The 72,089-nt window shown below is 34.8% G+C and overlaps 2 protein-coding genes across 2 annotated transcripts; both read left to right on the top strand.

The window, feature by feature from the left end:
* The first annotated feature begins 8,901 nt into the window (after positions 1 to 8,901).
* On the top strand, positions 8,902 to 17,104 carry ZBTB38 (zinc finger and BTB domain containing 38). The gene is made up of 2 exons (XM_015816309.1): positions 8,902 to 8,916; positions 13,511 to 17,104. Exon 2 carries the CDS (start codon positions 13,511 to 13,513, stop codon positions 17,102 to 17,104), a length of 3,594 nt encoding a protein of 1,197 aa, XP_015671795.1. The 5' UTR covers positions 8,902 to 8,916.
* A 7,773-nt stretch (positions 17,105 to 24,877) lies between these two features.
* RASA2 (RAS p21 protein activator 2) lies at positions 24,878 to 66,011 on the top strand. The gene is made up of 24 exons (XM_015816290.1): positions 24,878 to 25,052; positions 29,029 to 29,146; positions 34,363 to 34,466; positions 34,911 to 35,005; positions 37,556 to 37,632; positions 38,843 to 38,926; positions 40,313 to 40,385; positions 41,361 to 41,437; positions 42,573 to 42,671; positions 44,349 to 44,505; positions 46,211 to 46,359; positions 47,300 to 47,414; positions 48,786 to 48,860; positions 51,178 to 51,301; positions 52,197 to 52,303; positions 54,823 to 54,909; positions 54,989 to 55,066; positions 55,455 to 55,528; positions 57,368 to 57,474; positions 58,069 to 58,151; positions 59,376 to 59,584; positions 60,730 to 60,833; positions 63,638 to 63,827; positions 64,510 to 66,011. Exons 1-24 carry the CDS (start codon positions 24,989 to 24,991, stop codon positions 64,538 to 64,540), a joined length of 2,481 nt encoding a protein of 826 aa, XP_015671776.1. The 5' UTR covers positions 24,878 to 24,988; the 3' UTR covers positions 64,541 to 66,011.
* The last annotated feature ends 6,078 nt before the right edge of the window (positions 66,012 to 72,089 follow it).

Genomic DNA, 72,089 nt, shown 5'->3' with positions numbered 1-72,089 from the left:
CTTCTCTGATTGCCCACATGTTCTACTATGAAAGATCCCAGCAGGAATAGCTTCCTTGTAATGTCTTTCCATAGATTTTATTGAAGTAGCATCAGAAACCAAGGAGGCTAAGACAAGAGGAAAGATTCCTGTGTTAAGACACTCACCTAGACACCTTGGCCTCTTCCTAGTTAAGTACAAAAATACCAAATTCAGCCTTTGAGAATTCACCAAAATTCTATTCTTTTCAAAGAAATTTCAAAAATAATTTCTCTTTTATCAAATCAAGAGAGAACTGGTAGAAAGAATGCAGGATATTTTTTTTCAACACAGTAGTAAAGCTCTAGCAATCTCTCTTCAATACAGTATATTCTGATAACACAGATCTTGAAACTTCTTACCCATTGAAGGAAGTGGAAAATATGTAAAACTATGCTGCAGTTTGCTCACCAAAAATAACACTAAACAGATTTAAAATCTTGGACAGTGTCTGACTATGAAGGAAATTATTGTTGCCAGAGTTTTAAAAATAGTTTTTCCTATATATTTAATGGGAGAATTATTTAAAATATGAAAAGGAGTTTCAAATGTGAAGAGAAGGGTTTAAAAATTACATATATATAGGCAGTGATTGGGACCTGAAGAATAGGGCAAGATGTTGCCAACTTCTGAGGTACCCATGTACCCCAACATACTATACTTTTGCACTGAGGATTTTAATCCTAAACAAATTGGGGAGCTGATTTGGGCTAAAAAGCAAAATATAATATAAAATCATGCATGTAGGTAATATGATTTTAGCTTTTGAAGGAACCCAGAGCAAAGTTAATATTGGGAATATATCTTGTGCCCAGGTTTGTTGATTTACAGCTGACTTTATCCAAGTCCTCATTGCAATCCTATGGCAGAAGCAGTTGTGGATCAAGTGGGAATGGTCCTAGCTGTGCCATTTTAAACCCCTTCCTATGTGGACCAGATGATCACATAAGACATATAGATGCAGATGAGAACTGAAATAAGACACTTCAACCAAAGTTCCGCTGCTGGTGTTACCTAGCCTGGTGACAAAATGTTCGGAAACTAAACAAGCTCAGAGAATAAACCACCAACAACATATACCACCCAAGCGACAAATATTTTCCACCATTTCTAAACTCTTTCCTACTATTTTAAGTCATATGGCCCAGAACAGAACGTTTGCAACTGCCTGTACTAGAAAAGCATAGATGCCACGAGGTGAGAAGAGAAACACACACAAAGAGTAACACATACACATATACACCCTGCTCAGTGTGAAGGAAAAAAGTGCACACATGCGCACACGTGTGTGTGCGCACACACACACACACACACTCACACACAGAGTACTTTGTTTCACCAAGCAACATGAGATGGAATGTGATGTAGGGAATAACAGGAAAAAAAGTAACCACGATTTGTTCATGCTCTGGTTAGGTGCAAGTGTGAACACAGTTTTTGACTAATTGTGTGAAAATGTTTTATTAAAAAATAGAGTGACTATAATGCATAAATTGAACTTTATAACTGTCAGTGGTTTAGCTGGAAAATAACATTGCAAAGATAAAAACAATATTGAAACTTCTACTGTGGAAACAGCAAGATATATTCTTGATATTTGAGTTGCAAGCCATGTGGATTAATCTTTTCATATCCTTTGTTGTGTGTACATTAGTGTACTTGCCTGAATTGCATTGTCAAGTAAAGCATTCGGGGAGATAAAAAATAGAAGCTGAGTGTAGTAAGCTAGTTTTATAAGATCAGTTGCCTATGCTTTTTGACTTTCAGTTAATATAATAGAAGTTTTAAAACCATAGGAAAGTTTCCTTTTGAGTCATTTCTAAAAATTATGTTTTTAGAATGATTAGCACATAGAGAAAAATATGTTCATAAGAACATAAACATTGCTTTGATTTAATAGCCCACCAACCACTTATTCCAATGTTATTTTAGTGACCAATAAAATACCGGTACTATATTCTGGAAGCTGATAGATTGTGCTATTTCTAATATGTATCATTGTCCTCAGCAATCAAAATTACACTGACTTTTGGCAAAGGGATTTGATTTATTATCTTCCTTGGATGTACTCAATTTCCTCTTTGTTTATCATTTTAATATTGCAATGATTTCCAGTGTGAAATCAAAATAAAAAAGTGATTCCAAATTCTAGTATTGTTGAACATGGGAAAAATTTCCCTTTGACATCTTTCACCATTTATAGGCCCATATTCTTTTATTAATTAAAATGTCCAATTAGAAATTTAACAAACATCACACATTTTTAAAAGGCATTCCTCAAGTGCATTTTTTTAATCTGACTGGAATAAAGGGTGATAAGATAAAATTCACCTTTGATTCTCAATGATTGTCGGAGTCAGAATGTATTGAACAGGTGTTATTCTCTGATATACACATCTATCCTTGCTGTACTTAGTTCAATGACACTGCTACCTGAATCATTAATTAATTGAGAACTAAAGCTGAATGCTTGTTCATCTTGGCCTCTCCCAAACTAACGACCCTTGCCTAATTCTGTCACCCTTTGAATAATGCACTATGCTTTATCATTCCAGTTCCAAAATTTTTATCATATAAGTATTGCATTAAATGTGCAAGTACATTCTTGATTGTATTTATATGTCACTACTTCCTCAACAGTTTTGGGTTAATTTTAAAACATCCATAGGAATAGCTTTAAAATGTGACAGATGTCCAACACAAAACTAGAATATTAGATTAAAAGGCCCTGATAAATATATATGATTGAAACCCACTCCTAAACCGTATTAAGGAAGATATTTTCTTCAACTTTGTAGACTGTTGTTTAACAAATATTATAGTCTCTACCAGGGAAAATATCAGCAACATCGATATGATTGTCTTTCTTGTTGTAAATATGGTTCGTAGGAAGTACAGTGTAGGGCCCTTTTGTGCTTTTTTAATCAATAAGCAAGACATCTTTCTCAAATATTAGTATACGGAGATATTTTAAATATTCTAATGACTGGATGGCTGGTGGGAAGATTCTATGTTTAATTTTTATTTTTCCCGTTGGAATGAAAAAGGGCAGTTATTATATCTTCTGTTCCTTAATCTCATTATGGAAGGCTGCAGGAGTTCTGAATATTTATTTATTATTTTGTTTTGTTAAATTTATTTCCCTCTGCCTTTTGAGTTCATTCTCAAAAAACAAAAACCCGGTAATGAAACATCTTGTTCTTCCTTAAATAATTGTATTGCTCCAATTGACCTAGTTATAAGTTATAATTGGGGTAAAATGTGCAGCAGATTGCATGACTGTATGATACTGAGGTTATATTATGCCTCTATTGAAAGATCTATATTGGTTGACAATTGGTTTAAAATGTTGATATTAACTTTTACAACTATAAATGATTTAGGCATGGACTATCTGAGGAATAGCTTTTCCTATGATGAATCTACTGTATCTGGACATGAACATCTGCTATGGAATCATCTGTCAGAAGTTCATTAGAAGAGCATATAGGACACATCTCCTAAATTCTTTTAGACTGTAGAATATACCTATTACAATTCCATTTGACTCCCACACACATTTCTTCTTTAGAAGACAAACCACATTTTTCACCAGATTTTTTTGTATTTTTAATCTGACTTGAGTTTTTGAGAAAAAAAAGTGTTAAATGCATTGAGCGTTCATCTAAACAGACATTCAGCTAAATAGCTTCTTAATAATAAAGTAGATTCCTAAGTAGAATATAAAATAAATAGATGAACAGTAGTAGAAACAGTTATTTGAAGAATGTAAACTCCTGAAATTGATAGATATTTAGGAGAATGTTGACTGTGAGATTTACAGTTAGTCAATCAACTTTTAGTTTCAACTCTTTTGTTGCCATGAATGTTCTGAGTTTTTGATACAGAAATATTTTGGAAGTGTCAGCATTTTTAAAAACCTTTAAAAAGGACCTATTGTCACATGTCAGTCAAATTTCTGCCTACTGCTACCGGTATTGGAAAGGGCCTAAAGCATTCAGAAATCCAGTGATCTCATCACCATTCAAATTCATTCCTTTAATGGTCAGGTACACCTTGTAAATCTAATCCAAAGGATCACCCTTATTATGAGCTTACATTTTTCAGCCAAGATGCTATCAGAGTTATTTTAAGCAGGGCTTTTTTTGTCATAGAACGCCCAGATGGAGTTCCGGCACCTTTTTTGGATGGAACCTTGCAAGGCGGGTTGTATGATATGTGTGAGTTCCAGCACCTTTTTTTTACAAAAAAGGCACTGATTTTAGGTAATTGTAAAACTGGACTCTTGCTAAATAGCTTTTGTTAAAGTATCAATAATTTGATGGTGCTTATGTCTTCATAGCCATTTGGCATTTTTCCTTAAGAGTTTCCATAAAACCCTAGTAATGTCAGCAGATGTGATTACCTATTAAATGAAAAGCTCCTGAATTTTTAACTGCTTCGTATACCTTGGTGAAAGGCTAGCATACAAGCTTTTATCTAAATCAATTTTTCTTCCTCCTGGCTCCAATGTTATGCTGCAGTGTTTAATCTTTTATTTTACGGGCTGTATTTTCCTCCAAATTTATTGTAAATCTAGAGTCAGTGCCTTCAAATACTTCCTATTGTAAACCTAGTGTCTCTTAGAGTTAGTGCTATTCAGTATTTCCAGATACCAATACAGTACAGGTAATCATTGTTTACATGTTTGCAGTTGTGACGGTGATGAAAACCATGATCAGTCCTCACATTTATGACCTTTGCAGATCTACAAAGCAAAGGAAAGCTGAAGTAACATCATAAAATTGTGATGTTTCACTTAGCAGCTACTTTGCTTAGTGACTGAGTTGCCAATCCCAATTGTGTTTACTAAATGATGACTATATGTATTATATAATAATACAATTACAGTCTGCATTGTTGGATAAGAGCTTAATCTCTTATAATGTTGCCAATGTGGCTAAAGATATATGATTAGGGAATTTGAAATTATCATATTAGGAAAAGTTGGAACATAAATTCCTTTTATACATAGCAGTTCTAATTCCCCAATTTACTGGAATGGAAAAGAATGGAAGGAAATAACACTAGCCTTCCCAATGGTTAATCAGAGAGCAATTATCTATTGCCTAAGAGTAGGTATTTGTCCCAGAACTGGGACAGGTGTGCACCACCTTATATCTTGTAAATATAAAGAAATGAGAATTGCAGAAGTAAGTGATAAGACAAGAACATGATATTACCAAAGCCCCTCAGCCATAAAACTCAACTTTGAGAATTTTATGTTAACTCAAGTATCAGCCTACAAACGGGGTAGGAAACTATTTGCTAATCACAGACTTGAGTTTAAGCCTCTGTCAGATCTGCCCCCATGCAAGCTCCTTTAATCAGCAGGGCTTCTGCAGTGTGGAGATTTGAAAGAGTGCTGATCCCACATGGGCCAAACTGTATGGCAAAACCCAGTATATCCCAGAGCTTGTGAATCAGTCGATCTGCAAGTGGTGGAGATAACACCCATTGCCTGTTTTAATCTGTCATCTGCTATTTCAAATATATTACCTTTTAGAGCCTATTGAATAGATCAGTGATGGCGAACCTTTTAGAGACCGAGTGCCCAAACTGCAACCCAAAACCCACTTATGTACCATTGGGTGCTGGATGGGTGTGGCCCATCGGGTGGGCGTGGCTGTGGTGGTAACAGCAGACTGGGTGGGACTAAAAAGTTCAATCAATCAATTCCAACTTTGCGAGATCTTTTTTTCCCCGTGAGAAGTTGAAATTGATTGATTGATTGAACCTTTTTTTTTTTTGCACATGGCGGTGGAGACCTAAAGCAAAAAGGTTTTATAAAACTCAGCTGAAGGCCTAGGACTGGGGCGACGGCGTGCATGTCCACAGAAAGGGCTCTGCGTGCCACCTGTGGCATGCATGCCATAGGTTCGCCACCACGGGGATAGATGATCTGCAGTTTATAGTTGGTGATGCTGGCACTAAGAGACCTCATTTTCAAAGTGCCAGATTCTCACTTTCTCTAAAATAGGATGTCCTTGGAACAGTGTTAGAATAGGTGGTGCTTCCTAGAACCAGCATGAAGTAACCAATAGGGTGTTGGGTTGATCCCTCCCATGTGGGAGAGTTACTGCCTCTGAGATAATGAGTAGTGAAGTTAATACAGATTTTATATAACTTACTACTGCTTCCAGGGGAAAACAAGATGTTAACATGGAAAGAATAAAGATGAATTAAAGCTGATCAGGTACAGATTTCAGAGAAGATGAAGACAAAAGCATGAAGATAAGAGGTTGCCCTATGTGTAGATGAAAGTGGGGAAAGGATCTCTGTTTTTGTGTATCCACCTTGACTTGAGATTGCATCTATTGCCTAACGATTCCTTCAACATTTGTACAGTTAAAACCTTGGTTTCCAATGAAATAATTGTAGTTTCTTGCTAACTATGCACCTGACCTCCTACTGTTGTTATTGGTGCTATTTCGGTTTATTGCCATCTTGCCTTTCATTATTTCTACTTATCTGCTGCCTTCTTTCCTCTAGAATTACTTAGATCTACAAGGATTTTTATCTTCTCTTTGTTCTTGTGGTCACAGTTTACTCTGTTCAAGCATTATCTTGTTTTGGCTATCTTCTAGTATTTCATCATCTTAGTTTTTCTGACTGCTGGATATTGACTTTGATTTTTCACTTGAGTTTTATTGAGGCATAAAGGATAGCTGTTTTATAATTTTATTCTTTAGAATGCACATATAATTAGTAGTTATAGGCCGTATTATCATTATTATTAGGCAGCTTGGGGATATTAGGACTTCTTTGTTACAAGCAAGTAAATATAATCAGAATTAAGCTTAGAACAAATATGTTCATTATTTTAAGACAGCACGAAAATCTATACTGCTACTATATCCTAAGATTTACCTAATCTTACAGATATAATTTTCATATTTAATAAATGTTTTATTTTTATTCTGGTTATTTCATTTTATTTTAGTTTCATTATGCTTACATTTGTCTATGTGCCTTATTCGATATACAAATTTGAACAAATGGGCACAATATTTATACAGATATTTTAAACTGGGGTCTCTATCCAAAGATCACAACTAAGGAGCAATTTATGGGAAACACTGCTTAAGTTAATTTCCTATAAGGGATTTAAGTATATGGCTAATTTTGAATGGAAATGAATGAGGCTTCAAAGCATTTGAGTCATGACTTGACAAACAGAGTCAACTTTTAAAAGTAACTCTTTTGTTTGCATGCTTAATATTCATATGGACTCTGTTAGATCCTTCTCTTTAGAGCAGTGGTTCTCAACCTTTTTAATGCCGTGACCCCAACCGGTCGTACGTCAAGGACTAAACCGGTCGTAAGTCGAGGACTAAACTGGTTGTAAGTCAAGGACTACCCAACCGGTCGTAAGTCGAGGACTTTCCCTGCCCGGGAGCGCCGCACATGCGTGGTTCCGCCCCCTGCGCCAGCCGAGGCGTAGCTGGTAAGCGGCAGAGACGGAGCAGGCCGACCACCAGCTGGCCCAGCCCAAGGGAGGTAAGGCACCCGCCGGAAAAGGGGGAAAAAAATGGACAAAAAAAATGGCGGACAAAAAAAATGGCGGACAGCCTTGCTTGGCGACCCCCATGAAATGGTCGATCGACCCCAAATGGGGTCCCGACCCACAGGTTGAGAACCACTGCTTTAGAGGAACATAAAGTCAAACTCTATCCCTTTTAGGGAGTTGGTCTGATGTATACAATCACCACGATACCAAAAAGATGTTGAGATGGTAGAGAGGGTGCAGAGAAGATCAACAAAGATGATTAGAGAGCTGGAGGCTAAAACATACAGTATGAAGAATAATCACAGGAATTGGGAATGTCTAGTCTAACAAAGAGAAGGACTACAAGTGACATGATAGCAGTCTTTCAATATTTGAGCAGCTGTCACAGAGAAGAAGGGGTCAAACTATTCTCCAAACCATCTGAGGTCAGAATAAGAAGTAATGGATGGAAACCTATCAAACAGAGATCCAACCTACCGTAGAACTAGGAAGAAATTTCCTGACAGTGAGAACAATTAACCAGTAGAATGGTTTGCCTCCAGAAATTGTGGGTGTGTCACTATAAGTTTTTAAGAAGAGATTGGACAGCCATTTGTCTAGAACGGTATAAGGTCTCCTGCTTGAGGAGAGGATTGGACTAGAAGACCTCCGAGGCCCCTTCCAGCTCTGTTATTCTGTATTCTGTGCCTTAACACAGAAGAAGGAAAATAAAATCCATCTTTGTTTAACTATAGAACTGTATCTTCAGAGATAATACATCTTTCTCCTTCACAGTCCCATGACGGCTATCATGACTCAAACAGTAGGCAAAGCAGAACCCTCAATTTTGTCACTGTTCTATCAGCCCATTATTCACATGCTGTAACAAATATGGCTACTCAATCTTCTTGTTTCATCAGGACACTTTTTCTAGGAGTGCAATCTGAAACAAGTATATGGATGATGATAATCTGTGGATAATTTTAATAAATGCCAGTATCTGATACTGGCATTTAATCAGTTCTGAGTAAATAGGAAATATAAAGTATTGATTGTGCTCATAATTTCTAGTGGTATAAGTCAAAGTTAGTTCATAGGAAGTCTTGATGTTACAATAAATAAATCAGGATTTGTTAGTTGCAAATGACTAAAAAATAATGTAGCAACTTAGAAATAAATGTTACTAAAATTATATTTGTTATTTTCTTTTTTTCAATAGTCTGATGTAGTCTCCTTTGAAGTGAGCTCCATCTTGTGGTAACACATACAAGACCAAGATACCGGTAATGCAAGTATGAGAGACAATAAGGAAGTAGGGGCATAACAGGAAAAATCCCATTTAGAGATTCATTCAATACATTCTGTTTCAGGTAAATTTAAGGCATTAATTTCTCCAGTGATTAAATTGGTTCAGACATCCACAAAACATCTGTGGTCAAACATGCAAGTTGTTTTCTAGACTGAATTCAGGAGGAATCTGTTTTTCTGCTATATATGGAAAAGGCTGTGTGCAGACTTGATTAATTGTTCAATGAACATTCCACTCAACACTCTTTCTATTGAAGATTCTTTCTAGTATATTAGCCTTCAAATGTATAGAAACAGAAATATGTACAGTATATATACGTTTCCAATAGAAAAATGCAAATGTGCAATGAAAAATATTTTGCCTGCAGAAGTTCTAGCAATCACCCATTGTTTTTTAAAGTGAAAAATAGTTGCTAAAATGGAGATACATACATTTTGTGAATATAGGTGTTATTATAAAAAGAAAGTTATATGCAGCAAAGTCATTTAACATTCCTTGAAGATTGTTTATGGAGTTTATTAGTGAAATATATAGCCAATAATTTCAACTGCAAAAATAATAATATGCTACTCCCAAAAATGATATTCAGCTACTCCAATGAAAATAGAAACAGATTTATTTATAAAATTAAAATATCTAAAGATATCAGACAATTATGATCGAGATATACCTAAGTATCCCCCCCCCCGATCCTCCTCCCTATTTTTTGTTCATTTGTCAGCTGAAAAAAAATATTTTTGGCATGCTTAGAAATATTAAATCAAATTAAATTATCAATCCTTTGTAAACAATGGGGTCCTGTTTTATCAGCAAGTAATGGAGAGAAAAAGAAGGGAATGAATTTGTAAATTTCGTTAGTTTATATGTCAGAAGACAAAGTTGACAGCCTTCATTACTGGGTTAAACCAACCTTAATCAAAGGCAATGGTTGCATTGTGTAATTTACTTTAGATGTCAAATGCTTGTATTTCTAATTCCATAACACATAGCATGATCTTAATATTTGTCTATTGAACTGCTTAGCTAAAGTATAGTCGTATCAACACTCTTATTTTGAAGATTCTTTCTTGTATATTAACCTTCAAATGAACATAGGTTTCCATATGTGGGGTCAAAAACTGAAGTACATTGTAATTTCAAGACATTATCGTTCTGATTAGTATGAATTTACATTTCTTTTCATGTTTATAAACAAATATAAATTTGTGAGGTATGGACACAAAACCAAAATTACAACTTACCAACTTATATTTAACTTATACAATATATGAATACAATACTTCTGCTAATTTTTGAAAACCATTTAATGGCTGACATTGTAATCTAGAAATTATGATCTCTAAAACATAGCTCAATTATTTTTATACTTTTCAGTTCCAAAGATTGATCCTGAATTAATTTATCACATAAGCATGGTTTGTTTTATAAATAACATTATTGTATTTTGTGGTTTCATAATAATAAAATCATTATTATATTTATAATGCCTTTTTAAATAGCATGTTAGTCTTTGAACTATTTCATTGCAATCACATGGGGTAATTGTAACCCATATACATTTTTTACTGCAGAATTAATAGAGAAGTAGAGTTATAAAACAGTCCTACCAAAAGATTATAATAAACAGTATTTCAAAATTACAAAAGTTTATCACTAATAGTTTTCTGATGCGTGGGATTATTTTGTGTGTGTGTGTGGGGCTGGGAGAAATCATTACAACATTTTTTCTCAGCAAAAATAATTTGATAAATGTAATGTTGAATTTCTTTTCAGAAATCTAAACAAGCCTGAACCATTCATCCCAAATCTATTGATTGTATCCCCCATAGTGATGTATTTTTGAAAACCCTCACAATCCAAAGAAGAAATATATGCCTATTTTTGTGGCTTTGTATCTAATACATTTTAGTATTTGAGCTAGATTTTAATATGAGGTAGGGCAATGCCATTTATGTCTCCTTCTTTGAGTTTATTTATGATCAAACCTAGCTGGGTTATCAGTTCAGTTTGGTCCCAGGTATTTTCTTTAGAGCTTTTAAGGGTCTTTGTCATTTATATTTATTTTGTTTAAAGTCTTCAAATAAAAAAAATGTATGAAATGTTGGCTTACTGCAAAGCCAGTGTCTGAGGCTTGTTATCCTTTTCATTTACAAGAATCCTTCAAAGCCCTACATGAGCACCACAGACATTCTTAGGTACTTCTTTGTCCCAAAATGAGAGACAAAGTTGAGGTACCTAGAAGCATCCTGGAGGCTGGATATCGTGAATGTTATTTTGTGACAAGAAAGTGTTTTGTGAATGGGCAGGGCTCCGCCTACCACTCTTGGCAGTCAACAGGAATTCTGACATGTAACTTTAGCTTTCCAAATGAGAATTTATATAACAGCTATTCAAATATCTGGAATCTGGCTTACTTTCTCACGTAGTCCCAAACTTTTAAAAATAGTCACTGAGGAGAGAGACCTAGCCTGGATTTGCAAAAATGTTTGGCAATTTATCTTACCACAGTCTGAAACAACTCTTACAATAAGTACCATTCAGCTAAATTGGATTACATTCTATTAAAAATATCTAACTTTTTTTTACAACACAAAGCATATGTGTCTCAGCCCAAATTATAATAGTTATAATATTCATGAACATCCCAACCATCCACCGTGTAATATTGAATATACTTCCTTTTTCTCACTAAATTTCATGATTGAGGTTCCATTTAGGATACTTATTTTCACTGTATCTGCCTCTTAAGAGTCCTCTCCCATCTAATTGCTCAGTTATCATCACTCTCTATGAAGATTCTCAGTTATCCAGGTCATGGTTGTCCCAAAAGTGCTTTCTTTTTTCTCTTTGAAGACATTTTGCTTCTCATCCAAAAAGCTTCTTCAGCTGACGGGATGGTGGGGAATGGAAGGATTTATATTCTTTGTAGACAGCTGGTCATTTGTATTCTTTTAGCGAGTTGTTAATGCCACCTAGATGCTTATCTGTGTCATCAGGGTCACCTGAATAGTGCAATTGGGTGTGGAGCCTTCTTGGAACTGTTGAAAGGACTGTGTTGTAGACTGAAGATGATGTCATATCCCTCCTCCTCTGTTGAGAGAAGGCTGTTCAATTTTGACCTAGATGGCCTCTTTGGCCCCTCTTTCAAACCAGTGGTCCTCTCTGTCCACATTTTTCATCACCATTGTAACTGTGAATTATTGCTGAACAAGGTAATTGCTAAATGAGAACTACCTGTAATTCTATTTTGTAGATTGTGTTTCATTTCTGGGTCTTGCATAGGTGATTCTATTGATTATGCTGTTTTTGTATCTTGACTTTTATTTTTATCCTAATTATAAAAGGGAAATTGTATGCCGCTAGGATCAATTCTGATTGAAGCAGCTTGTAAGTGCTCTAAAATGAATGAATGGATGAATGAAATCTCTGTTTACTGGGGTTTGTGATATAAAGAGTTGCAGCTGCTTTAAGAAGTTTCAGATATATGCTCAGTGCATATTCTCTCATGTTCTGAAGCAGAAGTAGTGGGCCTGAGCAATATGGGAATCATGTATACGAGATGGGCAACTGTATAAATGCAACAAATAAATATGAAGATCTCCCCTCATCTCAGTCATTCCAAATCTCCCTTTCCCCTTTTGCTTAACTTTCCACTTTGTTCAGTATCCTCCCCTTGCCCAGGGGAAAAGCTCTTATTTAGGCATACAAGATCTGAACTGTAAATCTGCAGGCACCACTAGATGTCAGCAAAGGGTAAGGTTTTCTGCATTTCCTTCCCGCAGATCATGGTTGTCCAAATGTTGCTGTATGTGTATGCTATCATGGCTATGTTAAAGCTATGGCACAAGATACAGGTAGTGATGGGAAGTCTACTTGGCCTACCTTAACCAAATTTATGCCATTGTTTTAATTCACAGTCTTATAAAGCCTGCCTAATGTTATTTGCCTTCCTGTTTAAGCATCATGTATCAAACTCTTTATTTTTCCCCCTGGTCTATAAGAGTTAGGAAATCATTATATTCTCTCCTCATATCATGCCTAGAGGGTTGCAGCTGTTGGAAATGCATAATCACAGATTTCAGCAATGATTTGTATGCAAGACTAATTGTTCATTGATGACCAAGCAGCAATTCTCCATAGCAACAATTCTGATTTTGTTTTATGGCAAAATAGTTTTATGGCAAAATATACACTAAAATCATGGGGGGGGGGAGAGCTAGCTTTTTAATGATAATAGTAGTTACCTTTCTGTGATTTTTTTAAAAATTGCTCTTTGGCTAAAGAAGGATGGTTTCTGAATTCTGTTGGTCAATTATAACAATGTCACTGCTCTGGCATAGTCTGCACTGGAGATCAGATTCCCTATTCCCTACTGACTTTTAAAAAACTCCTGAAAACAGAACTATTCTTGAGATATCCTCTGAACTTCATATTTGTCCATATTTGTCCATTTTTTCTTTATTTATTGTTCTTGTTTGTTGTTTGTTGATCTCATTATATGTTTTAATTGTACTGCGAATATTTTAATTAGTATGTATTGTAGGTATATATTGTATGCAAATGGCCGAGAGTGATTAGTTTGTGATGGGGTATGGGGACAATAAGTATTAGCATTTGATCTTGTTGATTTTAAAATCTCTTCTTTATTTAAACAGATGATCATCATGTCCCACTTAAAGGATCTCAAAGATGACTTTCACAGTGACACAGTCCTTTCCATATTAAATGAACAACGCATTCGGGGCATTTTATGTGATGTCACCATAATTGTAGAAGACACCAAATTCAAAGCCCATAGTAACGTCCTGGCTGCTTCAAGCCTTTATTTCAAAAATATATTTTGGAGTCATACAATCTGCGTTTCTGGACATGTGTTGGAACTAGATGGTCTGAAGGCTGAAGTGTTCACAGAGATACTTAATTACATCTATAGTTCTACAGTAATTGTTAAAAAACAAGAGTCTCTTGTGGATCTTGCCGCTGCTGGCAAAAAATTGGGAATATCTTTTTTAGAAGATCTTACAGAAAAGAGCCTTTCCAGTTCCCCTTGTCTGTACTCATTTTGCAATACTGAAAAAAATGATGTAAAAGAAGAAAAAAGACAGGAAGACTCAGCCATTACAAATGGACCAAGAATCACGAATGCATACTCAATTTTTGAAACTGAAAGTAGTAATAATTTGTTTTCTCCTCTTGACCTGAGGGCAAATTTTAAAAAAATGCCTGAAACAAATAAAGCATCCAATAGTGATCTGGACAGGACTGATGCATGCAAAGAGGTTGAAAGAGCCAGCACATTAGCTGAACATTCCTATGCTGTTACAACAGGTTGCAATGCTTTACAACAAAATTCCTTTTATTATGAAAACACCCCACTTTATAAAACAGGCGAAGATTGTTCTGAAGCTGCCGAGTTAGTGCCTCCAGTTAAATCAGTAACACGCTCATATAATGCACCAAAGGCTATATTTAACTCCCAGATTACAGATGCTCCTACTGTAAAGATATCAGCCCACAAGGGAAGTGGTTCAGAGGCTCCCGATAAAGTCATAAATGACCACAGCCATTCTTTTAAAAAATGCCAGGCAAACAAAGCCAATATTCTCTCTTCTAAGGAAAATGAAAATAAATCAGATAACCTTTCTGGATCAATAGCTATGGACATTCCACATCCTTACAACTGCAATTGTTGTACTAAATCATTTAATGATAAAACTCAGTTAAGCACTCATCTTAAACTTCATTCACAATCTCAAGAGACTTTAGTTTGCAAATATTGTAGCAAACAGTTTGAAAATATTGCTGGACTAGAGACTCATGAACAAGAATGTAGGGGTCTGAATAATTTGTGTGTTGAAAATGAAAATGAGCAGAATAGTCTGGATAATTTTGCTCCTTCAAATGAAAAAACTGGCACCTCGTATGTAAGCCCAGAGCCCACAGAAACTGAAAACGAAATTACTGATTATCCTGCTACAAACGGTACAATGCCAGAAACAGACCATTTTGTTAAAGTTGTTGGTGGACAGATACTTTATACTTGCAGTGTTTGTAAACGTACCTATGTTACCTTGTCTAGCCTCCGAAGACATTCAAATGTTCATTCTTGGAGAAGAACCTATCCATGCCATTATTGCAACAAAGTCTTTGCGTTAGCAGAGTACCGTACCAGACACGAAATCTGGCACACGGGTGAAAGGCGATACCAATGTATCTTTTGTCTTGAGACTTTTATGACATACTATATACTCAAAAACCATCAGAAATCTTTTCATGCAATTGATCACCGACTTGGTGTAAACAAGAAAACAGCTAATGGTGGCTTAAAACCAAATGTATATCCTTACAAGCTTTACAGGCTTTTGCCTATGAAATGTAAAAGGGCACCATATAAAAGTTACGGAAACTCATCATATGAAAGTGTACAAGTTAATGAAGTTCCATCTAGCACCTGTATTATTCAGAATACTGTCACTTCTGAACTGTCATCCTTGAATTTTGAACACAATATGTTGCCAGCTTCCAGTATTTCTTTGGATAGTTCTTCATGTGGTGATGCTACAGCAACATCTGAAAATCCTCCAAATGTTTCTTCCTGGAAAATTTCATCAAGGACAGATCTTAACAATAATGCTCCCACTAACAGAAGGACATTATCTTCTGTTGAGAATTCTGGTCCTCAGGAATATGATTCCTCTTGTCAAGCAATTAGTAATAGCAATTCCCATGAGAATTCAACCTCTGTTATTAGCTATAACAATCCAGCATCTTCTGTTATAGTGCATAGTGGAAGAGTTTCCTCAGTGATAATGCACAGTAATGCTGTCAATGCAGTAGGAAGAAGTGATAAGGGAACTTCAGATATTACAATCAATCAAGTAGCGAGCAATGATCTTATACATGAGTCAGACAATGGCAATAGTAGAACAAGAAGCAATAAAGAAAAGAAAAAGGTGCCCCTATATGACAGAGAAGCAACTTCAAAGGAAGTAAAATATACAACAAATACAGGGATACCTTCTAACACATCTACACACATCTTTGAAACTTCAAGTAAGACTGAAACTTATATCGCAAAACCTGCACTGCCAGGAACATCTGCTGACAGCAATGTTGCTCCTCTTTGCCAAATAACAGTTAAAATTGGAAATGAAGCTATTGTGAAAAGACATATTTTGGGGTCCAAACTGTTTTACAAAAAAGGTAGAAAATCTAAATATGAATCCAAAGGTGATCAGACAGTTCAGGTTGCAGAACGGGAAAAGAGAGAGAGAATCATGTCTCGAGTTTGTCAGGCAGACATTGAAAGTGAAATGGGCGATGATATCAGTGACCATGACTCTAATGATAAACCTTGGCGGCCATATTACAATTACAAACCAAAAAAGAAATCTAAACAACTAAGAAAAATGAGAAAAGCAAAATGGAGAGAGAAATACAGGAGCAGAAATTCCTGTCAGGAAAGTGAGAAGGCCTATGTCACCACTTATGCTCTTAGGAATATTCCTGAAGAGAAGGTCTGTAATCAAGAAGGAGAAGAGAAAATGCCAGATCTTTATTGTAAGCTCTGTGAAAGGGAGAATACTTCTACAGAAGTATCCCATGACCACTCACACTGGGAGACCACAGAGTCTGAGTCTTTCACTTGTGATTTATGCCAAAAGCATTTCCAGAGCAATTCTACCCTAAGGATGCATAAACGGTGCCATATGGGGGAGAAACCCTACCTTTGCAAAACCTGCGGGAAACGTTTTTCAATCTCTAGCAATTTACAGAAGCATGAACGCACCCATTCTGCCGTCAAGGATTTCATCTGTCAACACTGTAACAAAGCATTCACTCTCAACGAAACACTCAAAATACACGAAAGAATCCATACAGGAGAAAAGCGCTACCACTGTCAGTTTTGTTTTCAGGGCTTCTTATATCTTTCCACCAAAAGGAATCATGAGCAAAGGCATAAGCGTGAGCACACTGGAAAGGGCTACGCATGTTTTCAGTGCCCCAAGGTTTGTAAAACAGCAGCTGCTCTTGGGATGCACCAGAAGAAGCATTTGTTTAAACCACCCAAGCAAGAGGACAGAAAAGACTGTTTGTTTAATGAAAGCTCTAAATCATATAAAAGTCAACATTTCTTTGATTCAGAGCAACAGGAAACAGCTAAACCTCTGCTAACTAAATGCCTAACTGATGCAGAAAGTTTCAAAGCCAGTAATATTCAGAATACTGCATTGGATGCTGGACTCTGAGTAAGAAAAGGGTGCGGCAACAAAGATTAAAATAGAAAGATGAAAGGCCATAGATGCAAGTAATTAATGCAAAAAAAAATATCCAAATTTATGGAAGTTCTTAAAACTTGAGATATATATTTTTCACATAAATATATTGCATACTTTACATTTTAAATGTGCCATAAAAAGCAAATTTTGGAAACTATACTGAAGTTAATGAAGCCTAAAAAAGTATAAGGAGATATTAATATCCCTCAGAAGAAAGTTTATGTAAAAAAGAATATGCTTAACTGAAATGTTTAAAAGGATATTATAAAGGATTTACTGTTGTACTGGAAATATGCCTAACTTGTTAAGGATATGAATCATTTTGGGCAATTAAAAAATGAGTGATATCCATTCAGAATATATAGTAAGGTTAAAGTGTTTTCTGCTAGAAGAAATTACATCTTTCTTCCATAATTGGTTCAAAGGTCAACACTGTTTTAAAATTTTAATTTAGCCCTAGTTCAATGTGTACACAATAAGCATCTGGTTAAGATTCTAGCTTTTGTTATTTGAGTAGTCCACTCAGCCATTTTGTAAGAGGTTATGATTGGTTCGTCGTACAATCAGCCAGATGTATTATTATAATAAATATTTATATTCTTAACATGTACCACAATGTGTCATCAGCTCATTATATATTAGTGCTATCAGATTTGCAGATTTGCAGACTGATGTGCAAGTGAAATTTAAATATGATAGCATTATACATGATTCCTTCATGAGCATAGTTACACACATGGAATAAGATCTCTATCTTGTTGAAGAGACTTTTCTTACCATTAGTCTACAACAGGGGTAGTCAACCTTGGCTCTTTTATGACTCGTGGACTTCAACTCCCAGAATTCCTGAGCCAGCTGGCTCAGGAATTCTGGGAGTTGAAGTCCACGAGTCATAAAAGAGCCAAGGTTGACTACCCCTGGTCTACAAGCATCAGAGCATTCAGACCATCAGCTCAATGCCCATGTATGTCTGCTCTATACAGTGATTTCTCCCCATTGACTTGGTCCAGGCATGACTTGTCCTCTGAGAAGAAATAATCTGCAAGAATCCAGTACAGGAACAGGTAGCTGGACACAATATTAAATTTCTCCATGGAATCTTCCTAAAACTTACAGCTGACATTTTCAGAGTGTGTTTGCCTCTAAATATGTGTTCAAGGCTCAAAAAAGGGGAAAAAAAGAGGCACTCTGATCCTATTTTAGGTGTACTGCTGCACTCATGAGTGTGAAGATAGTTTTGGTACTTTGATTTACTCCAAGGCCAATACTCTCATATTTGGATTTACTGAATTGTATTTCCAAGTTGACTTCCACAGTGTTTTACATATATAGTCATCCCCCTAGTTTGTGTAATTTCCGTATACCATAGAATTTAGACACTCCAATCCTAACCTCAAGGATGTATAGAACAGTCTACCTGAAAAATTTAATGTGGGCTTTCAGTATTTATATTTTCTTTTTGCATACTTAATGGGCACTGTGCAGTGAGCACCCTCTTTCCCGCCTAGTAATATATTCAATAATAATAATGTAACCAATATACCGATTATTTTACTGTTTAAAATTAGGATTGTTATAAAAATGCATCATTACCCAGAAATGGATCAAACCTTCTTAGAAATTTTGATAATTCTGCATAAGATGGTTCTTCTGGAAGCTTTTTGTACAGAAGTTCGTGTTACCATCTCCTCTGCTGATATTTCCTAGCTATGTCTAAAGAGGGTGTGAATTATCTGCATTATACCAACAGATTTTTCTACTCAACAGGCTATATAAATGTCAAATTGAAAAAAGAATATTCTTATATTAAAATATTTCTAAGAGGAGATCATCCTTTTATACTGTAGCTGTAACTCTTTTAATCTAATGCATTATTAGTGTTTTGGGTTGCATCCTCTATTCAACAACTTTGTACTAACCAGAAAGTTAATCAACTATACCTACAAGGTTTTGGGGGTTTGTTTTTTTTTTCCTTTCTTTCTTTCTTTTTCTTTCTTCTTTCTTTCTTTCTTTCTTTCTCTTTCTTTTTTTCCCTTCCTTCCTTTCTTGGAGAGGGGTGTGGGAGTTTTTTCATCTGAAATTAACATTCTTCAAATAAAGATATTTCCAGGCTTTATCGATCAATTATATGTTCATTTGTGTTGATCAAGCTAAATGATTGACATATATTAATAAGAAGAAAAACACAATCAAATTGATATGGGGGGAAAAGCAAAGTTTTAAAGAAAACTATTCTGAATGAGATACTTTATTAGGCATGTTGATGCCTAAATAAAAGAGAACACTGAAACAATGAAAATTACAGTGAAGCTCAAATTTAATGTACCAACCAGAGGGCATGGATGCCCAATACCATGTCCATTAAATCACCAATTAATTATTCACAGCAACTAATCCACATAATTTTGCATAAAATGTAAGACAAATTATATAAATGGTCACAAATGATGAAAAATTGATATAACTTTGTCTCACTCAGACTATTTTGAATACAGTTGACTTGTCTGCTATTCTGGAGAATGTTAGGACCAAAATGTGGTCTATTGCATCTAAAATCCTCTAAATAGTGGTCCTTTAATTAAGTTTTCTCTGTAAAACATATCCACATTTTTAACAGTTTGATAATGTAGAAAATTGCACTCCACATTTTATTATAGGAAAAGTATCGTTTAAAGAATATTCTATTTGGCACATCTAATTTTTGCCTTTTATGCTCACATTTCCACATTATATAACACAAATACGTATAAATGTGATAACATATTTATTCTGAACTTGTCTAATGTTATTTTGCACGTGACTAAAGTAGCTCTCACAATATAAGCACTGAAAAAGTTCTAACTATATACATAAAACATTTCTGCATATCAAAGTCTATCACTTAGAAAATTATATTATGAGCTGTTTAAAATAAGTACTTTATGAGACTTTGCAAAACAATATCTCAATAACTCTAGACCAAAGCCAACATTGGTTATATGTAGTGATAATTGTACAAATATTTTCTATAACTGTTTAATTCATATGGAAAACAATAGCTTCTGTTACATTTGAGGGCTTTGTATATTTTGATAAAAACATGCTAACTTTGTAATTCTGCCTGTTCACTACAGTTTATAGAAAGCAATTTTAATATGTCAATGTTATGTTTATAATTCATTAATGGAATTTTATTAATCAGCATAATGGAGAAATATTACAACACAGAATTAAAGCAAATATTGTTAAATATAATGTTTGCTACATAATGGCATATGCATTTTGTTTTAACAGAACTATTAAAAACTGACATTCACAACCATTAAGACAATCAAGCTTTTTTCCCTTTACAAAATATTATTATGACTTCATCAAAATAGCCATAAATTCATTCATTATCTTCCTTCCTTCCTTCCTTCCTTCCTTCCTTCCTTCCTTCCTTCCTTCCTTCCTTCCTTTCCTTCCTTCCTTCCTTCCTTCCTTCCTTCCTTCCTTCCTTCCTTCCTTCCTTCCTTCCTAAATGATGATAATCTAAACAAAAAACAAAACAAACAGGAAGGCATGAAGACTGGTGGGAATCAAGGATTATAAAACTAAGTACTAAATATATTGGCATCTCTGGGAACTTACGTTAACAGACCATACTTTACAAACCACCATGATTGGATTTAATCAATACATGCCCAAACCCAACAGACTGCATTATGGCTTAGTTTAATGCCTCTGCCACGCTTGTGTACAGTATGTTTTATTCCGTGTGTGTGCAATGTGTACTGTATCATTACCAAACTAGGAACTCCTTGGGTTACAAGAAGTTACTCCTTGAAACCTTTCCGAGATCCTCCACTGCCATAATGTGGAATTCAATATGGAGAGCTTCTATTTTTAAAAAACTTTTTTAAATTATTATAGTTGAATATGGAAAGGTCCTCCTAACACAAGTGAATAAGAACATTCAGGAATGAAATTCTGCTTCCATGTCAGAGCTTCAGGAGTTCAGTTCTAGGATGCCAATTGCTAAAACAATTAGCAGCCTATTACTGTTTTGGAGTTATTGTCCTTGTTTCTTGAACTTTAGTTGCTCTCCCACCAGGACTATTTGCTTGTCTCACAACTCCTGCTCTACAAGTAGTATGGCAGGAACACTGCATACTAAAATAAGAAACAGGTTGGTTTACACATTGGTTAAGTTGTTCTTTTACATAATATAAATCAATTACTTTTTCTGAAACCAATTCTCTGATTCAAAATGAATTTTAAATGTCAGGAATGAAAGAAGTTTAGTCCAAGAAGTTTGAACAAGTTATAAATTTCTGAATCTTGATGTATATAAACCTTCTTCTGTGATCTAAAAATGAACAAAAATAACTCTTAGTTATACAACTCTTTTATACAACATTCATATGACCAGCCACTACGGTCTAGCTTCCCAAATTCAAGATTAGCATGTTAAAGTAGATGAGTTATTATGCTTCTAGAAACAGATGGATACTATACTGCATTAGTTTTTTAGCATAGGATATGAATGCTTAAGATGGCCTTTAAGTATTACTAATTAAAATAAATTCTAGGAAATAAATTCTAGTAACTAATACCAAAATTTGCTGGCATTACTTCAAAATAATTCACTTTCTTCGGTTATATCCTATTAAAAGTTTTTGCTGTGTTATTAATGTTCCTTCTCTACAGCGAGTTACATCCAAAAGTTACATATCCATCTGCACTCAGTGTTCTAAAACCTTCTGTTTTACATCCACCTACTCCTTCTCGCTAAAAATATATCTTCAAAAAAACCATCATTTTTTTAAAAAAACCACACATTATTAATTTGAAACTCATTCAAAGCAAGCAATACATATCTTGTAATTTTTAGCCTCTTTCTGGATCTCTGGTTGCAAATCAGTAAAGGATGAATGGAAATGACAGGGAGGCTAAGTTAGAAATTAAACAAGCAATATATATGCAGCACAACACACTAAGCTATGAGTTATGAAGCCAAAAGCGAATCACATTAGGGCTAAGTATGTTATATGTGAAAGTAGCCCTGTAGATTTTGCTGCTGATGTTTCTTTTCACTCCACATATATTTTAGGTGATATAACTACCTGTGAAATGATACTAAAAAAAAACTTAGTACAGTACAGGTCAGGCCTTACTGATATAATTTCCTTTTACCTAAAAAAGTTGTTTCTGTCATTTTAAAGGCATTTCTGTTGATTGTGATAGTACATTGCTGATAGAGAAAATCCCATTGAATATACTGAAAACTATTTTCTTTAGCTTTAGATTCCTTTATTACTTTGCCCTGAATAATTTAATCTGAAATATGATCTATACAAATGTAGAAAGCTGTTTTTCTATATTATTAAACATTGCTAGAAATCAAGCAGGACAGAGGAAGAAAAAAGATAATTATAGTGGCATTCACTGTTCTTTCTAGAAAGGAATTTTCATTCACAAGCCCATTTTAGTGCCAACAATTGTGCCAACTCTTACAATTAAAAATGGATTTTATTCAACCCAATAGCCACTGTGGTTTATAAGCTATACTTATTTACTTTTGCTATGTAAATTCAACTGTTTCTTCAATAAACCATGATTAAGCCAACCATGGCTTAGCAATTGAAAATACTTCACAGAAAAGATACACAGGCTATGATAAAAACCTGGTCAGACAGCTGGAGAAGTGCATACTATTCCATAACATAATTTGCATTGCATTATTACATTATATGAATACAAATAATGCTTCACTAAACCATGGTTATACAATTCAATAAATCAGTATTCAAATATTCATAATAAACTGGGTGGCACAATGTATGACTCTAGCCAGCAATTTCATATACTGGGGCTTTTTTTACAGCTTGAAAAATATGCAAATCTCCTAATGATACAGGGATATCTACTTACTAGGGTCAAAAGGCAAGATGGCAACCAATGGAGTATGATTAAAGTGATCCCTCATTTTGAACTTTTTGATCCCACCTTGCAGACACTTCTGCTTATGTACAGGAAACTACAGTTAGAACTCCCATTAAAAAGCAAAGTTACTAGTTTGAAGAATCTTTAATAACACTATGTCAATTTCCAGAGAGCAATTTTTGTATTTTACCTTCATGCCTATGAAGTACATTTACCATATCTGGACTGCAAATTTCAGCACGGCCACAAGATGGCCATAAAGAAATACCTAAACAGCTAATTCATAGCCATAATTGGTTGGTCCTAAGGATATTTCCAGTCCAGGCATGGTGGCTTATGGTAGCATCAAGATTTTCTTCATGATCAGTCCCTAACCTGTTCTTTCAGGTTTTCCAATGATATGCTCATTGCTAATGTTACTGAGTCATCCACCTTGCTGATGATGGTCCCAAATTTTCAAACTTAAAAAAAAATAATATTATTTCAATTATAACTAGATGCGACTCAAAAATCTTTGGTAACCAGAGAAATCAACAATGTTGCTGCAACTGTAATTACAACATTCAATTACAATCACATGATAAATTTAAATGCAAGTAAATAATAGTTAGATATTTGCTCATTTGATTTAAGATACCAGATATTTTAAGATACCAGATATTTTAAATTATTTCTTTCTTGAAAAACCCAGATAGCTGGGTCTTCACATTATGTATCCGAAGTAGGATAATCTGAGTCTGAGTGCAGGTAGTTAGTATGAGGTTTTTTATAGTCTAATCAAGAGTACTTTTCCTCACTGGCACCTAATCACAGCACAGACACGCCTGGCAAATAACTTTTTTGCTGTTTCCATGATGCTGCCTTCATCTCATTCCCAGTCCAGGAATGAGGTGGCTGACCTCATCTTTAGATGTACTAGTGTTAAAATAATATCTTCCCCCTTATTTCAGCATTATTTCACAGCAGTCTGCAGAAACATCTGCCCAGCTTTGTTACCCAGAATCAGCCAATTGGAATGTAAAGGAAATATAGGATAGAGTACAGCAAAGAGCCTGCATATGTCTCCGACTGGGGACAGGGAGTTTGGATTTAGGAGCTAGTTTGTCATAGTGCTTAAGGTAGCAGGCTGGATCCTGAGTTCTAATCCCAACTCAGGCATGAAACCAGCAGAATGACTATGGGCTAGTCACTCTCTCTCAACCTTAAAAAGCAGGCAATGGCAAACCACTTCTGAAGTCCTGCCAAGTAAACCCAGGGGCTTTTCCAGGCAGTCACCAGGAGTCAAGACTGACTCGAAGACACATACACAAAAGATTTGGCCTTAATTGAAAAAGGGAAACGACCCATCACTAATATAGAAATGCCCAATTAAGAGTCTCGTGCGTTTTTGTAGCCCTCCATCGTCATGGTATGCTCCAGCCTTTGCCGAAAGAGCCGTTCCCCCCTTCCAGTTTCTTCAAAACTGCTTCCATTTTCCAAATCAACATTGGTTTTGATATGCAAAAAGCACTGATTCTTTAGTGCGGTTTAGATCTGGAAATGACGCTGGGCCCGCATCAGATTGAGTAACGGCTGACAGTTCCGGCCGCCCTGACTTTCTCTTAGTCATGCCTAACGGAAAGATAAGGCAGCTGCCTTCTCCAAAGGGCAGAGGCCATGCATCAGCCCGATAACCCCTAAGTCCCTCCGCTCTCTTGCCGGGGAAAGGAAAGCCGAAAGAGTACGCATGCGCGAATGGCATCCGTGCCCTGCCGCCCACCTTCGAGCTTCCAACCAATGGCAGGAGAGAAGAGCCCGAGAGCGGTGGGCGTGGCTGTGGTGGTTAGGGCTTTGCCCGTCAGTACAGCGACGGGGTAGGTCTACGCGGTTTTGTACACAGTCGAGCGCGTCGGGGCGCGTGCGGAAGCCGTTTGGCCTTTCTCTTGGCCGCGCGGCGGGTGGCCCCCGGCTATGGCTGCTGGCGAGGGGGGCGACGAAGAGGTGCGAGTGCTACAGACTCTCCGTGGAAAGATTTGTGAGTCACTGGGAGGGGTCGACTATCCGGACCCGGTTCTCTCTGTGTGTGTGTATATGTACAAGTCCGTGGCCGGAAAGAGGGCGAGGGAAGTGCGTGTGAGGGCGGAGGTCGGAGACGAAGCGGCAGAGCCGGAAGGAAGTACCTGTGCCTTGTAGCGGCCTCACTGACTCATCCGCCCCAGCCCTCCAACCCCTGCTGCTTCCCCGGGTGTTTTGGGCGGGTGTGTGCGTTTGTGTAGGAGTAGATTAGTCCGCCTCGTGGCTAAAAGCTACAAGCAGTCGGGGTGGAAGTGCATCAGTAATGCAGTCATTGTGATTAATTTACTTGTTGGTGCCCCTTCTTGTTGTGATGGGTTGCTTTTACCCCTCTTATTGGAGGGGCTTTGTAAGCCACTCAGATGTCATGGATTAAAGCGGTCCAAACCTCTCGAAAATAAACGTAAATAATGAGTAGGAAGGTAGTGAGAGAAATCAATACACGCGTGCACCCCTATCAAAAAGAGAGAGGAGTGACTGAAGATTATTATTTATTATTATTATTATTATTTGGATTTTTATCCCGCCCTTCTCCTTACGGACTCAGGGCGGCTGACAGCCTGGTAAAACAAATACAGAGATAAAAATACCCACTTTAAAACCTAATTAAAATGAAATATTTGATATGGCCTGTGTCAGTTTAAAATTATTCTTAAAACCCCACTAAAAATTCCCCCTAGGCCAGTCCCGCTTGTTGGAATAGCCATGTCTTAAGGGCGCGGCGGAAGGAAGGGAGATCCGGGATCACCCGGATCTCTGAGGGCAGTTCGTTCCAGAGGGTGGGAGCTCCCACCGAGAAGGCCCTTCCCCTGGGGGTCGCCAGCCGGCACTGTCTGGCTGACGGCACCCTGAGGATACCCACTCTGTGGGAGCGTACCGGCCGATGGGAGGTAATCTGCGGCAGAAGGCGGTCTCGGAGATGAGAGTTGATGTAAAAAATAAAATAAAAGGGACCTTCAAAGGAAGATTTTGCACCGGGATAGATGATGTGTGGGTATAACATTATTTTTAAGATGGGAATGGGAGGGTTGTAATCCATTAGGATCTGAGAGCACCAGGGTGGTAAAAACTGGCATGTGAAGTAAATGGGGATATTTGTGTAAGTTTTGGAACCAAGTATTTGGTTAAAGGGATTTAGGAGTTAAGCAAGGCAGTCCACTTTTTCTCTTGCCTGGAGCTAACTCTCATTTCCTAACTATTACTTGAAAGCTTTTATTACATGTTACATTTGATAGATGTTTCCCAATTCTGACTTTTTATGTGGAAACTGTTCTGTGTAGTAACACTTAAATGTTTTAGGTGAAATTTAATTTGGCTATATAGCAAGGTAGACTTATAGGACAAATCCTTGACATTTCTCTTCATAATTAAGTTTCCAGAGGGTTAATTATGTTAGTCTATTGAACAACAAATTGTATTTTGACAGATTTAAAAATACCAATGGAGAATTTAAAAATAACATTTAAGGCTTAAAAGTAACATACCAAAGAGTACTTACTAACAAATCCTATATATAACACTCTAGGTTGTATCCTGTCAAAACAATATTTGACACCTATAGTCCACATATTAATGCCATTGCTATCACCTGATCTTTACAGTAGGTTACAAGTGGATGCTGCATTAGGAGAGAAATGAACGTGTGAATGTGATGTAAAACTAACTACAGTAGTCTTGCAAACCAACTGCATATCTAGTAGTATAACAAGATGTCCTCACATTAAATGCCAAAAGAAACTACTGATTTAAATTGAGCTTACCATTGATAAATCTTCATGTACGTATTTGGTAAATGGTGTGCATCTGATTGAATGGATGCAGCCATCACTACAATAGTGTTTAAATCATATTTTTATGTGTAAGAAACTTTATGTACACATATATACAAATGCAGCTTTAAGTCTTAAAAATTATTAGAACGGCTATAAATGAAAAACACCAGTGCTTATCAAAAATTGAAAATGACGTATATGACATATACAGTACAATTCCATGTTTAGCAACCCTTTGGGTTATTGATCAACATTGTCCTTAATAAATGAATTATCATAGTTCAAAATGTATCTTGTCCTGAATTTTTTGTAGAACGATTTTTACTTCCACACTCCACATTTATTTATACCTTGGAATAGAAATATCACTTTTCCTGTTTTCATTCCAATTCTTAGATTTTTTAATCTTTGAGGAAAATATGAAATAATGCAAATATTCTTTCTGTTTCTACTGGGAAAGATCTCTGAAGTGAATGAATGAGACCAATTAAAATGCCTTTGCAATGATTTAGTTCAAAGGAGTCAACTAATGATTTTTACCAATTCATAACAATGATTCTCTAACATCTTACCCTTACTTGAAATTTATTTTGACTGAAAAAAATTGAACTACATACCCATGTTTGATTGGTAGATAACAGTATATTTGTTTAGGAAATTCATTTGTATTTATTATAATTTTAGTATGTTAAATAGTTATAACTGCAACCATGACATTTTAATGAAAATGTTAGCATTTATAGATTTTAATTTCTAAAAAACTGATCTTTTGGGTAAAATTGAGACTTGTTTAACAAGAAACCTTTTTCAAGGGGGAAATGTTTTGTTACTTGCATGTGATTTATCAGGAAATTGTATAAATGACCACAGTTTGGGAGGAGGGAGAATGTTATATTTATTATTATTATTAAACATGATATAACAGTGGCTATCAAAATGGACAAAGTTAATAGGATGTTTTTGGCAAATATAACCAAGGTGCATCTTAACTTGAAGATAGAAAATGTAAAAATTATAGTCTGAGATATAGGGAATAAAAAAGTGATAATGTTATGAGTCAATTTTAGGGTAACCGGAACAAACAGGATGTAGTGGTTTTGTTGAAATGGGAGGAACTGAAGTACTTTCATGTAAGTCAAATGTAACCCGTTTCCTTTCTCACGCATTTGAAATAATTGCAAGAAAAATGTTTTCAATGAAAATGTATCTTGCAATATGGTCTTCTGTTCTAGATTTGATTTAAAACCATGCCTGCTTTCAAAATTTTTAGTATTTATAGTGTATATTACACTTTCTATATATATATATATATATATATTTGAAGGGAGAAATGAGATATGGTGCCTTCACTATCAAACATGCCTTTTTCTGGCCACAAAAGCCCAAGAAGAAGCATTTTTTTAAAAGCTAAATGTCTATGGAGATTCTCAATCATCCAGGTCATGGTTGTCCCAAAGATGCTTTTTCAAGATGTAACTAGACTTTCTTGTTTTTCTTTGAAGACATTTCACTTCTCATCCAAGAAGCTTCTTCATTTTTTAAAAGTATTTGCTTAATTTATCCTGCTTGTGCCATTTAATTTTTCTTTCCAAGTAGAATTCAGTTCGCTACAAATCCCTAGTATTTGTATAGTGTCTCTGTAATATTTTTAGATAATAAGATTATTGAGATAATAGGTTAAGTTTCTTAAATATCTCTAATAAACTAGAGTTACCTTATTTGTAGATGTCTTAATATGGGGCTGTACGGTTATCCTTAAAGTAGATTTCTAAGAGGTTTATTTCTCAAAATAGTTGAAGTATGAATGAAAATTAGGTGAGATTTGGATGAGATTGAAATATGATGTCTCATTAGGCTAAATTAAATGGAGTTCTGTGATGTGTCCACGTGATTGCATTTTTCTCAATCTTGTGACTTTCTTCTTTGTGTTTCCTAATAATAAAGGATGGGATTTATGGAAATTGTGTTTCACCACAAGAACTCCAAATTGTGGTAGAGTAATTTATAGCAGTAAATACAATAATAATGTTTATTGGCTACTTACTTCAGTATGCTGTTATTTTTTTAACATGATGAGAATAAAATAATCTCAACATTTCATTTGTAAATTGATTGAACCATGGTTTTCTTCTACATGGTATTAAAAATATTTTATTTTCTCAATAGGTCAAGCCAAAAACCTAGTGCCATATCTAGGACCAAATAAAATGAGAGACTGCTTTTGTACAATCAATTTGGATCAAGAAGAGGTATTTCGTACTCAAGTGGTAGAAAAATCTTTAAGGTGAGCTTCTAATCTTGACATCAGTCTTACTTACTGAAAGTAAATCTTAGTTAGAAAGCAAACCTTAGTTAAGTTAGAAAATTGAAGGGATATTTTATTCATTTATAATATTAATATACTGTTGATTGTCTAAATATATCACTTAGTGTAGTAGATGTTCATCAGAGCTCTAATTGTTATATTGTGTTTCTATTAATTGGAACTGAGCATACAGAAGGAATAGAAATGTGCAAATTTGTTGATCCAGGAACAGTCTTGGACAACTCAATTTCTTCCTCCATCATAAAGTCGTCAGAGTTGGCTTGGTAGATTCTAGAAGTAAATAATAGATTATAAGGGTTGGAAGGAAGCCTTGGGTTAGAACAATCTCATCTAGCTTCCTTAGTCCACATCTCTGGAAGATGTCTCTCGAGCCTCAATTTAATAATTCTAATAAAAGAGTTGACCACGTCCTAAGGCAAGCCTGTTTCACTGCTAAACATCTGTTAATGTAAATATTTTTTCTTGATGCCCAATTAAGGTCTGTTTCTTTGTAATTTAAAAACATAATTTCTTGTCTTGCCCACTAGTGCAGCACAGAACAAGGCTTCAGTTATTTGAAAACAGCTGTCCTATCTTCCTGCAGGTATCTCTACCTCATACTAAACATATTCAGCATCTTGTAACTTTTCTTCATAAGTTTTTTCTTTCATATTCTTTGAGATCTTGGTTGCTATTCTCTGGACATATTCCTGTTTGTCAATATCTGTGCTAAACTTTGGTGTCAGGTCTTTTAGATATTGTCTGACCAGTGCAAAATAGAAAACAAGTCATTTATCTTGTATAGTTCTCTTGACGCAGCCCTGGGTTGCATGTAACTCTGGACAAAAATAATTTCGCTTTCTGAGCACTTTTGGGGATATCTTACAGATTTTTGACTGCTAATCATGAAATTAACCTGTAATTTAACCTGTCATGTACCATTTTATAAAACTCTTCTGTTTTTACACAATGGCAATGTACACCCTTCAGTACATGTTGGCTATGCTGCACACATGAAAGAAGCATACAAAAACATGTAACTGTTGTTGAAATATATCCACTGCACTAAATCCAACTGGAATATCTACTAGAGCACCAAACTACATTCAACTAGTTGACAAACGTCTTGCAGCATACAAGACCATGAAGTACAATATGTCACTGAAGATTCATTTTCTTCGTTCACACCTGGATTTGAAAATCTAGGTGCAGTCAGTGACAAACATGGTGAAAGATTTCACTAGGATTTTGCCACAATGGAAAAACAGTATCAGGGCAACTGAAATCCATCAATGTTGGCTGACTACTTTTGGACACTACAGCAAGATGCATTGGACTCTGAGTACAAACAAAAATCAGCAAAACACTTTTGGCTCGGTTGAACTCATGCAGTGTATCAGAAACATTATGCAATTAAAAAAATAATCATTAAGAGTTAATTTCATATTTCTCAAGATTCCTAGGTACTACAGTAATTCTGAAATTATACTTGTGTTCAGTTGAAGGGGACTAACATAATCACTTCAGGAAATAAAACTTTTGAAAACTTTGTTGTCCAGTATAATCTTTTTCCTCGCACTGTTTGGCCAATTGAGACTAGTGACCCGGTAAGACACTCAGATTTTTTTTGCATATTCTGTTGCCCAGTATGATCTTTCCCACTCTGCACTCATGCATTTAATTTTTCCTATGTAAACAAAGGACATTATATTTGTCCTTCCTAATGTATGTCTAACTTTCAGACAGTTGTTCCAACTGTCAGATTTCCCTGAATTTTGACTGTCCTATACAATGTTTATTATCCCTCAGATCTTTGTGTCATATGTAAATTAGATCATATCTAACCACTCAACATTAAGAAAACCAAGATCATGGCATCCAGCCCTCTCAATTCCTGGCAAATAGATGGGGAAGAAATGGAGGTAGTGACAGATTTTATCTTCCTGGGCTCCAAGATCACCATAGATGGGGACTGCAGCCAAGAAATTAAAAGACGCTCCTGGGGAGGAAAGCTATGGCAAATCTAGACAGCATACTAAAAAGCAGAGACATCACCCAACAAAAGTACGTATAGTCAGGGCCATGGTTTTCCCAGTTGCAATGTATGGCTGTGAAAGTTGGACCATAAGAACGGCTGAGCGCCAAAGAATTGAGGCCTTTGAACTATGGTGCTGGAGAAGACTCCTGCAAGTTCCCTGGACTGCAAGGCAATCAAACCGGTCAGTCCTAGAGGAGGTCAACCCTGACTGCTCTTTAGAAGGCCAGATCCTGAACTTGAAACTCAAATACTTTGGCCACCTAATGAGAAGGAAGAATTCACTGGAGAAGAGCCTAATACTGGGAAAGATTGAGGGCAATAGAAGAAGGGGACGACAGAGAATGAGGTGGCTGGATGGAGTCACTGAAGCAGTAGGTGTGAGCTTAAATGGACTCCAGAAGATGGTAGAGGACAGGAAGGCCTGGAGAAACGTTGTCCATGGGGTCGCGATGGGTCGGTCATGACTTTGCAACTAACAACAACAACAAACCATTTATCAATCATATAAAAATACATTGTATAGTACAGGGCTTAGAATGGAACCCTGCTTTATTTATTCTTCGGTTTATATAGCCGTCTTATCTCACATAAAGTCAGTTTGGCACAGTAGTAAAGATGCTGATATAGGAATCAGGAAACTGAGTTCTAGGCTCTCTTAGGCATGAAAGCTGGCTGGGAGATAAATAAAATCACCAATTATGCCAATCATCTCTTTCCAGCTTGACAGAAAGCTGCACTTAATAGGTAGAGTTGTTCAACAAGCTTTGTATCCATCCTGAAGTAGCATAGTCCAAATTGTCTTCTCATCTTCTCTGCTGGGATTTCATAGGAGACTTTATCAAATGCTTTCTGAAGACAAGTTACACTATGTTCAACATACTCAATTAAACCAGTCAATTTATTAAAAAGGATAACTGGTTGATTTGGCATGACCAGTTCTTAATAATCCATGCTAGCTCCTGCCAAATGATACATTTGCTTAAAAACTGACTGCTGACCCATCTATAAATATACAACATTTCCCCTTCTCCAGTCCTTCAGCACCAATGTCCGTCCATGATTTCTCAAACATAAAAGAAAAGGATTTTGAGAAAACATCTGTAATGTGTTCCTTCAAGATTCTAAGAGGTAATTGATATAGGACTTAACTGATGACTAATTATCTTGGATTACTACTCCTTTCTTATGACAGTTGTTCTGCTTGCATCCATCTGAGGGGTTCTCCTATGGAATGAAGAAAAAAGCAAAGTAGAAAAATGTTGCCCTCTACCCATCCATGTTTCCATCCTATAATCTTCATACCCCCTTTTTCTTTCTCTTACTTCTGACATCATTTAAAAAGGACTCTTGTTCCTCAGAATTCTTTTGTTCCCTATCCTATCCCAGTATTATTTCTAAAGTTATTGGCTAATTGCTGGTATGTTTTCTTGGTGATTGTATCTACTCTCCTTTTCCTAAATAATCCTTTTGATTCTTATTTAGCTGAAAATTGTTCATGCTTCCACATTTTTTTCTGTGAATTTTTTTTCTTTTCATTGAAATAGAGAGTGTATATTCAGTACTATCAGGCCCAAGAACCAAGAACACGTGAAATTACTTCTGAGTAGTTTTCTTTATTGTTTTTAATAGACAGAATCTTGCAAACTAAAGTGACTATCTGCATAACTGTATATATGTTCTGTGAACTGCTAGGGAACAGCCATTTTAACTTCGTTCCTACAGACCAAACTTCAAGCTTTCCTCTGGAAAGCAGCCACTCCCTCCTGGGAATCCAGATTACAATCCCACCATAAGTATCTTGCTTTTGAGAAGTTGCCAACCCTCTTCTATTTCCTTTGACCCAAGGATTTCCCTCCAAGTTGACCTACCCAGCATTTTTTTTAACTTCTTGAAATTGGCTCTCCTAAAATCTAATGTGTATGCACAACCATCTCCAGTTTTTCTTTCTGCATGTTGGACTACTGCTAGCAAGGCAGGACTGGAACCAATTAGGCAAATTCAAATCCAAGCATTCCTGATAAGTGATTTTTCTTTTGGAAAAATTACAAAGCCATAATGACAAGAATTCCAGTGATGACAGTGTTTCAATTGCAAACTATTCATAGATTTCAGACTTTTTTTGTGTATTTTATTCTTTTGCATGCTCTACATAAAGCATTACTTAGTCCCAGTTAGTGTAGGGGAAAGCTCTGTTCTTTCTTTAAAGATTTGTGATCATGTCCCTCACTGACTATGAGATTTAACTCTCCCATTCTAGTATCTTAAACTCATGATGATATGGTCATTTCCTCGCAAGATTTCTAGTGCTTTTAGCTCTTCAATGAAAACCTCCTTATTGATTAGATCATATTGGAACAGTCAATGTTCTCATCTTTCTGGAAAATGAAACCATAAGCAAGACCACAGAGGATTTTTTGTGACTTTGCAATATTTGCTATGTTAGTTTTCCAATGGAAATGTGGTTATTTTAAGTCTCCATTATTAATGCATCTTTCCTCCCAGAAGGTTCTGAATTCTAGCTTGGAACATCATTATCCTTATCTTCTACCTGACCTGGCAATCAGTATCATGCCAGCAAGATAATATTTTTTGCTATTTATCCTTCTCTGTGATCTTAGGCAAGCTCTCTAAATTAGACCTTTGTGCTCAGATTCTTGGACTTTCTTCACATAAAATGTCACTTCTCCCATTTTTTTACTGGCCTATTCTGCACTCTGTTCATAAGGTTCATCTCAACAAGTTACAGTAGGGCCTACTAAATAATATTTGCTTTCCTGCATTAAGATTTATTTTTTTCTGTTTGTTCCTTATATTCTCCTGAGGAACAATCTACCTTACAAATCAAGGATAGCCACCATTCATAGGGCACTCTGGAAACAGGTAAAGACTTGATAGTAGACAGTTTCCAAAAAGTTTCTGGAGTTTTTGTATAGAGAATGGCATGTGCAAAAACAGTGAAAGGTTCTGAGGAGTTACTGTTTAATAAAATATCTATCCTAATGTTAATTAGGAACGCTATGCTGAAATTAGCAAAATAATTCCTTGAAAGGGACTTATGTTCAGAATTCTTTTATTAAAATTTGTAACTTACAAATATAAAGCAGACAAGGTGATACGTTACAAAATAATCAAGTAGTTTGCTGATTTGTTTTCACAGTCCATTTTTTGGAGAAGAGTTTTACTTTGAAATACCAAGAATATTCCAATATTTATCATTCTATATTTATGACAAAAATGTTCTACAGAGGGACCTGCGTATAGGTAAGGAATAACAATTGATATATTAATATTCATGGGTTGTTTTGTTATATTAAATGTGAAATTGTTGATCAAGGGCATGCATTCCATTCTTTAAAATATAAAATATTTGTTCTACATGATATGAAGCTCAGGTGATTTTCCATCCCAAATGACTAAATTAATGCATGCCATTTAAACTATCATCAGTCTGGCTAAATCGGATATTCTGGGATAACATGCAAAACCAGTCATTTTATTCTGAAATTTTGCCTTCATTCATCTTCAAACAGTGACAGTTACATTTACCACAGCTTCCTAATGTTAGAATGCAAAGTACTGGAAGATTGTATTTTAAAGATGTTGTTTAGGATATAGAGTATTCTGATGCAGATCTTTTCTAGAGCTCTGTTAGATAGACGTAATACTTGTTTTTTAGTTAATTTATCCACTCTATTTTTCTTTTAGGTAAAATAGCTATCAAAAAAGAAGATTTGAGCATATATTCTGGCAAGGAAACATGGTTTATACTTCAACCAGTTGATTCTAACTCAGAAGTTCAGGTAAAATTAAATAAACATGAAAACTAATGCTGATGTGTGTATAGTGGTGCTTACACATTTATAAATCCATTTGTATTTGCTATATTTCTGCATAAATATAACTTAAATGTGATCTGGTATTTGCACTTACAGTACAACTGTTGCAGCATCTCCATGGTCATGTGATCAAAATTCAAGTGGTTGGCAATCGGTCATATGATTGCTATTTGCAACCTTCCCAGCCAGCTTCTGACAACCAAAGTCAGTGGGGAAAGCCAGATTCCTTTAACAATTGTGTTTAACAACTTAACAAGCAATTTGCTTAACAACCATGCAAAAAAGATTGTAAAATTGAGTATGACTCACTTAACAGCCGCCTTACTTAACAATAGAAATTCTGGTCTCAATTGTCATAAGTCAAAGACTACCTGTATTAAAGATGCTTAACATCTGCAAGGCTGGAAATGCTCTAGCAAAAAGTTATTTATTGCTTGTTAAATTGTAAACAGGTCTTCTCTAGGGTGGGTACATCTGGAAGATAAAATGACTAAGAGGGCAGGGCTTGAATGTATATCCAGAGTCATTTTTACACAAGAAATATGAAGCAATTGTAGCTTTTCCAAGCTGGTATCATCTAGAACTGACCACTGATCGGGGATTATGGAAAATACAGTAAAATATCTTTAAGGATATGTTTCTGAAAGACTTAAGATACTGCATTATAAGATAGCTCTTGTTGCCTGAAATAATTCCAATCTTTACAAAACAATTACAGATAGTCCTCACTTAATGACTGCAGTTGGAATTGACATCTCCATCATTATATAATGTGATAGTTAAGTGAAATACGCATCTTAGAATGTCAGTTCTGCTGCAGTTGTTAAACAAATCATGTGCAGTCATTAGGCAAAACATTACATGATGACAGCACTGATTGTGCTTTTTGGAAGCCAGCTATGAAGGTCGCAAATGGTCATTATGTGCCCAAGGACACTACAACCATCATAGTGGGTACTGGTTGCAAAGTGCCTGAATTGTGTTCACATGACTGGGGAGACATTGGAACTGTTATAAGTTCAAGGACTGATCATACATCTACTTTTTCAGCACCATTATAACTCTGAATTTTCATTCCACGAGGCAGTGATTACATAAGGACTGCCTCTAATGTCAAATTATCAGTTTCTCAAAGCTTTTATAATAGAGATAATGGCACATACATGCTCATTAATTTTTAAAAAGCCTTATCAAAGACTTTTCTAATAAAGGAAGAAATGAGAAGAAAAACATTTATACAAGTAATTCCAAATACAAGCCATCTTTGAAATATTGATTCCCAGTGATTTCTTTATGAGAAGATAACAGTTTTCAGGTTAGAGTTAAAAATACAGGTAGTGCTCAATTTACAACCAGAACTGGAACCAGAATTTCTGATGTAAGTCATTGTCATAAGTCGAGTCATCATGTAACTGGGCCTGATTTTATGACCATGTTTACCATGGTTGGAAGTTGTATCACATAGCTGTTAAGTGTGATCCAGTTTAACTAATAGTGTTTTTTGCCATTTTTTGCAACAACAACAAAAAAAACAAGACAAAAAAAACCATAAATCATGATCACCTAACCATGGAACCATGGAAGTAGAAGCAAATGATCATAAATATGAGCCAGTTGTCAAGCACTTAGATTGCAATTATGTAACGATGGGGGTGGATGGGCGATGGTCATAAGTTCAAATTTAGATCATGACTGTCTTTTTGGAGGCTGTTAATTCAAACTATCATTAGGCAAGCAATCATAAGTTGAGGACTATCTGTACCGAGCGTATTTAGCACATCGACACTGGCTAAATTGAAGATTTTCATAAATCTATATCTTGAAATATTAAATAGATGCTGTAATTACTATAGGTTGGGTTATTGTTTTCGGGTTGCTCTGTACTATTCCATAATTGCTGTTAGTCTACATAGCAATATGAATCAGTTCAAGAGAAAAACAAGCCCTAGAAAGATGGATACAGGTAGTTCTCATTTGCAACCACAGTTTGGACTGGCAACTGTGCTTTTGTCTTACTCTAGCTATCCTTTGCTATAGAGACCTGAAAAAGTCCTAAACTTATATCATCACCATCATCAACAGTTGCTAAATAAGGTAGTCACTAAACAAGGACTACCTGAATTCATGATTCCTCCTTTGGGATTAATATTCTACCACATGTTCTCTTTGAGATTTTTTATTAATGTAGATCATGAGTTTCCATGTTATCAATTGTTTCTTAGAGGAAGTAGAAGCAATATCTATTGTTATTCTCTAATGCTTAATATTTGACATCTTGGTGGAATTTATTCAGTAAATAATAATTTAAATTTAACATTTTCACAGGAAGATGTTAATTGGTAAGATTTGGAGTTTTATTCTTTTTATGGAAAGGGCTTTCAGTTTTTCTGCTTTTTGTAATTTGATGATAACGTTTAGAAAACATTTTGAAAACATGTAGAATAGTATTGGCAACATAACAAGAAGTATAATTTGACAGACTTTCAACTCAATGTTTTTCCTCTTTACCAACAGGGAAAAGTACATCTTGAATTAAGACTAAATGAACTGATTACAGATAATGGATCTGTATGCCAGCAGCTAGTAGTACAGTAAGGATATTTATGAATTGTTTTAAAAAACTGTTTGCTTATGGAAACTAAATAGATAGATTAAAATGTTATTACTGAATCATTATAACTAAGTAGGAAAATTTCCAAGTGCAAAACATCCTTGAATTTTACTTTTTAATAATGACTGCATTCCTAAAAAAAACCTTATAATTCAATTTTCTTAACTTGGGAAAACATAATCTTTTTTTAAAAAGAATTTTGGTACCTAACATGAGATCTATCAGTTTTCATTTACTTTCTCCAACTGGAAATTTTGTGTTTGGAGGATGAGAGAGAGAAGATAACAGTTAAAGCAAGCCTTGTATACCCAAACTTTAAGGTCCCAGAGTTTGAGCAAGTTTGAGATTACCATCCCGTCAGTTACATGAAATTTTATAACTTCTAAAAATCTAATTGATTTGATCTTGCACTTATTTAATCTGATTTGTCTATACTAGAAAAGGGATGATGATATATCAGACAATCACAAAGTTAAATCCTGAAACTGGTTAAAATTATTTCTGGTTTGGGACTTCTATAGCTATTGATATTGTTAATGTGTACCACACCCTTGTGTACCACATAGTTTCCTTGCTAGCATAATCAATTATTAAATTGTAAGAGTCAGGCAGTCCCACTTGGGCCATTTGTCCAATTCTCTCCTCAATGCAGGAATCCCAATTAAAGCATCTTACACAAATGGCAGTTCAGTTTGCTTGAACATATCCTGGGAAAGGAGCCCATCTCTCTGAATAATTATTTGTACTGCTGAGCTCCAGTTACCACTAGAGAGTTCTTTCTAAATACAATTGGAATCTGCCTTCTGTAACATAAACCCATTATACTATTGCCTGGTTTCTGGAATGAGAGATGACAGGTCTTGACCTGTGTGATGTCTTTCAGGTTTTTGAAGAGTGTGAAAACATCCCACCTCCAATTTGTTCTCTCAAGATTAAATGCACATAGCTTCTAGAATGGAGCAGGTATAAGAAGCCAATTATTTAGAATTATTAGTAGATGTTGCTAAAAGTTACTGACAAGACAATGAAAACTGACAACATGGTTGCTGACCTGTGCAAAGAATATATGTTCAATGCCAGCTGACAGTTGAATTAGCACATCTTATTTTTCACTTATCTGTTAGATGTGACATAACTTTAAGTGAACTGCAACTGGATTAGTAATTTCCTTTTTCTTTTTTTAATTCTAGCTTGAAGGAATGTCATGGACTGCCTCTTATTAATGGGCAAAATTGTGACCCTTATGCCACAGTATCTGTTGTTGGTCCTTCAAGGTAACTAGTTAAAATATTTTGAAATTGCCAAGGTAACAACTGAAAATTTATGCCAAAATTAGGTTATCAGTTTTCAATTGATAAATGTTTCATTAAACAAAATGTACAGGGTTAATACATATTTTATTATATGATACATTATACTGAATTATAGCCCTGCATGTTGTGGATATTCCATATAAGACAATATATAGGCATGTTTTAAAAAGTGCCAGTATGCATGTTATACATGAAAATAATCTGAATTAAGTTTCAGGTCCTTAATGTAATGCTATGGGATAATATTGTGCCTGTAGACTCTCCTTGGCTTTTTGTAGGCACCGTGCCTCATCTAATACTTTTTTTTTTTTTTTGGTCCACCATGTCACTGTAAAGCCAGTGGATAAAATATGGTCCTAAAATTGGGAATTTTGAGTTCAACTCTGCTTTTGGGTATGGAAGCTGACATGATGTCTTTGGACAACTCACTGCTCTTACCCCAATTTACATACCGGATTTCTGTTGGGGAAAAAATGGATATTTACACTGTTTGATCTTCTGGAAGAACTGTGGGATATAGATCTTATAAAAGCACACATTTGTTGCATCCCCATGACTGCAGTATTATCCACAACTTTCATATGGAATTCAGAATATGCAATTGGCTAAACTAGAAAACCATGTATTAAAGAATGCTATTCTCTACAATATTTTTATTCATTATGATCACTTTGTTGCTCCTCCCAAAAATTCTGGTGTGTGCTACTTTCTCTTTATTCAGTACTGCATGTAAAGATTGCCTCCCTTCTCACATTGATATTTTAGGTTATGAGAAGACTAGTCTGCATGGCTCAGACATTGATTCCAAGCATGACGAAAATATCTTAAAATGTCTCCCTATATGAAATCATATGAATATATGAAAGCAATAGTAGATAAGAGCTTATAAAATGCTAATGTAAACTTAAAAAAATTGAATTATGTAATCCATCCTTAATTTGTTTCAGACTGCAATAGATAAATAACATTTCATTTATACTTAGTCTAATTCTAAATCTTCCTTGAAATTTTCTGCTTTGTTTTTTTTCCTAATAAGTATTTCACATAATCAAATTTAATAGGTTTTTAAATCCCAAGTGCCCAAAATCTTCCAATGTACTGAATGCAAACTGTATGTGTAGTATGTATATATATATATATTCAGACACAAATATTAACCTAATTACACCATATTTTTAAAAATTTTAATGGGGCTATACAATTTCAAGGAGTCAATGATGTACTTGAATAATTTTTAAAAAGTCCTTTAATTTTAAACTAAAAATGCTTTATCATGTAGATTAATCCTGTTAATTACAATAATATATTTTAAGACCTATATGATAAAGCTGTATTATGTTGGAACAGGAATGATCAAAAGAAGACAAAGGTAAAGAAGAAAACAAGCAATCCACAATTTAATGAAACTTTTTATTTTGAGGTAACTAATTTCTTATCTTATGTTGATATTATGTCCATCAATTTATTCTGTACTGCTTTTGGAGCAAAAAAGGAAGCTCAGATTTCAAAATGACTAGGTCTATAATATGCCTTCTCCTCCTCTAGATTTTTATATGTCTTACCTAGCACCAAAAGTTGTTTCAGTACTTAACATAGCAGTGAATGGGGAAATATGTATACACATTGGATTCTAGCATTTTATTTCAGGATGTTTCAATAATGTTGTTGACCCAGCATTATTAATAGAAAAGTATGAGTGTTGATTATTACTGTTGACATGATAGCTATAAAAACATAAGTACCAGCCTTTTTCTTCTTTTAACTCCCTTCACTTGAACATGAAAGTTTTAGAATATTTTAAAAAGGGTTGAAAAAGGTTTATGAGAGATTATTTTTAAAATAACAATAGGATAAAGGTGCTTATATATTAAAACTGCAAGTCAGTCATTAGATAGCATTTTTTGTGGCAACTTCTGTGTTTTCGGTTTTAAAAGTTATTATGTTCTTCCTGGAAGAATGCTAGCTGTGGTTCTTTTCACTAGCATCCGAACCTCAAACTTAATCCAAGACTTTGTACTGGTTCAAAATAAGAATATAAAAGCTGTAGGAATTTTTTTAAAAAATCAAGGGTTAATTAACTAAATTTTCCATGACATCAAAATATGGTTAAAGCCTTGGGCTTTAAACTAAGATTAAGCATAGTTTTGTTATGTTTTATATAGCTTATTAAAATGCTTTTTAGAGTTGCCCAACTTACAGCAGTGACTGTTATCATTGATATATTGCAAACATTTACTGTAACAGTCTTTCTTACATTTCAAGATATATGTCTTTTTTACTTAAAAATAGATCCATTTTCTAGTAACAAACAATGTTAGAAAGGCATAGCTATTAGACTGAATTAAATGGGTACTGCTAAAAGAGAAACAAATTACTTTGTAAGTTTTATTTTCAGGTAACTAGATCCAGTAGTTACACAAAGAAGTCACAGTTTCAAGTAGAAGAAGAAGACATTGAGAAGCTAGAAGTCAGGTATATTCTTCAACATATTAATTCAGATATTGCAATCAAAGCAGACAATGCTTCTTACAATAAAAATAAAAAGTTGCTCTGTAATTGCTGAAGATGATTGAGGTAATTATTAAGTTTGGGGTGAGATTCAGTTTAAAACTGGCCTTGAAAAAACATGCCTTCAAAAACAGTAGTTGAAGCATATTCAGAAAAGCAATTTATTAAGTCAAAGCATGTTACTTCCAGTATTTATTCTAATTGTGTATAATAACCATCTGTGGCTAAGGAGAAGTAAACCATATTATATTTAGTACTATTGATTTTCAAGTACACCTAGATAACAGTTTAGACATTTTACACATTTCTTGCTATGAGACAAAAACATTTTTATTTGGGGAAATATACAGTGATGGAGTGGACAAATGCACATATACATCTCTCAATGCAATAAATTTTGAGAAGGAATTATAATTGGAATATTTTGAAGAAAATCATATACTATTTCTTAATCCGACTTCAACTAAAGCTTTTCTGTAGGGTTAATTAGAACATCTGAATTGATATCACAGTTGGTATAACATTTAGGGAGGCAATAGAACCTGCTACAGCTTCAGAAATCTCACAACCCAACAAATTTTTTTCTCTTCTTAATATATGTGCTGTTTAACAGAAATATTGGTGAGGTAAGACTCAGGAACCCACATACAGTGTGTGTATATGCTTTTAAGTTATGAATACTTGAACTGTCTTGGCTAAAAAGTAATTTTAAAGAATACATAATGCATGTGTCATTGAAGTGCTACAATTTAACCAGAATAAAGACTAAATGGGATTAATAAAAATAAAATAAGAATAGTAAATGCCTGAGAAGAAAATATACTTTTTTTAATGCCTCGGCACCATTGCTTTTTTCTTACTGATAAAGTTTCAGTTTTAACTACTAGGCAGATTTTCACAGTTGCTTTCTATAGAACTAAGATACACTTTTCTTCTTAACTCAGACAGACTATTAAATGAGAAATAATAACCTTACTTTTATGCATGTGGAGTTGGTGTGCTGCTCTGTGTGATCATTTAAAATCATATGACCACTTAAAAAATAGATATGTTATGATAGCTAACTAATCAGTTATTAAAACTAAGATTTAACTTTCAGGATTGACTTATGGAACAATGGCAACTTGGTGCAAGACCTTTTCCTAGGAGAAATTAAGATTCCTGTCAAAACATTAGGAAGTGATATTTTCCCAGCATGGTAAGGAATTGAGCGCAAAGTTGTCATATTGCTAAAATGAAGAATTGATTTAACATAATTAAACTAGCATAGCTTCTTCTACCTTCAATATCTTTACTGACTAGTCCAAGTGAATTAATATTTCCTACATTTTCATTGAAACCAACAAAAAGGTTTTAAGTTACAAAACAAACAGTTAATCTTAACTGCATTCAAAGACAGGAAAAGTCAGATTGTGATTAATAGTTTAGAACTCTGTTCAAAAGCCATGTCGACATAGTGTAAATCCAACAATGTGTACCAGGTAGCTCTAGTTTCCAGTATTATTTAAAGGTTTAGTAAAATTGCATATAAAACAGCCCTGGTCTCTAATAGTGTTATTAAATCAAGCTACTAACCTTTGCCAACTTGTAAAGTAGCTGTCTTTTCAGTATTTTTTTAATATGTTTCATTTCCTGAAAAAATAGATACCAAAAACATAGAAAGGGCTTTTCAAATTTTTTCAGGCCGTAGATCTGTAGTTTGTTTTTAAAAAAAACATTTTCGAGCTCATGATTAAGAATCAAAACTCTAATAATAGAAAATTGACTGCATTTTGAATAAGTATGGGGTTGGTTTTGGTCTCTCACAGAAACCTGTTAAGTTCTTGAAGAATCTTAGGATTCTGTGGAACACAGTTTGAAAAACACTGCTATATTGAACACAAAAATCAATCTATTTTTTTAAACAAATCATTAAAACTTTGTCCAAGAAATAATAGTTTATTGCATTAATAAAGACTCAATCTCTAAAAAAAAGTATACATCTATAATCATTGCAGTGAAATATAATAACAGTATGAGCAACTGTACTACAGGTTAGGCAGAGTTCCAGATTGGTACAATGTATATTTTATACAATGTATAAAAATACTGGGTTTCCTCCCTAATGGCATTTGAGGACAATTACCATCAAGATTGTCGAGATTTTAGGAGGGGATAGAGAATGTCTTTGAAGGATGGGGAAGAACCATTACCATGCAACAGTCAGATAAGTGGATTTGAACCTGGACCAAGAAACTAACTTGAGAAAACATCTCAGATAAGCCCCTGCCTAGTTCACACAAACAGAAAGGGGGAAAGCACATTCAGACAAGCTGTTACAACAAACGTTGCATTGACCTATATGACATTGGATTCTTAGTCTGGATAGGATTCTCTACCACTTCAAATAAGTCGTGCTCTGAAAGCCATCTTAGTACACAATTGATCTTTACAGTTAATAGGCCTCTTTTAATGACTCGTGGCATGACATATTTGAATCGAGAATTTTGCTTTAGAGGAATTTTGTTCCTCTAATGGAACAAGTTGCTGGAATTTAGACAAGCTTTTTATTATATAAAAAGGCATTGACACATGCCTTTTATTGTTTACAAATCTGGTTCTTGCAATTTTATATTTCATGAATGTATAATGTTTTAATTATTTAATAGAATTTTTGTATGCTATCCGTAACCATGAAGTGAGAAGACAGTATAAGCATTTTCTAAATATATGAATAAGTACAAATTAGCAAATCTACAAAAGGAAAGAAGGGAAGGGAGAAAGATCCTATTGCTTTTTCATTCTCTGTTTATTCTTACTTAATTGCTTAAAAGTACAATTTGCTCAGCCTGTCATTTAGAGAATATCTTAAGCCTTATAATTTCTTATTTTTAAGGTACCTCCTACAACCAAAAGATAATGGAAATAAATCTGCTAAAAGTGAAGATCATGGATCCCTTAGACTGAATATAAATTATGCTGAAGATTATGTACTTCCATCTGAGTATTATGGGTCTCTTAGAGACTTGCTTCTGAAATCACCTGAAGTAGAGGTATTTTTCATTTTTCAAGTGTCACTATCCCACTCCTTCTGTGCTGGATTTATTGGGAAGTGGTACAAGTTCTCCTTTCAAATGGAGATATTTTAGCTTAGATTTCTGTTCAGAATTCAAAAAGCAATATGTATAATACTGTACAGCCCCTAAAATGGTTAAGTTTTAAAAAACAACTTCTTATATTCTATGAAAAGCTAGAATTTTAGATGCTATTTGATATGGTTGTCAACAGCTTACTATTCAGAAAACAAACATTTGAACTATACAAAAGGTCTCTACAAAAAGTGTGCTTAAAAAATTTTCCTCATAAAGAATTTTAAAAGCTGTTTGTTTTCATCTGTTCAATATTGAGAGGTATGCATATTGTACAGATTTGATTCAATACATCCTTTTTTTAGACAAGAATAAATATTCTGTCACGTAGCTAACTTAACTTCTATTCCAGCAAAAATCTGGTAGCATACATATGATACTGATAACAGAACCATCTCAGTTCTTGGTCCGGGTTTTAGACTGTATTTGTACATAGAATTGTCCTGAATTTGGCACAGAATTATATCTCATTTATTCAAAAGAAGGATCTTTATTTAACTTGCTTTTTTTATTTGCCCCAAATTTACATTATTCATACTTCCTCTTATCCCTTTTGATGTACATATTACAAAATTCAATAATGTAATTCAATATGGAATTGAATGTGTAATAAATATGTGTGAAGTCTTCTTCAGACCTCTTTTCTGTCTAAGAAATTAGTGTTTTGTGGGAGCCACACTCATAACAACTATTATGAGAGTGCATTCTGTATAACAGGGCCAGCAAATGCTTTGATTTAAATCCTTGTTATAGTCAAAGATACTATCATAAAGTTAAAAATATTGCCATAATTTAGTGCAGAGCTCCCCAACCTTTTGGGCACTAGGGACCGGTTATAGGGAGAGAGCTTTTTCCGCGGGCCACAAAACCAGTGGTTTTGTGTGCCACCTGTATCCCACGGATGGGGCTTTCCTTGTTTGTGCAGACCGGTTGCTGGCATGCTGCAGACCGGTACTGGTCCATGGACCAGGGGTTGGGGACTCCTGATTTAGTGGACTAAATTTGGATCCTATTTGGGTTAGCTTAAAAGTGGAAAAAGATCCTCTAAAAGGCAAGCTGTTATCTACTCTTCACTTTCAAATTTCCCTAAATCCAAATCTCTTTTTGACATCTTTTGAAATAAGAGTTTAAAGGGCAACGTGGATTTCTGAGAGATAAACCATTTCAGTTTGTACCCTTACCCTTCTTCCCAGGCCTAATTTGCTGATTAATTTTGAGAACAATCTATTTGGTTGCTGGGAGTGCTCTGTCAGTTTTGGATAGCCTACAGACACAAAGAACTGATTTTGTTTTTATTGAAAGTTTCTTTTGCAGTTGGATGCTCCATCTGATATTAAAAACTTAAATATGAACATAAACAGTAATTTTGAGATTTTTTTTCTATTATGTCAAATGAAAGGCAAAAAGAATTTCTGTAAGGTTTTCTTCCAATCAGCTGGCAAAAAATTAATTGTAATTCTTGAAACTGGAAGAAAATTATTTTACATAAGCTTTTTTTAAACTTAGGTTAAGATTTACTTGAAAAATTACTATTACTCTTATTAACTTTTCCCTGTATATTTGAATGTGAGGAATTATGTACATTCATCCCATTTCCCCCTTTTTATAGCCAATTTCTGCATCAGCTGCTTACATCTTGGCTGAAGTGTGTCGAGATAAATATGATGGTATTTTGCCACTTGTAAGGTTGTTGCTGCACCATCATAGATTAGTGCAGTTTGTTACTGCAGTGGCAGAATTAGAACTGAAGGAAACCCAGTAAGTGCTTGACTTTCTTCCATTCTCTCCAACAGTTGTCTATGACAAAGATAAATGAGTAAACTTATCATATACATTTTATATTAAATTATTTTTCTCAGTAAACATTACAATTTTTTTATTCTTAGGACTAAGTGATTCAGAATCTTCTGAAATGAATATGTAATAGTTGTTTGATTTTGTTAGAAAATAGATAATTTTCTGTTTCTTGGCATACACTATTTTTAAGTTCTGGAGAAATCTTGTAATCCTGGAGAAAAAGATATTGGGTCTTCCACAGCTTATCTTTCTTACATTTATTAAAGAATGAGCCCTTGCAATTATGCTATGCTCCCAACGTTTCATCAATGAAACATTGCATTAAAGATTAGTGTGATTCAGTCCAAGATTTCTTCCTCCCTCCTGGGAGAAGACCAGTTGAGCATGAATTGGTCTTAGTGGTTTTAAAATGTGCATATTCTCTAATTTTTCTAGAATTTATTAATGATTTGATTTAAAAAAAAACAGAAATGGCATAACAATATCAAGATTATACAGAACCAAAGAAAGATGGAAGAATTTATTCTGCATAATGGTGTCATATTTCTGAAAAGAAATTGAAATCCTTACATGCATTTTTGAAGATAGTGCCTATTCTGATTGGAAAGAGGTGTCTAGAATTAAATTATGCCATAATAAATGTATAATATTGATTAAACATACTAATTTGAATTTGGCTACTATTAGGGCAACCTAGAAGACATTGGTATCTATTGATAATATGTATCCAGATATATATTCATAATATTAGAGATATTTTAAAATGTTGCATTGTTGTAGACTATATTAGCTAGAAACTCTGCAGCAGAGAACTTTGGTCATCTTATATCTGCATGCATGTTTGTGGATATGTGTGTATGTATATAGTTCTGAATTTCTAATTATTTCTATTGTATTACAGAGAAGTAAATACAATCTTCAGAGGAAACTCTTTAACTACTCGGTGTGTAGATGAGATGATGAAAATAGTAGGAAAGCACTACTTGAAAGTTACTTTAAAACCAATTTTAGATGAGGTATGATAAATGTATGTATTGAAATGCTACATATTGGGAATAATGGAAAAATCCCTACTACCTAAAATTTCATACTACTACTAAAGGTATCAGTTGTTTTCAGCTTTGTGCAAGGTCTAAAATGTCTGTATTGCTTTCTTGAGACTGGATGAACTATTCCAGTTCTTATCGTGCTAGACTGCAAGACAAATAATATGCTACATAAGAATTAAATCGCTTTGCAAAATATTGTTGCAAATTCTTTAATTCATTTGTTTAATATATTCACCTTATATTCATATATTGTGTGAACAGTTTACGAAAGGCTGAGCATCTCATATTAGACTTGAGTGTGCAATATTTTTACATCCACCATCATCTTCCCTTCCCTTTTAGCTTACATCAGCTTGGCTAGATGTAAATTTGAAATTGAATTTTCAGTACGCAAATAGAAAGAATATTTATTCTTGCTACTGTTGTTTCAGTGGTCAGAATTCCAAGGTGTAGTAGGAATTAGATTTCAAAACTTTAAAAAAAATGACAATGAAAAACATCCTAGGATATAGCACTATGCACAAACATAACATTTTTGGAAACTACTAAATCCATTAGTCTGTGCATATCACAGTAAAAATAGAAAAGAATTATGCAATGTTTATTATGGGCTTGGAGTATTGGCAGGGAAGGGATATAATTTTATTCCATACTGTATTGATTTTATGTAAAGATTGAAGTAAAAAGGCAGCTCTGCAGCCCATATATTCTTAGTTCACATTTCTCTGACTCCTGGTTGTCACAAAAAGGGTTATCGGTTTCATTGTAGCAGCTACAATTGTATATCATTTATTGTATATGTTGCTTCATCTTCCCAGAACAGCTCAGGCTCATTCAACAAAGATTGCTGGCACTATTGTGACTGCATTCTGACTTTTCCTGCTGGATATCATCTAGCATTATTAGCTGCAAACCGGAGCATGTCAGATATCACTTTAACAAGAAAGTATATAATATGCTAATTACCCATATGGGCGATGCATAAGTTAAAAGACAGCAGTTTTGTTCCTGTAACTGGTCCTTCAAATGGTCAACTTTGCATTTACTGCATAAGTAAACTTTTCCACACAAATTGTTCTACAACATTTTCAAGAGACTGAAATAAAGGAGTAGTTTTCTTGTTTTGCAAAAAAACACATGTACTTTGAAGAATCATTGTTATAGGTTAGCAATATATTTTTAACATCTGATCCAAGAGAGAACATAGTTATTGTGTTATTAATTGTCATTTTATAATAGATAAAGGTTTCATTCTTTTAACTTAAAAACAAATCTCACTGAACTCACTTCTGATTAGACAAGTATATAATTGTGCTGCAAACTTTAATCTTGTTTCAGATATGTGAGAATCCTAAACCTTGTGAAATTGATCCCCTGAAACTGAAAGAAGCAGATAATGCGGAAATGCACAAGGTATGCTAAAATGTTGTGTGGGGATTTTTTTAAATTTATATTTATGGAACTTGTAACAAAAAACATTTTCTGGAATATAAAAGTCCACAATAATTTTAGTAACAAAGTATATTAAGAATCTGAACACTTTTCTTTATCTTATGATTTTGCCTACTGCATTTCTGGTCTTCAGTTTCATTTTGTCAACCTCACTGTAATTACTGGGTATAATTAAAAACAACTATAAAACAAAATACAATATTTGATAAATACTTGACACAATTTAAATCAAACCTTATCATTGAAATCTGCTATTGTTTATTCTACTATTAAGAAAATGGAAATGTTAACTATATTATTGATAGTCCGATTACAGGACAGCGTGTACCTGAAAAGTACTATGGGCATTAATATTAACTACATAGTAAGCTTCTCTGTGTTTGATACCACCGACTGAATTTATAATATAATGCTGTGTTTGATTCACGTTATCAGTACTGAGAATAAAAAAATGGATTTGGATGTAATCAAGTGACTTTCATTGGTCTATATATAAACATCCAGAATAAATATAATTATAAAAGCCCAACAAAAACAAGGAATGCTGACATAAATTAATAAAAATAGTAATAGTTATTTTTTATAGCATACATTAAATCAGAAGAATGCCTTCCAAAATAATAGGTTGTCCATAATTTTCTGAAAGTGGTGAGCCTAATCTCAAAGGAGATGCCATTCCAAAACAATGTGCCACCAACAAAAACCAGCATCTAATAGCTTTGGCCCCCTTTGCTTCCCAGGAGTGCAGAACCACTACCAGTTATTACCTGCAAGATCTAATAAGTGAGGTCCATTTTATTTGGAGCAAACCATCCCGCAAGCAGTAAGGTGTCAACTCATGCAGGCTTTATAGTCCACACTAGTACCTTAAATTGTATCTTAAAAACCTATCGGCAGCCAATGCAAGGCCCATGAAATTGGAGCATCAGGGTGCATCACCAAGAACTGGTGTATATGTAGGCCACCACATTTTGGACCAGTGCAACTTCTGACTAGTCTACAAGGGCAGCCTTATGTGACATTCACCGCAATAATCCATACACATGCAAATGAAGGCATGAGTTATCATACCAGGTTTTTCTACACGCGGTCAAGTTGCTGTTGGTACACCAGCCACAGGTGGACAATAGTCCCTAATCATGTTCTAGAAAGATCTGTGGGTTTAGAAGCCCTCTACCTCATTGCAAACCTGCCTTGTGGGTAATGCCTGCCTATACTAGTGTCATCAGAGACTCTTTTGTACAAACAGTAACTCTTATCTTACTTGGGCTCAGCTTCACTGTTTTCTCCAGTTCAGATATTTAATAGTCTTCAGGAACCAAGAGAGAATATCAGCAGCAAATTCCCTATAGCTCAAGATGGCAATGTAAAATTGAGTGTCATCAGCATATTCATAATACAACTAGGCCATTAGATGACCTCATTACTGACTTCATATAAATGTTGAAAAGCAAGGCAGAGAGGAACAACTCCTGTGACACTTCACATATCACAGGCTATCAGGCCAAGCTCCTGCTGCCTCTGACTAGAACTGACAACTGAGCAAGGAGTGCAACTATTGCAAAACAATGCCTCCAGTTCTCAACCCCCATAGGCAATCCAGTAAGATTCCATGGTTGGTAGTACCAAAAGCCAATTGAAGGTCCAAGGTAACCAGGAAAAATGAACTATCCCTCCTTAGAGTCCCAAATCAGGTCATCCAATAGGAGCATCAATGTCCAGGCCTGAATCCTAACTGAAAAGGGTCCAGATACTCTGTTTCATCTAGGGCTCTGTGAAGCTGCCACCACTGTCTCAACAACAGTGAGGAAATGCTAGAAACCAGATGGTAGTTGGCCAAGACCCATGCTTCCAGGGCCAGCCTTTTCATAAGGGAGCACAGCACAGTATTTGGCAAGACTTCAAGGAATTCCCTCCCTACAAAGAGCAGTTGACAATTTTCCAGATTCAGGTGGCAGACAACAGCATAGATTGACTTAACTTCCTTCAAGGTCACAAACCAGGAGGAATCCCAGATAGCATCACAGAACCTTGCCCAGTCACCACCAAGGACAGAGTGACATTAATAAAGTGACTGTGTGTGGAGAAAAAAGAGAAAGAATTTTTGGAGGACCTTGTTAGACTATTGTATGTATTTTATTTTTTTTTAAAAAGTGCTACTGAATGCTAGGATGGAAACTATGCATACAAATTTGTTGAAGAGATTTTTCTCACTGATAAGATGAACTTGGTAAACACTTAAAAATGATTAACTTTCTGAAATTATTTGTCTACACAGGAAAATCTTCGTTATTATGTTGACAAAGTTTTCAGTACAATTGTACAATCAAGTATAAGTTGCCCGACATTAATGTGTGATGTGTTGTGTTCTCTGAGGCGCTTGGCTGCTGAAAGGTTTCCTAGTAAGTGTATCAATGTCTCAAAATGACAATTTGATTTATGGCTTGAATAAAGGGTCTACATCCACAAGAATGTTACCAAAAAGTCAGTTCTATAGCATTTATAAAAAGAGGGAAATACAGCAGTCATAGACACTGCCTGTCTTCTGTTGATATACTGCTGTTAACAGCAAGCAACCATACTTATGCTCCACACTAATATTGTACTGAAGGGATAGGTAGTAGTGGCTTTGGACTACAACTACTATAATATTCTATCACTGGATATGCAAACTGAGGCTAAACTAAAATTTCTTACTAAGTTGCCTCTTCCTGCTATATTACAGAAAAATAATTTACATTTCCAGTCATAAAAATATATATTTAATAGGTGACTATGGCATGCACCAACCTGGGGTGCCTAAATTCATCGCTACCTTTATTTCTAAAGTAAGAGGAAACAGGCAGGAAACTGATTGCACTACAGACTTTTGTTAGTATTAACAGTGGTTTATGGAAACATATTGAATTTAAAAATGTATCTTTGGAAGTATGTTCCTTTCTTTGTTAAGATTAATCATAACAATAGAGCCTACTGTTAAATAAATACAGAAGTGGAAACTTGCAGTTTCATTCACACCTGTGACAGAGAAGAGGAAGGGGCACAATCCTTAGTTTGCTATAACTAGCAGGTAACATCAAATAAACTGTAACAACTGTGATACATGCCCAATAACACGGGGCCATGCATCTTTCATCATAACATCACTTTCATTTCACACTACTTGCTACTTTTCTATTTTGCAGAAGAATCGTAACCATTTTTTTCTACTGACACCCTACTAAGGTTTTTCACTATCTTATTTCACCCATTTCCTGCTAAGTTATACATTTCACATTTCATGGTTTTTCTCTGCAGATGACCCTCATGTACAGTATTCTGCAGTGAGCAGCTTTGTGTTCCTTCGTTTCTTTGCTGTAGCTGTAGTATCGCCTCATACTTTCCATTTACGGCCTCATCATCCAGTAAGTTTTGATAATGTTATGTTCATGCACTTGGTGAGCTTAGGAGGATGTACGCTGAGGGAGCTTGGAGACCACTTAACATATTTTAAAAAAACTCGCTGATCAGTTATCAAACAGTAAAGCCTTCTTGGTCATTTTCATATGTTGAAAGTACTTGACATTAGAAACTAGTATATGACTAAAATCAAATTAAACATTTGACTAGTTGGAATCTAATGACTTAACATTTGGGGATACATTTCCTATTTTCAGTAAAATTAAGAAAAACTAAAAATATATTTATGCTGGTTTATAATTGTAATAAATTTGAAAACACATAGTGAAGAGCTAGTTTGGTGTAGTTATTAAGGCACCAGACTAGAAACCAGGAAATTATGACTTCTGATTTAGGCATGAAGCCAGGTGGATAATCTTGAGCCAGTCATTCTCACAGTCATAGGAAGAAGGCAACGGCAAATATCCAAATCTTGCCAAGAGATCTGCACAAGAGGTCTAGTGCAGGTGGCTGCCCGGCGTGAACATTAACTTTAAAAAAAACACACACACAAAGCAATCATACTCCATTATGTTTTTTAGTTGATTTAACTTTGACTGTACTGCTCAAAAACTTTTGATGAAGTCTCTGTACAGATAGTCCTCATTTAGTACATTTCATGAAGGAGTCATATTATTCTAAGCAAAAATCTTGTTAAAGCTTCCACAGGAAATACAATGGAGAGAGAATTAGGTCACTAATATTGCACACAGATGTCTATTTTTTTTCTTCCTGGATTATTGGTATATTATTCTTTTAGGTGCATAATTTCCAGAACATATTTATGTAGCAATCTTACTGGACCAAGAAGTTAAGCATTTGGCAAAAATTATGATAATTTTCCTTTTCTTATTTTGGCACTGAATATGCTTTTTTTTTCCTTTAGAAAACACCAAATACTACATATGGAATTCGCACATTTTTTCTTCCAAGTTTTTGGGCCAGTGCTCTCTCAGCTACACCCTACTTGTTATATCTTCTTACTTTATTCCTTCTTTCATATAGGAGCTCAAGATATTGCATACAGTATTCTTTTCTCTCCTTGTTTTCCCCACAATCACCACCTTCTCAATAGGTTGGGCTTAGAGAGAGTGCATGGCCAAAAATCACCTAGTGAGTTTCCATGAGTCAGGGTGGACCTAGGTCTTGCCAGTGCTATTTCAACATTTAACCACTATATTGCACTTTGTTCTTTTTTTTTCTTTTTTTTTTGACATGCCTATCAATTCATTTTCACTTGTTCAGTCTTAGGTCTCACATTCTTCATTAAAGTAAAATTGACATGTATTATGTTGTCATTACTAAAGAATTGATTTAAATCTGTAGAGATTTATAGAACTAAAGCTTTCTTTGCCCACTAATTAATAGTGCACTGAAAGCTATTTTCTATGTTCTTTCTTCTCACCTGAACAACTTGTCCAAAGATTGAGGAACTTTCCAGAACACCTTAACAAATATTTATTATTATTTTAGAGAAAATTACCCTGGCAGTTACTGCCTTGACTGCAATGCAGTTAGAACCAAGCTCTTTATAGCTGAAGAAAAACAATTCTTGTTTTAATATTACAAAGCTTATGTGAATGCCCATGAAACCTGTATTGCTGCAGAAAATGTATGTTTGATATGCTGATGTATCTGCCTGTTTCATTGTACAGATAGTCCTTGACTTGGCCAACATGCAAACAATACACATGTCACATGATCACATTTTGTGATGCTCGGTAACCAGCCCAAGTGTATGATTGTTTGCAGCATCCTATGGTCATGTGATGATTTACAACTTTTTTTTTCCTCTGGAAGCCAGCATTTGAGGTTTCTTGCAAAAAAAAAACCCATTGCGGACAATGGGTTCACTTAACAACCAAAGCATTTGCTTAACAACCATAGTGATTCACTTTAACGACTGTCACTAAATGTCATAAAATCAGCTCGGTCATATGATGACCCACTTAATTTGGGCTCAACTACAGTTGTAAGTCAAGGACTACCTGTAATACTTTGTCACTAGATGCAGCATATTTGGTGGTCGTATTACAGGTATTTCTTGACTTAAAACCACAACAGACCCCCAGATTTCTGTTGCTAAGCAAGATGATTAAGTGAGTTTTTCTCCATTTTATGACCTTTCTTGCCACTGTTAAGTGAATCACTGCAGTTAAGTTAGTAACATGGTTGCTGAGTGAATCTGGCTTCTCCTTTGACTTTGCTTGTCAGAAGGTTGCAAAAAGTGATCACATGTTCCTGGGACACTGCAACTGTCATAAGTACATGCCAGTTGCCAAGCATCTGAATTTTGGCCATATGACTATGGGGATGCTACGACTTTGTAAATGTGACAACTGGTCATAAGTCACTTTTTTCAGTACCATTGTAACTTTGAACCATCACTAAATGAATGGTTGTTAGTGAAGGACAACATGTATACAACACAATTGAACTATCACTTGTAAAATATTGAATGTGTTTCTTTGAATGCCTCTTATAGGATGCACAGACTTCTAGAACATTAACTCTTATATCAAAAGCAATTCAGACACTGGGAAGCTGGGGAAGCTTATCCAAAAACAAGCTAGTAAGTATCACACTGAAATTACTTTAGTCTACTGGCATATCTCTATAAAGATTTACTTTTATCTATTTTCCCTTTTTAGTCAAGCTTCAAGGAGACGTTTATGTGTGAATTTTTCAAAATGTTTCAAGAAGAGGAATACATTGAAATAGTCAAAAAGGTATTGTTTCCTTTATATATAATATTTGGCTTTCTCAAAAAAAAATTGTTTTCCTGGCTTTCCTGCAAAATCTTAGAAAATTTTACCATATTCATTTTTCAGATTTAATCTGAGTTACAGATTAAATCTAATTGTCCAGCACAGGTCTCTCTCTCTATATGTTACATTTAAACTCCACTTGTTTTAGTAAAATACTTGGGAGGAGTGTTTTAAAAATACATGTATAGTAAATGCAAAGGAAAAATGTAGAACAACTTTCAACTATTAAAATGTTCATTTTACTTAAAAATAAGTTTATTTTAATGTTCTAAATATTTGTTAATTTTTAGGATTCTGGGTAAAATTGGGAAAATAATTCCTATTATTCTAATATATTCTCCATATTCAGTTTTTAGATGAAGTGTCTTCCACGGAAAGTAAAGAGCCAAGTGTCATGAATGAGCCATTGCATCTAAAAGAAGGGTAACTTAATACAAAAGTACAATGTGCAAGGCTGTAATTGATTTTTAAAAAATACATCAAACGAATATGTAAGATTTATGACACTTTGAATATAGTAGTTCCAGGCAGAATTGTAGTATTTCATTTGCAACTGCTTATGAGTTTGAAGAAGTTGCCCTGAGGCTTTGTGAGACCCTGAATGTTAAAATTTGGGCTTTTGTAGGGATTCCTATTAACCTAAATGTAAAATATCTTCTTCCCATGAACAAGATTGCCCTACCCTGCCCTTTTACTATCTCTATAAATCAAGCACGAGCAAACATTTCAAGTGCTAATTACCATTGTGTTTTGCTGCCGAGAGTATGAAGCCAGAAAATAAAAATTAACAAATAATTAAAGAGTTCAAAAAGTACAGCCTTAAAGGAGAATATTTCTAGCTCAGGGTTGAAATGAGGGATGCTTGGTGCTCTTTGAGCTTGGTTGTTTTCTTGCAGACATTTCATTACACAAACTAGATAACATCATCAGCGTTAATGATGATGTTAACACAAATACTGGCATTGATGATGTTACCTAGTTTGGGTAATTACAATCTTGCATGAGTTCAACCATTTTTAAAAGGAATTTCATGAACAATATTCAGAAGTGGTATAGGCATTACCTTGTTGACTTTTACTATAGTTTAGAATTCTATGAAGTTATTTATAAATGGAATCTATCTATATAAGGATGTTCTTTTATATAATGAAGGAAAATACAGGTAGTCTTCGATTTAACCAACATTTCATATAGTGACTGTTCAAAGTTACAATGGCACTGGAAAAAGTGTGAAAAACCATTGCAACATCCTTCTAGTCACATGATCAAAATTAGATGCTTGGCAACTGACTCGTATTTATGATTGTTGCAGTGTCCCAGGGTCATGTGATCTTTTGTGACTTTCTGACAAGTGAAGTCAGTAGAGAAGCCAGATTCACTTAACAGCTGTGTTACTAACTGAACAACTTCAGTGATTCAGTTAACAATTGTGACAAGAAAAGTCGTAAAATGGGGCAAAATTCACTTAACAACTGTCTCACTTAGCAACAGAAATTTTGGATTCAGTTGTGGTCGTAAGTCGAAGACTACCTGTATGTTAAAAAAAAAATATCTTCAAATTTTGTAAACGTTTCTTGCTTTATGTAGTAAATTATAGTAACAGTACCAATAAATAATTGTTCTAGTTTATACCTGTGGGTTTTTACTATATTCACTTTTCATTGATATTCCTAAATTAGATTCCATGACAATTTTGGGTTTGTAGGAAAATTGTGGTTTGTTTTTTTTTTAATATTGTGAATGGTACAAACCTAGCATAAAATGTTAATCAAACCCTATAAGTTTTTACATGTCACCTCTCTCATACAACTAGAATAGAAAGCATAAAAACAGAGTGAGAGGGGAGAAAAAAAGAAGAGAGCAAGAAAGAAGAGAGTGCACTAAAGAGGAAAGGAAAGAGAAATAATATAGGAAAGAAACTGCATGGCGTTTAGTTTAGCATGCCTTCATGCTGAATCAGGGAATCAGTCCTCAATACTTTTTTGTCCTGGGCATGGCTGATTTGTTTTAAGATCAGGAGTTGAATCCATTAATCTAACTCAGGGGTAGTCAACCTTGGCTCTTTTATGACTCGTGGACTTCAACTCCCAGAATTCCTGAGCCAGCACAGCTGGCTCAGGAATTCTGGGAGTTGAAGTCCACGAGTCATAAAAGAGCCAAGGTTGACTACCCCTGATCTAACTTGTAAACGAATACATCTGGATAGCCTATTAGGAAATTTGAAAATATTTGTGAAATAATGTTCTTGTATTTGTTTCATAGGGAGATGTTCAAAAGAGCACAAGGAAGAACTCGTATTGGAAAAAAGAATTTCAAAAAGCGTCGGTTCTGCCTTACAAGTAGAGAACTCACTTATCGTAAGCAACAAGGTATTCTTTTTTTTTTTTTGAATGTTAACCTTTCAAGTTACACAGCTTGGCCTGATGGTGATAAACTAATTATGTTCTTCAATTCCAATGGTTAAGAGTACATTAAAACATTGTTCAGTATAAACAAATAAATAAAAGTACTCTTTCATGTTTTTAATTACAGATGTATTAAGTTTGCAAAATTATTTGCCATTGGGCTTATATATCTGATTTAACCAGGACAGTGTAGACACTTTTGAGTCTGAGAACCAAAAAATGAAATATTGGATTCTTTTTCCTGCAGGATTATTCATTCATTCATTGTTGGGATTTGCAAGGTTCTCTGGTTAATAGACTCGGGGCAGCATACATGAAAAATCAAAACCTGTCAAAATCCACAAAAATAATATAAAATCATAATAATTAACGACAGATACTCTCCCAGCAGAATACACTCAGTTACCATCCTGACCAGATACTCCACTATCCTTGTCTTCGTGGCTCTATGAAGGGATCACATATAATGTGTTCCACCGGTATTTATGTTTTGCGTTATCTTAAACAGCTAAGGTTTTATTTATAATTAAAGGATTTGCTATTTTTTTCTTAATCCAGAAAAAGAACCTATATTCACCATTCCAGTCAAAAACATTCTTGCAGTAGAAAAACTTGATGAGGGTGCATTTAACAGGAAAAATGTAAGTAACTTTTGAAATAACAGTCAAGCATGGAAAATTCTAAATTGTCATATAAAAGTGAGAACTTAAATGCCAGGATACAAAAATCTATTCAAATTCTTGTTGCCTTACTGAAAAACCACTTGTATGTTGATTCTGAACTACAGGGAGTCCTCAAGTTACAATCATAATAGAGCCCAATATCGCTAAGTGAGATAGTTGTTAAGTGAGTTTTACCCCATTTTACAACCTTTCTTGCCACAGTTGTTAAGTGAATGATCACAGTTGTTAAGTAAGTAACACGGTTGTTAAGTGAATCTGGTTTCCCCATTGACTTTGCTTGCCAGAAGATTGTTTGTGCGGACCAGTTGCTGGTATGCTGCGGCCCGGTACTGGTTCACTGAATGGGGGTTAGGGACCCCTGATCTAGCCTATTACCTGTTCTTTCAAATCTCCCAGTGGTGCACTCATCACCACTGTAAATGAGTCCATTAGCCTTACTACTGGTTGCCCTTTTTTTTCTATCTTTCAACACTTGATCCTTTTCCAGGGAGCTGGATCTTTACAAAACATGTCTGAAAAAGGATAATTTGAGCCTGGTCATTTGTGATTTCAGTGCAAACTCTGGGTTGATTTATTTGGTGCTCTATTGTTTTCTTGCTTGTCCATAGTATTCTCAGGAGCTTGTGCAATACCAAAGTTTAAAAGCATCAATACTTTATCCTGCTTCTTGCTTTTTTAAACGCCAATAGATATTTATGAGCTTATTTAAAAATCAAGAGCACAAGGAGTTTGGGTGGTACTAAAAAGAGAAAATTAGTAATAATACTCTAATCCCTCAATGCCTGACTCCTATTTGTCATACCTATTAATTCATGTTGTGGCAGAGTTCTCTTCCCTGCATCTCTTCTAAGAACAACTAGGGAGTGATTGTTTCCTCTCCTCTTTTCCTCTGCCTTGGGGTATCCTTACGTGTCTGATGTTAATCATGGATGAAATTGGGCAGTCTTTCAGCTTAGAAGCAAAAATGTGGATCACAAGATCCCTCCTTTTCTGTGCAAAATGGAAGTTAATACATTAACCAATATCTGTTACATCAAGGCAACCATTTGGATAAGTGTCCAGTCTTCTGTTTTCAAAGTTTTTAAATAATACATAAACATTTTTTTTAAATCTGCCGATGTTCTTTTTTCTCTCCTATAAATAAACTGTTGGTTGTTTGAACAGAGCTGTTTTCTTTTTCAGATGTTTCAAGTAATACATGTTGAAAAACCACTCTATGTGCAGGCAAATAATTGTGTGGAGGCTAGTGAGTGGATAGAAGCTCTCTGTAGAGTGAGCAGATGCAACCAAAAGAGATTGAGTGTCTATCACCCATCTGCTTTTTTGAATGGAAATTGGCTTTGCTGTAAAGCCACATCAGAAAACACAGTGGGCTGTATGCCATGTACTGCGTAAGTAACATCTGCACGAAAAATAACATATGCATGTTTTGGAATAGAAATAATGTTGCTTATAATATATTGCTGTAACTTAGGTTGCCTTCCTAATGACCAAAGGGAGGGAGGGAGACGCATATCAGAATTACACATGTACTTGAGATTAGTAACTGAACATTATTAGATTTGAAAACATATTAATATTTATGGCAACTTGTCATCAAGTATGATTATGAAACAACATAGATTATTACTCCTATAATAAATGAATGTATTTAAGTTGCCATTTGGAAATGAGTTTTTGTTCTTTGCAACCTGAATATATATCAATACTTTTCCTTCTTTCTTTCTTTCCTTCCTTCCTTCCTTCCTTCCTTCCTTCCTTCCTTCCTTCCTTCGACACTGAGCATTTCACAATAAAATCCACCCAAAACATAATATACTATAAAAAAGCAATAAAAGTTTACTATAACTATAAAGTAAAAAAAATATGTGGCATCCATAATACATGTATTGGTGGAAGCAAGGATTATTTGCAAGAGAAGGAGATATACTGAATTGGCATAAATTAGATTTAACAATATTTCTCATTTCAAGCTTTTGATATTTTGGGATTGATATTTCTTATTCTCTGTGCTTTATATACTGTTGCTTACTCAAAACAATCTGATGATTATATGTGTATGTGCCTAGCTTTCAATCTTATTCCTGGTTATTTTTTTTACTAAAGAGATAGTTAATTGATGCTTGCTTAGTGAGGATTTCTCTGCCTGAAGCAGTTACAGAATAGAGAGTGGGATTTAATATGCTTCTTATTTTTTAACCCTAATCTTAAATTGTTTCGGCATCAAATAATATGAATGTTGTATACATGATTATTGCATGATATAAGGAATTAAGTTGCAATTGACTAGTTTCACAGACGGGTTTGCTATAGCTTTATAGGCTGTTACAATTAATTCTAGTAGGCCAGATATTAAGGTACGCCACATATTAAGAATTCCTACCTATCATGATACAGCTGTAAGTATAAATGATCTAGAAGTTTTGCACATCTACATTGCTTGTTTTCCCTTTTATTTGTATATGCATTAATATATAGCTAGTAAATCTTCTTTAAAATTAATATATTTTGTAAAATTTTGTATTTCTAATTGAAGAGGTGTTCCTGCTGACATTCAGATAGAAATAGATGGAGATCGAGAAACAGAGAGAATCTACTCACTCTTTGCAATCAGTATGCCGAAGCTCCAAAAAATGCAAGGTATGAAAGACCCATTTGTCAAAGTACCTCAGTCAGTTTTGTAATATTAATACCTATTAGCTATTGTCCAAATTGGTAATCCCATATCCATTCTAGGTTCCTAATTTTCAAATATAATAGGTTGGCTCAGGAGAAAATCATGTCGGACACAAATGATGGACTTCTTCCAGGCTTTTCCTAGCTGTTCCTCCTCAGCCCCCAGCACTACAGTACCCCATACTCATTTGGGAATCTCTGATCATTGGGAGCTTTTTTATAAGGATGTCAGGCTTTATTATGTATAGAGGAGAATGGAGAAGATGGCTTCTGGTAGACTTCTTCCTTGCCTTTGTTTGCACAGTTGCTTTTTTCAAGTGTTAAATAGAGAAAAACTCTGCTTAAATTCAATTATTTGCTTTCAGTTACAGTGCATTCAGAAAGTATTCAGGCCCCCTTCACTTTTGTCAATTTTGTTATTGCAGTCTGATTCTACAGTTGTTGAAATTCATTTTTTCTCATTAATCTACACAGGCAATACCCCATAAAGACAAAGTGAAAACAGAATTTTAGAAATGTCTGTAAATTTATTAAAAAGAAAAAACTGAACTATCACATTGGCATAAGTATTCAGACTCTTCAGACCCTTAGTACTTGTTGAAGCACCTTTGGCAACAATTACAGCCTCGAGTCTTTTAGGGCAGAGGTCCCCAACCTATGGGTCGCGTCCCACTACCGGGCTGTGGCCTCTTGGCCACCGGACCGTGTGAGTGGCTGAGCAGTGTTGCACGTGCGCATGTATGCATGCTCTTGTGCTAGCTGAGCCGCGAATCTCACACCGCTGCTAGGAGAACCATGAGCCTCGCTGGTGCTAGGCAAGCCGCGAGCCTCTCACCGGCACTAGGAGAGCCAAGAACTATGCACTGGTGCTAGCAACCCCCATTGCGGAGCATCATGCTCACGGCCCCCTTCGTGCGCATGCAGCCACATTTATGTGTGTGTGTGTGTGTGTGTGTGTGCGCGCATAAAAATGCCTGTCCCTTTCCCACCAGGCCGCCAACACAGAAAGGTTGGTGACCCCTGTTTTAGGGTATGACACAATAAGCTCTGCAAACCTGGATTGGGGGATTTTCTGCCATTCTTCCTTACAAATCCTCTCAAGCTCAGTCAGGTTAGATAGCGACCATTGGTGGACAGCCATTTTCAGGTCCCTCCAGAAATGTTCAATAGAGTTCAAGTCAGGGCTCTGGTTTGGCCACTCTAGGACATTCACAGAGTTGTCCCTAAGCCACTCCTGTGTTGTCTTGGCTGCTTAAGATCATTGTCATGTTGGAAAGTGAACCTTTGGTGCAGTCTGAAGTCCTGAGTGCTGTGGAACAGATTTTCATTGAGGATATCCCTGTACTGGAACTCATTCAGAGTAACCATTGGGTTCTTGGTCACCTCTCTTACTAAGGCTCTTCTCCCCCCAATTGCTCAGTTTGACCGGGCGACCAACTCTTGGAAGAATCCTGGTTGTGCCAAACTTCTTCCATTTGAGAATTATGGAGGCCACTATGTTTTTAGGAACCTTCAGTGCAGCAGAAATTTTATTGCAGCCTTCCCCAGATCTGTGCCTTGCAATAATTCTGTCTCTGAGCTCTGCAGATAGTTCCTTTGACCTCATGGCTTTTGCTCTACTACAGTATGCATTGTCAGCTGGGAGGGCTTCTATAGAAAGGTGTGTGCCTTTCCAAATCATACCACAGATGGAGTCCAATGAAGGTATAGAAACATGTCAGTAAAAGAAATAGGAGGCACCAAAGCTAAATTTCAGTAGCCCAGCTGGATAAAACTTGATTCCCAAATAATGAACATCAGATATAATCACTCCCTGGTTGTTGCAAAGAGTCTGAATACTTACGCGAATGTGATATTTCAGTTTTTTTCTTTTTAATAAATTTACAGACTTTTTTAAACTTCTGTTTTCATTTTGTCATTATGGGTTACTGGGTGTAGATTAATGAGGAAAAATGAATTTCAATAACTACTAGAATCAGATTGCAGCATAACAAAATTGACAAAAGTGAAGGGGGTCTGAATGTGCTATATTTAAGATACGGTTCTCAAAGTATCCTGCCAGTGTAAATCTCAGTTACTGCAATATGTGTTAATAAACCCTACATTTAAGAAGCTAATACGTGGAAGGGAGAGGTCTCTGTTGAAGCTGAATCTACATCCAAGTAGCGTGTATTTGATTTGATTTAAGCCTATCCATACACCTGTAGCAATAGTGGAAGTGATCTTTGTGAATTTAAAGCTCCAGCAGATCTGTCAAAAGGGTATTGTAAGCCTTCCCCAAATATGGGATTGCAGAATCAGACAGTGATTATATCTGATGTTCATTATTTGGAAAATCTAATTAGGGCTACTTCTTCATTTATTGTGTACTTTAGGTTAGTTTTTATGCATTATATATAAAGTCTGCTGATCCAAGGTCCATTAAATCAAGAAATTGTATGACAGCGCCATCTCCTGGATATTCAGACTTGATGGAATTTACAAATTTATGAAAGAAGAATGTAATAGCCTTTTGATCCTTTTATATTTTTTCATGGAAAAGTTTGTACTTATTAGTCCAGATAACAACTAATTTAAATTGTTTTAATTTACACTGATAAATTAATGAACTAACATGAAACAATGTTCTGTTATGCCCCGAAAATACCCTTTGTTATTTTAATTAATCACATTTATGGTAAACCTTATGTCTGAAAATATAGAACAGCAAAACTTTGTTTCTTGAACATTTAAAGCTTTGTAATACTCTAATTTATACTTACTTTTAGAGGCTTGTGGAAGTATAGCAGTCTATCAAGGTCCACAAAAAGAGCTAGATGACTATTCTAATTTCAAAATTGAGGACTCAGTAGCAACTTTTCAAACTCTTCAGCAAATAATATCTATTGTAGAACAATTGGACATGCATCATGATAAGTATCGAGAAAAAAGATCATCTAGTGCTAAATATGGCAGTGAGTAAGTATTGTAGGTAATTCTACCATTACAACAGGCTTGTCTTTTAACAAACTGCAACTAAATGTTAATGTAATTCTGTGACCACGTAGTCATCTAATGCAGGGGTCCCCAACCTGTGGGCCACAGCCCACTACTGGGCCGTAGCCTCTTGGCCACCGGGCCACGTGAGTGTCTGGCTAGTGTGTCCGTATATGTGTGTGCATGCACTCACCCCCACTCACACTAGCTTGTATAGAACATGGAATTATCTCTGAGGGAGATGGGCAGTTAAGAACACATCCTTCATTCTGCAAATCTTAATACAGTAAAACCTTGATTTAATGGACTGGTTGGGAGAGAAAATATTCAATATTTCCAACTGTTAAATGTGAAAATACATTCTTTGAACTTGTTTTCTCCTTTCTATAGGGATGTCATTACGCAAATTATATAAACTGCCTCAGGTTTTAAAAAATTAAGATAGGACTGAAGTAAATTTAACTTCCTCATCCAGATTATGCAGAATGCAGTTTTCTTTATTTGTGGAAGATATCCAGGTGGATTTAAGTCTGCTCAGTGGTGATCAGTAAAATTGAAAATTTATTGTTGTCAGAAAATACAGCACTAATTGTAAGTGAAAAATAATTTTTAACTTGCAGTTTCTAACAAATAGTTAAATACGGTTCTTTTTTTTCTTTTGTAGAGAAAATCCAATTGTTGGAAAAATTTCCTAATCAAAGGCACTTCATCAGAGATTTTGAAAGAAAGGAATTGGACTAATTTTCACTCACAAAACAAACTGGTTTTGTGATTATTCCGTGAATTTAAGAATATGCATTTCCTGCAAATTAGCTGCATTCATAAGTTTATTTAATATTTAACAGTGGAAAGAACAGTGTCGAATCAGATTTCTGCAGGGATAAGGGAAAACATAAAGAACTTAACATACAAAAAAATGAAATAAGGTATCTAAAGTTGGGAAGATCTTCTAAAGAAATAAGCTTTCTAAGGAAAAAAACAACTACCACCTTCAGTTGGGATTTTATCTGCCAGGATAATCATCAGCTTCTGTGACTATCACTATTATCTGGACAAAGAAATTCTGACAGGTGACAAAAGGATTTGAAGCTTTACATTCAGCACACAGTCACTTTTAAAGCTTCCTTTCTTAACCTACAGTAGAAATGTTGCTTTTCAAAAAAAAAAAAAAAAGGAACAAAATGATGGTACTTTTTCAAAATGTGCATTGATAATTAGCAAAGTTATGTTATTTAAGCGGTATCACTGAAGCAGGACAAGTCAGGGAATCTATATGTCTTGTTTACAGTTGGAGTGAATAGTGAAAGATGTGATGTGGAATCATTGGTTTTTTCTTTTTGAAATAACATATTGTTAGTATTTTTAGTGATTGGGTTTCGGAGGAAAATGTATGCTGTTCAGATAATACGATAGCTGAATACCATGTGGCATATCATTAGTAATTTTTTTTAAAATGCCTAAAGGTACATGGTATACAGTGAACATTGCCATACCCAATTGTAACTAGCTGTTTTTGAAAATCACTCCAAGCACTTTACATATCTGGTTAATCCCAGATTATAATTCTAGATACTTTATAGTATCTAATCATTATGATCAGTTGAATGATCACTACTGTGGCTTAAAACCATATTTTATGAAATTTTATATCTAGGGTATTTTTTACTTGCCAAGTAAAGTTTTGAACTAAGCTTTACTTTTAGAACTCTTAATCTTTCCTTGTTGTATTTGTACCTATAAACTGATAAAATGACTGGTATGTAATAAATATGAACAAACTCTTGGGAGAGAAAAAGGCTAAGTTTTTAAAATCAGTATTATATGAAGTCATCAGAAGTCAAGCTTAACTCAAAAGAGACTTTACCTTTTCTTTACTGAATGTGGTACTACAGAAGACTGGCCTTGGGAGCAATTTATTAAGCACTATAAAAACCAGTGAATTTCCACTGAAGTATAACATTCATGATTTTCTGTTTATTGGTCTCCTTACCTTTTAATACTCCTGGTTTACTAATATTTGCCTCCACTCATTAGGATTGCTTTCATTGTCTAATAGAAATCTAAAATAAGGACATTTAAAAGATAAAACTGGCTTAAATACTACATGATTGTAATGGTATTATGCTAGCAAAATAAGAAAGCTTGCCATTAAAGTAAATATTCTGATCCTAAGACTGGACTAGCCTCTAAATTAAATGCACCTAAATAGAACTTCTTTTTCCCAATAGTTGGTATCCATGCCTTATCATTAAATGTTTTTAATACTTTTGTTTGAGGCATAGATACAAAAACCTATTAAAACAAACAAGCTCACTGGATATATAAATCTATCAATGCGGATTGTGCATTTTGGGTAAAATGTAAGGGAAATTAATAATTTAGTGACAGAATGAATGACACAGATTGTATAATAAAAGAGATATAAACCTAGAATGCAAAGCAAAATGCAAGTGTAATGTAGAGGACTTAAAATAGAAAATTGTGTCTATGTAGTCACCTAATTTACAGCCTGAACGTCTTTTATGCAAAATATCAGAAAAACTTTGCTTCTGTTCCTTTAATAAATTTTATTTCCAAAATTAAAATACAAATTTCAACAGAGAAAAGGGAAACAACAACAAAGCACTAAACAAGACAAAAAAGTACATTAAAAAACCATGTATATATATATAGTTGATTACAGATAAATATACTTTCCCCCTTGCAAAATAGGTCTACGAGTTTATAAACTTCTACAGCTCTATTTGCCCAACTAATTTGACCTACCATCTGTTTACCATAAGAAAAGTTTATCAGATAAACCCCACAACAAAACTAAACTTCGAAGTCTTCTTTTAACAATATATTCTTGTATTTCACACACAGAAAGTACACAACAGCTTCTAATCTACCATAAATCACTGCAATAATTACCTCTGATCTGTCCAGGATCAAATCAATCTTGATTGTTTTCCTTAAAATTATGAGCATTAAAATATGCTTTCATTACTATGCATATATATATTCATTAATATACTTTAATATATTCGGGAACTGCATTATGTTTTAGTATAAGAAAAATATGAAAAATACCAATTTTATACATAATTTAAGCATGGAGATAAATAATCTTTGAGTTTAAAAAAGAAAGTGGATCCTTGATGAAGTATTACATTTTCACAGATAACTATGAATCTTATCATCCATGGATGGAAAAATTAGAGATTCGCCCACATAAATTCAGGCTTCCTTTTTGTTCCTAGACTGTCAAATAGGAAACAGCTATGGGTCAGCCGAAAATCTTCTAGATTTGTAACTATCAGCCCAAGAGCTATTTTATACCTGTTTACAGCATTTGACAGTAAGAAAAACATTATTTCCTTCCTGGGTTATGCCAGATCCATAGGGTATAAGTAAATGTGAATTCTTCCGCCCTGAATTACTCCTATAACATCAATTTAAAATTGCTCTATTGAAATATATAGACAATAGAAATGAAAGCTTTATTTTGTTCTGAAAAAATTAGCATTTGAATAATAAATGGAAATAATTTACAAGCTTTAGAACTGCATTTTGTCTCTCTGATTTTTTAATTAGATTTTTCTGTGTAATTGTCATACAGGAATATTGTGTACAGAAGCTCAACCAGCCAGCTGCTAAGCTATTTCCACCTCAAATAGCTAATATGCTGTTGTTTTTTAGTGTATGGAAGAGGCTAAGTTGATTTCCCCCCTAAGTATTTGTCTAAAAATGTTCATATATTTATGGTAGGGTTTCTTCAATCCTGTAGACAGGTGTGGAAGATGACCATTTGACAATCTAAGAGCATAGCTAACTATTGGCCATCAATATATATGATTGAATTATATTATCTGGAGACTTTTAGGCAATCAATCTGTAGTTACAAATTTGAAATATTTGCTTATATGCTGAATTACAGCATTACTTCATTTGATCATCACTTTGTCATTCATTCAGTTCTAATATTAATTGAAGTAGGCTCTATTCGTGGGATTTTAGTAACCACATAATTGTAAGATGCTACTCAATTCTTAATACTTTTGGTATTCATTCCACGTAATCCTTTTGTTTTCCAATCACAGCTAGTCCCTTTTGTTATAATAGGATTTGCAGGGAATATACCAATACCATTTCAGAAAGCATGGCATTTAGTATTGAGGATTTCATTTTGCAAATAGTATTAAAAGATGGTACATTTATAATAGTTATCAATAAAGAAAATAAAACTCTTGTTAGTTTGGGCATTGTTGCCTACATCTATATTATCAGCTTTATGAAGTAATTGTTGAGGGCATCATTGGGAATGATTTCTAGAGAGACAGAGATGAAGAGAAAGGACCATGAAGATACTCTCAAGACATCCTCCAACTGGACTCTGCTCTCTTCTATCATCTTCTACCAGAGGTTTAGTTCCACTAACCAACTGCCCTGTAGGAAGGATACCAGAATCTTTTTTTTTTTACAATTATTTATTTGCTTTTTTATTTATGCTTTTTGATAACTGCTTGCAAACTGCCTTGTAAAATATAAGTCAGATTATAAATAATTGTCATGAGAAATAATTTTATCCTACCAAAGTCGTGATTGATTTTTGGGCTTTATGCAAGCTTCATGCTTGTGGATAGGTTCATATATTAACTTTGTGCTGAATCAGCCTTAGCGTTAATGAATATTTTCCCCTTGCAAATGATTTCATTTTCTATCTTACTGAATTTGAGGATTTATTTTGTGTTTATTTTTCCTGGCCTTTTTTTTTAGATTTCAGATAATAGTTTGCAAAAGCTGTTTTCTATTTTGCATCTCAGCATTGCAATTAATCCTCCCTGGTTGTCCATAAATTCCAATCTCTTAGTAAGCTGCAAAATGCTGGAGAGATCCTTATACAGTGAAGGACAGGGCATTCACAGATATCCTGTGACCATCATGACTAAATAAGTATGAAAACAACACTTTGCCCAAGTGAATTTCACCAAAATTCTCTCCTCTGAAATAAAATTTGTAAGCAAGCTATTTTAAATTGAATTGGAACAGAGAAAGGGAAAACATCAGAATTTTTAACATAGTTTTAATATAGTGTTAGATGAAACATTTATTTTGTATTTGGATTGCAATGTATTGCCCACTATTTATAGAGTCTAGCACACATCTCATACAGTTATTCATTTTTTCCTCTTTACCAGAATTCCTGATTGCAAATTGACTTAGGTTTTTGAGCAAATAATGTACACTATCCTTATTTTTGTATGATACCTTTTTTGTATTAAATGACTTCCTTGGGCTATCTGCTTGTTCTCTCAGGGATGGGTGCACAGCAGTAGCATCTGAAGCATAGTGTCCTTAAAGTCTTCATTCCAATTTTAACTCACAGGGTTCACATTAATCTTTTACAAATATCAATTTGGCCTTATTGGCCCAGAAATTATTTTCATTTGACAATTATGTTCATTTGGCAAACTAGATTTATAACTATTACAGGAATAAAAGCACTTTCAGAACAAGGTACCATATTGTGTCAATAAAATTTTGAGGCGGTGAAAATCAACATAGCAGCACTGAATTAATTTAAATTTCCATATACCATATCAGTGTCGATGGAAACATAACCAAGTGCCAGAGATAATTCTAGACCTGCCCATGCAATTCTTTTTGTCAATTGTATATTTCCTATGCAGTAGAGAGTCCTACATTATTACATTTTGTACAAATAGGTAAATATTGAAAGGCGTTTCTATTTGAAATAATCCTGAGTAGTATCTGTTCACTACTTAGCTTTGGTTGACAATGTAAATTTAACAGTGTATTTTAATATGTTAATGATGGTATATTGAATATTAATGATGGTATATATATATGTTGTTTTATTTAAAGTTTATTTTCTTAAAGTATTAAAGTATAGCAGAATTGTTTGAAACTTGTTTATTGCACGTTATTTTAGTAGTTCATTTCTTAAGTATATAAAATGTAAATGAAATTTCTTTGTGCAGAGATGTTTAACATCCATAGTTTTGCCACTGAAATCAGTAAAATTACATAAGTATATTCACTAAACTGTTATATGATAAAAGTGTTTTGCCAAAACATAACTTTATGCCAATTTAAATGGACTAAACAAGGACAAGATAAATTGGGATTGTATTCATTGAAACCATCAGAATTGCTTTAAAACAGATACGATTTTGCACAAGTAATAATTGACAAGTGCAAAGTAAACACTTATTTCCTTAACAAAATACATACCTTCAAGATTATCGTTTTAGAACTTATATTCTGAGTAATATAAAGGAAGAGATAAGAGAAATATTTGAGATTTGCAGTGTTCGTATACCAGTGTGATACAAACATCAATTTTACCACATTTACAAACATCAATTTAAGAAACACCGTATTTAAATTCGGGCTCAGAAAATTATATCTCATTATTGGAAATGCTCAGCAACGTTGAAAATGATTTGTGATTTAAAGAGTTCCTATTGCAATAAATAGTACTTATTTAATTAGACAAGGATCTCATTAGGTACATCTCGAGTTCAGGGGAGTAGTATAGTTATTGCCCTCCTAGTACACAGTCCTATGCTCATAGTTACCTTGTCGATTACTTTCATGTACAGAATTCTGTTGTAATGTTAAAGCAGCATATGATGTCACCATGTGAGGTCAATTACCATTTATTTCAACAAGAGCATCAAATATCACCACTTAACCTTTACTCTTTGACAAACTACTTATTAAATTTGGTTCAATTTGTTAATTAACATTCACATACTGGAATATTTGGCTTTTTAATTTTAATACTTTCACTGATCTAAAACATCTTCCAATCAGTGCAAATATTTGCATGTTACAGATGGCTCTAGCTGGATGGATAATGGAATCTGAAAGTAGCATGAGCCTATTTCAAGTATATATACTTGGATAACTTGTCATAAACAAAAAAAAATTTTTATCACTTCCATCCTCTACATCAGGGGTGTCAAACTCAATTTCACTGAGGGCCGCATCAGCATTGCGGTTGCCCTTGGGGGGCCAAGTGGGTGTGGCCTGCTGGGTGGGCATGGCCAGTTCTACATCATTTGCGTCAAGGGTGCCTGTGGGGATCTGGGCAGGAGTGGGACAGATCTGAGAGTCTCTGGCAGAAGGGGGTGGGACCGGGGCAAGTGCCAAGGCATGGTCCACCGGGGCAAGTGCCAAGATGGCCACCACAAAATTGTACATTGGCTCCCAGCTGGCCAGGGCCAAGGCAGCGGGGGCTGTTCCCTGTTTCCAGGATGGCTTCGCGGGCCACATGAAACCACTTCACCGGCCACATCCGGCCCCTGGGCCTTGTGTTTGACATGTCTGCTCTACATCATAGTTTCCCAAAAAGGTCGGTATAGTCTGTCCCAAGAATTGATGGGACTATCCAATTGGTGGTGGCTACAGATTATAACTGAATTCCAGGTTGTTTGTGGTCATTCAAAAAACTGTAAGAGAAAGACACCAAAGACACTAAAGCTTTAAAATGTTTTGAGGGGAATTGCACAGACGGAAAATATAAAATTGTTAGGTTACAGTAGAAATCTATTTTCTTTGAAACTTAAAGGGGAAGAAGACTTGTCCAAATATAACAAAGTAACCTGAACAGGCAACTATTTTCAGCCAAGAGCCATACTGTCTAAGGAGGATGAGATTAAGTTGGTTTAAGATGGTCCTGTGAGATTTTCTATGGCTTATAGCTTAGTATACAAATAGCCTTGGATAAGAAAAGTACATCAATTGCTCAATTTACCTCATCCTTGAAACTAATTATTCACTCATGTAAATTATTTTTTAATTAAAAAATTACATTAGAAGTATTTTCTTCTTCTTGTGCCATATCCGTTATCAGACGTTGGCGATCATGTTGCCGATCCTGTTTTTATCAGCAGCCGCATGAAAAAGTGCTTCTGAGTTTTGTCCAAACCAATCCCTTAGATTTTGAAGCCATGATGTTCTTCTGCCTGGACCTCGTTTGCCTTCAATCTTTCCCTGGAGGATTAAATGGAGTGTGCCGTATTTTTTTGGGTGTCACATCATATGTCTGAAATATTCTAATTTTCATTTTTTAATTATTTTGATGATTTCCCTTGGCTTTCCCAGGCGGGCCTGTAAATCCACATTTCAAATGCTTATCTGTATGATAGCCATGGCAACTAATGCATACATTTCAACTCTATTTTTGCATAGCAATGAATAATTTAAATCTTACAACAAGCTCAAGCCATATAT

Source organism: Protobothrops mucrosquamatus, unplaced genomic scaffold (genome assembly GCF_001527695.2).
Source record: "Protobothrops mucrosquamatus isolate PMUCROS unplaced genomic scaffold, P.Mucros_1.0 scaffold420, whole genome shotgun sequence".
Classification (NCBI taxonomy): Eukaryota; Metazoa; Chordata; class Lepidosauria; order Squamata; family Viperidae; genus Protobothrops; species Protobothrops mucrosquamatus.
This window is presented reverse-complemented; position numbering and strand designations above follow the sequence as displayed.

Coding starts and splice junctions, on each gene's coding strand:
- ZBTB38 (XM_015816309.1), top strand. CDS start 13,511: ATGATCATCATGTCCCACTTAAAGGATCTCAAAGATGACTTTCACAGT.
- RASA2 (XM_015816290.1), top strand. CDS start 24,989: ATGGCTGCTGGCGAGGGGGGCGACGAAGAGGTGCGAGTGCTACAGACT. Junction 41,438..42,572: donor ATTGAGAAGCTAGAAGTCAG/GTATATTCTTCA, acceptor TTTAACTTTCAG/GATTGACTTATGGAACAATG. Junction 47,415..48,785: donor TAAAACCAATTTTAGATGAG/GTATGATAAATG, acceptor ATCTTGTTTCAG/ATATGTGAGAATCCTAAACC.